Genomic DNA, 72,089 nt, shown 5'->3' with positions numbered 1-72,089 from the left:
CTGTTAGGTGGATTCACAACTGGCTGAGTGATCGTACTCAAAGAGTGGTCATAATCCCAGTGGAAAAATGTCTCAAGTGGAGTACCCAGTTTTGTTCAACATTTTTATAAATGATCTGGAGGAGGGAATTGATAGGAAGCTGATCAAATTTGCCAATGACACAAAGCTAGGAGACACAGCTAAGACTAGAGCAGTGAGAGAGGATTCAAAAAGATCTAGACAAACTTGAACAGAGGGCTGCAAGCAATAGAATGGTATTTAAAGGCTGATTAAAACACAACGATTCCTTCCCCCAAAAATCGCTCAAAGCCATATTTGAGCAAAAATCGTTGTCTATCTGCACTGACATTGTGCAGTTTTCGTTAACCAGTCGCTGTATACCAGATAACAGCTGGATGCAGAAGACAAGCGCCCCTGCTTGTCTTCTGCATACCCCACTCGGAGCGCAAAGTGATTGCTCAACGTTTGAGCGATCACCTTGCCCTGTAAATGAACACAACGATTATCGCTCAAAAGACATCTTTTGGAGGGGGGGGGCTGAAGAGGAGGGGAGCTCCATCTGCACTGAGGGCCTCTGTCGGGAGTGCTGTCCAGGAGGCTCCTGAGGCCAGAGAGGGGGTCATCCTCTACTCCCAGGGACTGCCATTTATTGTGAGCAGCAAGCCACACATATACAGCCTGCACAGCAGAGATGCAGCAGAGATGGGACTGTTGAAAGCCTGTGCAGCTCACCAGACTCCACAGTACAACACTGGGGCTATACTCTGTGGGCCAGAGAAAGAAGCACAAGCCACACATATACAGCCTGCACAGCAGAGATGTAGCAGAGCTGGGACTGTTGAAAGCCTGTGCAGCTCACCAGACTCCACAGTACAACACTGGGGCTATACTCTGTGGGCCAGAGAGAGAAGCACAGGCCCACATTTGCAGCCTTTACTTTGTTTCATAACCCACAAAGTCTGCTTCACTTGCATTTACCCATTGAGTCTTGACCTGCTCTCTACTGACACCTAGTGGTGGTGTGGCGCCAGTTCACTGACATCACTGCACTGCATCATGACTATTCCTCAACAGTTATGCACTAACCACTAAACTACATGTGAACTCCCCCTGCGATACGTTACAAGCTCGAGCCGACGGATATCTCCAACTGTACCCCTCCGGCAAGATGGCACCCATTAAACAAAATAAAATAGCCAACAAGCTGCAACAGTATGCCCGACCCAGCGGCTCAGCGGACACCCGATCTAACGAGCCCTGCAGCCCACAAGGCACATCCCCTGCGGGGGCTACTCCAGCTTCACCTCCTGTGTCCGGCCCGACTATTGCTGATGTGTTGAAAGCAATTACGGAGTCCCGCTCTGCCCTCACCGAGAAAATCGATGCCTTGCAATCAGACTTTAGTCTGCTGAGAGCGGATGTTCAAACGCTGCGGGAACGCACGACCGAGGTTGAGACCAGAGTATCTGACCTTGAAGATATCACTACGCCGCTCTCGGACCGCGTGCAGACTCTAAACACCAGTTTTGCAGCACAGCAGAGAAAAATTGACGACATGGAGAACCGGTTGCGTCGGTGTAATCTCAGGTTCGTGGGACTGCCGGAGGGAGCAGAGGGCAAAAACCCCTGCGATTTCTTGGAATCGCTCCTCAAAAAGACATACGGCCCAGATTCCCTTTCGCCTCTGCTCTGTGTGGAAAGAGCCCATCGTATTCCATCTGGGGCCCCGCCACCTGGAGGACCCCCTCGCACCTTCATAGCTAAGTTACTTAACTATAGGGACAGGGACAAAGTCTTGGCGCTCAACCGCATGAAAGATCCGCTGAAGGTCGGAGGGCAAACAGTCCGTATCTTCCCAGACTTCTCTTTGGAGGTGCAGCAGAGGCGGCAAAAGTTTGCAGAGGCAAAGAAAGCTCTGCGCGCTAAACAGCTTGTCTACGCCATGTTGTACCCTGCTAGGCTAAAAGTGATCAAGGACAATCGCTCCCATTTCTTCGAGAGTCCTGGAGATGTCCTAAATTGGCTCGAGCAAAATTGAATCCTGTTTGTGAGACATTACAAAATTGATGCCGTGGCTGGCCTACTCTTTCTTCTCTGTGGCAACAACTGAAGGAAATCCCTCTCCTCTTCCCTACCGCTCCCTGCCCTCTCCGGTTTCCTTTCCCCTTCTTTGCTTCCTTTCCCCCTTTTCGCCTCCTCTCCCCTACTCACCTCCTTAGCCCTTTGGGCCAGCCACTTATGATAAAATCGTCTTTGGTATGTGATGTGGATTCTGTTAACTATGCTAAATTTTTTTTTTCCTCTGACTTTCCCGGCGGCCTGATAATGTTACTCTCTGTGGCCCTCCCTGGTGGACCCCAACTCATGGCCAATGGCCTGGTGGGGGCTCCCCCTCCTTGGGCAACCAGCCCACATATCAGTATCCCAGGTTATAGCCGGGTATATGCAAGCTGTGGAGATACAGCCCACATGACGCAATTGTGTCTCATGCTCTTTCGCAGGGGGACCATGTGACTATATTTGTTCTCTCAGTCCTCTCTGTTTTAAGTTTCTCTTTTAGTTCGCTGGGGCAGGCCTAATGCCCCTCATAAAGTTTGGTATTCGGGGATCCAAACCTGTCCTAAGTTTGGGGGGATGGGTAGGGTGGGAAGGGGTTTTTGTTATGGTTCATATATCTAAGATAACCACTTTACTTTATTGCACTTTTTTTTGGCGCGACTCTTCTTTCGGTGCTATGCGGGTGTCCTGTTCAAACAATGTCCAACTCTATGGCAATGGCTAGCATGCATCTTAAGCTGATCTCCTGGAATGTTAGGGGTTTGAATTCCAAATTTAAGAGAGCTCTAACTTTCAATTTTCTAAAAATCCATTCTCCCCACATCATACTACTTCAGGAGACACATCTACAGGGCTCAAAGATACTGGCTCTTAAGAGAGCCAATATAGGCGCTGCATACCACGCTACTTATTCCAACTATGCCAGAGGAGTCAGCATCCTGGTAACTCAAGCAGCCCAATTTGTATTCCGACAAATCCACATTGATCCTGGGGGTCGGTTTTTGATCCTTCAGGGAACCTTCCATGGCCGGCTCCTCACAATAATCAATATCTATCTGCCGCCCCCCGCTGATATTAAAATCCTCTCTGATGTGATGGCCCAGGTGGTTTTGCTCGAACCTGCTCCAATAATATTTATGGGGGACTTCAATCTGATTTTGGACCCGGTGCGGGACCGGTTCACTCCAGCTGCCTCGGCATCAACCAGATTGCTGACATGGGCTGACTCCTACTTGCTACAGGAAATATGGCGCCTGCGACACCCGCATGACACTGCCTATTCATGTCACTCCCTAACACATAATGCTTTTTCCCGCATCGACCTGTGTTTTGGCTCCCCGGACTGTCTTCCTATGGTGCGGGATGTTTCCTATCTGCCCAGAGGCATATCGGACCATTCCCCACTCCAGCTGGTCCTTGACCTTGGTGTGGAGAGCTCTCGTCCCTTGTGGAGACTCAGCCCTCTATGGCTGGTGCAGGGAGAGGTACAGGAGTACACTGAGCAGGAAGCAGGGATGTACTGGGAGGTCAATGAGGGGACTGCTTCGGAGCTAACTGTGGGATGCCTTTAAGGCTTTTACTAGGGGGTCTTTCACATCCGCCATCGCTGAGTATAGAAGATCTCTGCAGGCTGCCCGATTGGACCTGGAACGCCGCCTTGTTGCGGCGGAGGCCAGACACATAGCACATCCTTCCCCAGAGGCCTACCTGGACTTAAATAACCTACGGCGGAAATACAAGTTACTGCTCACTGAATATACCAAAAAGAAGTTTCTTTACACTCGTCACCAGGTCTTTGACCAGGGAGATAAGAACGGTCATCTGTTGGCCTATTTGGCTAGGGAGGATCAAACATTGCCGCCAATCACGGGGGTGCGCGATGCTTCGGGGACCCTGGTGGATGATCCCCAACTGATCAATCTAACGTTTGCCCACTTCTATAGTAATCTTTATACTTCCAAACTTAGCTGCTCGGATGAACAGCTAATAGCTTACCTTGATGATATCCCCTTCCCAGCGCTGAGCCCAAGTAGTGCCACTTATTTGGATGGGGACTTGAGTATAGAGGAGGTAATGGACGCTATCAAGTCACTTCCCAATAGGAAATCGCCGGGGTTGGATGGACTCCCTGGGGAATGGTATAAAAAGAATGTGGATTTCCTAGCTCCCCGGCTTCTAACGCTATATAATTCTATTCTGCGAGATGGTGCCCTGCCGGACACCATGCGCAAGGCCATAATTGTCATGATTCCTAAAGCTGGAAAAGATCCTGCAGATTGTGGTTCCTATAGGCCGATCTCACTTCTTAACAACGACGTTAAAATTCTGGCAAAAATACTTGCGACGCGCATAAATTCCATTCTTAAAGAGATCATACACCCTGACCAATCTGGCTTCATGCCTGGCAAAAGTACAGACATGAATCTAAGGCGGCTTTTTGACCATCTGACATATGAACATTCCAACTGCGGAAAACGCACCCTGGTATTTATAGACCAGGCAAAGGCCTTCGACTCAGTAGAGTGGAGGTACTTGTGGGCAGTGATGCAACGGTTTGGATTTGGGCCAGTATTTATTAGATGGGTAAAGATCCTATATGATTCCCCAGTAGCCAGTATTAAAACCAATGTCCATATTTCGGCCCAGTTTCCCCTCAGTAGAGGCACACGACAGGGTTGCCCCCTGTCCCCTGCCCTGTTTGCCCTTGCTATAGAGCCACTTGCAATCCGGGTCCGGACCTCGCCGGTAATAAAAGGATTTAAATTTCACAACTATGAAGAGCGCATAGCACTATACGCTGATGACACCCTCCTCTTCCTCCAGGATCCGGAGTCTTCGCTTGACTCTGCACTCACCATTTTTGACATATTTGGCCTGCATTCTGGTATTCGGGTCAACTGGGACAAAACCCACTTAATTGCGATAGACTCTGCAGCGGCTGAGCTCCCTTTGCCCGCTCCACTGAGCTGGACAACTCAGACAACCTATTTGGGTATAAGAGTGTCAGTGAGGGTTTCTGCCTTCTCTGACCTTAACCTAGCTCCCCTCCTGAAATGGGCTGAGGGAATGGCAACACGATGGGCCTCTCTCCCGCTCACTCTGGTGGGCAGGGTCAATTTGATAAAGATGAAGCTGCTACCAAAAGTTTTGTACGTACTCCATAACTCCCCTGTCCTGGTCCCAATCAGATTCTTCGCTACGCTTCGTGGGATTGTACTGCGTATCCTGTGGAAAGCCTCCACCCCCAGGATTAAATTGGAGACCCTGTGCCTCCCGGTGAGCTGGGGAGGATTAGCCTTACCCCATTTTTACTATTACTACCTGGCTAGCCAGCTGGTGTATGCTGGGTGGTGGCTGACCTCTTCGGATTACAATCCGGCGGTCAGGCTGGAGCGCAGGGTGGCGGACCCCACCCTGGGATTGAGGGGTCTGCTGATGCGTGGCCGCTCCTCTTCTATTGCCCCCTTACCTGCCCCCATGCTGGTAACACTTAAAATATGGCACAAGGCATTGCGGCTGACCCCTGTAGTGGAAGTCACATGGTCCCCACATACTCCTTTGTGGGATAATCCACACTTGCCGCACCTGCAGCGCTTTACAGAGTCTGCATTCTGGAGAGCTCAGGGTATTAATGTACTATCTGACATAGTCACGGAGGGCGCCTTCTGCACCTTTCTTCAGCTGCAGATAGTCTACAACCTGCCTGAGCACTCCTATTTCAGATATTACCAGCTACGGCATGTGATCAGGGCTCAGTTTCAGGGCCTGTCCATACCGCTGTCCCTGACTCGGCTGGAGGGATTGGCACAGATGTGCAATATAGTAAGACCATTGTCCAGCTTCTATGCCCACTTGGTGCAGTGTCTTGCTCCGTTAAGAGAGAGAGCCACCCAAAAATGGATCATCGACATTCCTGATCTTCTGGAGGGGGATGGTGAGGACATATTGGCGAGCTCTGGTCCTCCCTTGATTAGTGCTAGAGATAGGCTCATCCAGGTAAAGTTCCTACACCGGATATACTACACCCCATCTAGGCTACATGTAATGGGTCTACTCCCCTCGGCGACCTGCCCCCGATGTTTAATTGCCGACGGGACTATCATGCACGTGTTTTGGGACTGCGGTGTCATGCGAGACTACTGGGGGGACGTCCTCATATTTATGGAGTCTCATCTGGGGGCCCCGAGGATCATGCACCCTGGGGTGTGCCTCTTTGGGCTTGTTGGAGACCTGCCAGTGGCAGCGGCAACCCGCACCTTATATAAGCTACTGTTTTTCTATGCTAAAAAGGTAATTTTGTTGAACTGGAAACACCCTGGTAGGCCGACCAGGAACGCATGGATCCAGGTGGTGAACTCTGTGCTTCCAATGTACAAACTGACTTATATGGCGAGAGGATGTCCTGAGAAGTTTGACAAGATTTGGGGGAGCTGGGTGAGCAGTCCTGCAACGGCAGTAGAGATGCCTGTCTAGATACTAGGAAGGGATATAATAAGGTACACCCGCTTGAACCAATCTACTGTTTAGGCTAATCCTTTTTTTTTTTTCTTTGAGTCGCGCAGGTTTGTTGTTTAAGGGATTAAGGGGGGAGGGTTAAAATTCTTTCTGGGGGGGGGGGGGTGTTCTCTCTAATCTTTCTTATGTCCCTTTGTTTATTTTGTCCTGGGGGGTGGGGGTTCCTCCCGTTCTCTTTTTATTACCGTTCTCTCTCTCTCCTGATATTTTGGGACTCCGAGGCTTGGAGCCCTAACCTGGTTTGGGTTTGTTTTATTATGAGTAGTTTATAAATAAAAGCAAAAATGAACAGCCAAATACTTTCTTATGAGAAATGCACACGAATATGCGAGACGCTCAGTGTTCTTACTTTTGTCTCCTTTTTTTTTCCTCAATTCTCATATACTGTGATGTATCAACAAGATGTGCATTCTCTTTGGTGTCCGCTGTTTTTGTATATGTATCTATTTTGGCTAAATAAACGTTCCTTTAAAAAAAAAAAAAGACATCTTTTGAGCGAAAATCATCGTGTCAAAACCAGGCTTAACAGGACGAAATGCAAAGTTCTACATTTGGCAAGAAAAATTAAAGAAGCATATACAGAACGAGAGGAATTGAGCTAAGCAGCACACATGTGAAAAAGACTTGGGTAGATCACAGACTGAACTTGAGTCAATAGTGTGATGCAGCAGCAAAAAGCAAACACAATTCTGGGATGTGTTAAGAGAAGCATAGAGTCTAGATCACATGAGGTAACTATCCCCCTTTACTACTCTTTGCTCAGACCTCATCTGGAGTACTGTGCCCAGTTTTGGGCACCCCAATTTAACAAACTGGAGCAAATTCAGAGAAGAGCTATCAGGATAGTAAGCGGTCTGTAAACCATGTCCTATGAGGAACGGTCAAAGGATCTGGGAATGTTTAACTTACAAAAAAAGAAGGCTGAGAGGAGACTTAATAGCTATCTACAAATATCTGATGGGCTGCTATAGTGCAGAGGGATCAGCCCTATTCTCATTTGCACAAGGAAAGACTAGAAGCAATGGGGTGAAACTGAAAGGGAGCAGACACAGATTAGATAATAGAAAAAGTCTTCAAACAAAGGCTGGACAGGCATCTGTCTGGGATGTTTTAGTGAATCCTGCGTTGAGCAAGGGGTTGGACCCGATGACCCCGGAGGTTCCTCCCAACTCTACCATTCTACATTTCTAAGCAGCATTAAATTAAACTATCTATTGGAAGGCATGGTGTTAATTATAACATGGCGGGGACCTGTAAGGATGGCCACACATAGTATGACTAATAATTTCAGAACTGAAATGGTAATTGTGACAACTTCATGACAGAGAATTATGTTGGTTTGCCAGCCCCTTGTTTGCATTTATTGGCAGGTGTCAGTGTATACCCGTCACCTCCCTCCCTTATATTTTGACTCTCTCTGGTACCGATTCCAAGCAAACATCTCATATTGTATGGTGGAATAATGAAGACAAATTCTCTATAGATCTTTTGTATATTTATTATTAATGCATAAAAGATGTAATTATCAAGCAGTGAATAGAAAGGAGTAGATATTGGTGATTCCACTCTTCAGGCCTTGGCTTACTCTTCTGTTGCTTCTGGAAATCTAGGTCTAGATCACACAGAGGTGACGTTTTCCTGAGTTCCTTTAGGATGTTCTAACTGTAACACACCAGGTTCAGCCTTAGGGCGTACTGTTTGTTATGTCCGATGGGTGAAGGAGCTGCTTCCAATATCAGCAGCTTTGCTTTGTCATTGTTGATACGATATCCAGGAAAAGGTCTCATACCTGTGCATAGTTTATAGAAAATGACGCCAATAGCAAAATAATCTACCCCACGTCGTTGTTCCTTCTCCTTCACCATTGCTGGAGCTGCGTATGCAGGTGTAGCTCTACACCTGTATTTGGACTTCTTATACCCACCCAGTACTACAGCGATGCTGTAATGAGTGAACGATCTGCTTCCAATATCAGCAGCTTTGCTTTGTCATTGCTGATACGATATCCAGGAAAAGGTCTCATACCTGTGACTAGTTTATAGAAAATGACGCCAATAGCAAAATAATCTACCCCACATCGTTGTTCCTTCTCCTTCACCATTGCTGGAGCTGCGTATGCAGGTGTACCTCTACACCTGTATTTGGATTTCTTATACCCACCCAGTACTACAGCGATGCCAAAGTCTGTTATTCTTACATGGCCGTCTGCAGTCAGAAAAATATTCTCTGTCTTCAGGTCCCGATGTATAATGCCTTTCTTATGCAAGAACTCTGTGCCGCAGATCACTTCTGCTGTGATGAATTTTATTGTGGTGGTATCAAGAGCAAAGTTATTAAATATAAAATGATCAAGGTTTTCTCCATTGGCCGATTCCATCCCAAAATAGGCAGTTTAGCTTGTGGAAGGTGGAAAGACCATGAATAAGGTACGGACTCTCATGGGATAGTTTTAGGATATGGCGCTCTATGTAATTGAACCTGGTCCATGTGAGATTCCCTTTGGCTGAAGCTTTAATAGCAACGCATTCCTTTCGGATGGGGTTCCTCCAAACAGATATCACTTGTGGTGGGTGTTTCATCATGGCTACTTTCGCTCTGGAAGGGTTTGATAGGTGTGTGGAGCTCCTCTGGTGTCTCCAGTTATAGAGCACAGTAATCAGATTTAGAGTCTCTACTGTCGCTCTGAGTGATCTTGGCAGTTCTGTATAGCTCCTCTGGTGTCTCCAGTTCTAGAGAACAGTAATCAGATTTAGATTCACTGCTGTCGCTCTGAGTGATCTTGGCGGTTTTGTAGTGGTGTCTCCAGTTCTAGAGATCTAGAAGTTTTCTCTCTCTTCATTGGTGTTTATGATGTGACTTTCCTCCTTAGATAAAACATCTGTTTATAGGAAACAAAATAGCACATTAAAATATAATGGCTGCCTGCCATTGTGATGTCACCCTGTAAACTGCCATCGTGATGTCATCAACTATGGTGAATGCCGTCAGAAAGAAAATATACACATTGCTAGAATTGGACTTCTTTGTTCACCCCGTATCCAAGATACAAATTGAATAAAAAGTGATCAAAAAGTCCTGTCTATCCCAAAATGTTAATAATAGAGTTGAGTGAACATACTCTGTCAAGCTTGATGCTCGTTCGAGTATTAGCGTACTCGATGGTGCTCGTTACTCGAACGAGCATCAAATAGCTTTTGGCTCCTCGCCCCAGCTTTTGGCTCCTCCCCGCTGTGACATGCCTGTTTGGGCCCCTCCCTGCGGCAGCACGCGTCATTCGAACATTTTTGGTCTGGCAGGAAGGGGAAGGGAGGGGAGAGAGAGAGTAGAAGAAACACGAACCAAGAAAAGATTTTAAAAAAACTCGGGACTCAGCGTCCCACATAATGCTTGAGTCTCCCATTATAGTCAATGAGGTTCGTTACTCGAGTAGAGCTCTCGGATTTTACGAAAAGCTCGACTCAAATAACGCGGACCCGAGCATTTGGGTGCTCACTCATCTCTAGTTAATAATAAAAACTGCAAGCTACCGCACAAAAAAAGGGCATCATGCAATATGATTGACAAAAAAATAAAAAAAGCTTTGGGGGTCAGGAGATGGCGGCAGAAAGCAAGTTTTTGTAAACTTATTTCATTTCTTGTACAACATAAAAAAAGAAAAACTACAAAAAGGGGGGGGGGTACAATAATGGGTGTCTGCAGGCAGCAGTGAAGCATGGTGGAGAGCGGTACAATAATGAGTGTCTGCAGGCAGCAGTGAAGCATGGCGGAGAGCGGTACAATAATGTGTGTCTGCAGGCAGCAGTGAAGCATGGTGAAGAGCGGTACAATAATGAGTATCTGCAGGCAGCAGTGAAGCATGGTGAAGAGTGGTACAATAATGAGTGTCTGCAGGCAGCAGTGAAGCATGGTGAAGAGCGGTACAATAATGAGTGTCTGCAGGCAGCAGTGATGCATGGTGAAGAGCTGTACAATAATGAGTGTCTGCAGGCAGCAGTGAAGCATGGTGAAGAGCGGTACAATAATGAGTATCTGCAGGCAGCAGTGAAGCATGGTAAAGAGCGGTACAATAATGAGTGTCTGCAGGCAGCAGTGATGCATGGTGAAGAGCGCTACAATAATGAGTGTCTGCAGGCAGCAGTGATGCATGTGAAGAGCGGTATAATAATGTGTCTGCAGGCAGCAGTGAAGCATGGTGAAGAGCGGTACAATAATGAGTGTCTGCAGGCAGCAGTGAAGCATGGTGGAGAGCGGTACAATAATGGGTGTCTCCACTCTAATATCTGTTCGTTGTGGCTCCTGTGAATGTTGTTGAGCACAAGCATTAAGAAGCTAGCAACATTTCTTGCCCTCATCCTCCTTGCATTATATGAGGGGATTATGAGTCTTTTTATTACCCTTTGATTATATATATACACCTGCATTTAGAAGGTGGGTTTATATGCCACTGGTTTTGTGTTTGTCTGTTTAGGCACGCTGGTTTCCAAATATCGTGCCTTTCATTGTGTGTCTGTCATACAGCCCTAGTTTTCAAAGTCTTAATAAAATTTAGTTTTAATTAGTTAAGGCCTTTATACACTACTACTGGACTATTTCTGCCCCCGTGAATGCGTGTATGGAAGTACTTGGATGAGAATGGAGTAATAAACCAGAGCGAGCATGGGTTTATAACAAACAAGTCATGCCAGACTAATCTAATTTCCTTCTATGACAGAATCACCAACTGGCTTGATCAGGGAAGTGCGTTAGATATAGTATGTTTTGACTTTAGTAAAGCATTTGACAAAGTATCTGATACCATCTTTATTGAAAAAATAGACAAGGGATTGAAAAGGCAACTGTTAGGTGGATTCACAACTGGCTGAGTGATCGTACTCAAAGAGTGGTCATAATCCCAGTGGAAAAATGTCTCAAGTGGAGTACCCAGTTTTGTTCAACATTTTTATAAATGATCTGGAGGAGGGAATTGATAGGAAGCTGATCAAATTTGCCAATGACACAAAGCTAGGAGACACAGCTAAGACTAGAGCAGTGAGAGAGGATTCAAAAAGATCTAGACAAACTTGAACAGAGGGCTGCATGCAATAGAATGGTATTTAAAGGCTGATTAAAACACAACGATTCCTTCCCCCAAAAATCGCTCAAAGCCATATTTGAGCAAAAATCGTTGTCTATCTGCACTGACATTGTGCAGTTTTCGTTAACCAGTCGCTGTATACCAGATAACAGCTGGATGCAGAAGACAAGCGCCCCTGCTTGTCTTCTGCATACCCCACTCGGACCGCAAAGTGATTGCTCAACGTTTGAGCGATCACCTTGCCCTGTAAATGAACACAACGATTATCGCTCAAAAGACATCTTTTGAGCGAAAATCATCGTGTCAAAACCAGGCTTAACAGGACGAAATGCAAAGTTCTACATTTGGCAAGAAAAATTAAAGAAGCATATACAGAACGAGAGGAATTGGGCTAAGCAGCACACATGTGAAAAAGACTTGGGTATACTAATAGATCACAGACTGAACTTGAGTCAATAGTGTGATGCAGCAGCAAAAAGCAAACACAATTCTGGGATGTGTTAAGAGAAGCATAGAGTCTAGATCACATGAGGTAACTATCCCCCTTTACTACTCTTTGCTCAGACCTCATCTGGAGTACTGTGTCCAGTTCTGGGCACCCCAATTTAACAAACTGGAGCAAATTCAGAGAAGAGCTATCAGAATAGTAAGCGGTCTGCAAGCCATGTCCTATGAGGAACGGTCAAAGGATCTGGGAATGTTTAACTTACAAAAAAAGAAGGCTGAGAGGAGACTTAATAGCTATCTACAAATATCTGATGGGCTGCTATAGTGCAGAGGGATCAGCCCTAGTCTCATTTGCACAAGGAAAGACTAGAAGCAATGGGGTGAAACTGAAAGGGAGCAGACACAGATTAGATATTAGAAAAAGTCTTCAAACAAAGGCTGGACAGGCATCTGTCTGGGATGTTTTAGTGAATCCTGCGTTGAGCAAGGGGTTGGACCCGATGACCCTGGAGGTTCCTCCCAACTCTACCATTCTACATTTCTAAGCAGCATTAAATTAAACTATCTATTGGAAGGCATGGTGTTAATTATAACATGGCGGGGACCTGTAAGGATGGCCACACATAGTATGACTAATAATTTCAGAACTGAAATGGTAATTGTGACAACTTCATGACAGAGAATTATGTTGGTTCGCCAGCCCCTTGTTTGCATTTATTGGCAGGTGTCAGTGTATACCCGTCACCTCCCTCCCTTATATTTTGACTCTCTCTGGTACCGATTCCAAGCAAACATCTCATATTGTATGGTGGAATAATGAAGACAAATTCTCTATAGATCTTTTGTATATTTATTATTAATGCATAAAAGATGTAATTATCAAGCAGTGAATAGAAAGGAGTAGATATTGGTGATTCCACTCTTCAGGCCTTGGCTTACTCTTCTGTTGCTTCTGGAAATCTAGGTCTAGATCACACAGAGGTGACGTTTTCCTGAGTTCCTTTAGGATGTTCTAACTGTAACACACCAGGTTCAGCCTTAGGGCGTACTGTTTGTTATGTCCGATGGGTGAAGGAGCTGCTTCCAATATCAGCAGCTTTGCTTTGTCATTGTTGATACGATATCCAGGAAAAGGTCTCATACCTGTGACTAGTTTATAGAAAATGACGCCAATAGCAAAATAATCTACCCCGCGTCGTTGTTCCTTCTCCTTCACCATTGCTGGAGCTGCGTATGCAGGTGTACCTCTACACCTGTATTTGGACTTCTTATACCCACCCAGTACTACAGCGATGCTGTAATGAGTGAACGATCTGCTTCCAATATCAGCAGCTTTGCTTTGTCATTGCTGATACGATATCCAGGAAAAGGTCTCATACCTGTGCATAGTTTATAGAAAATGACGCCAATAGCAAAATAATCTACCCCACGTCGTTGTTCCTTCTCCTTCACCATTGCTGGAGCTGCGTATGCAGGTGTACCTCTACACCTGTATTTGGATTTCTTATATCCACCAAGTAGAACAGCGATGCCAAAGTCTGTTATTCTTACATGGCCGTCTGCAGTCAGAAAAATATTCTCTGTCTTCAGGTCCCGATGTATAATGCCTTTCTTATGCAGGAACTCTGTGCCGCAGATCACTTCTGCTGTGGTGAATTTTATTGTGGTGGTATTAAGAGCAAAGTTTTCTATATATATAAAGCTGAAAGCCCTCACTGACTCACTCACTGACTGACTGATTGACTGACTCGCCAAAAGTTCTCCAACTTCCCGATGTCGTAGAAACATGAAATTTGGCGCAAGCATAGATTATCTCCAAAAGAGGAAAAGAAATTGGGTCCCAACTCGATTATTCAATTCTAGCGCAAAAGAATTGGCACCGAAATTTAACGTACATAATCTAAATCACTCACTTCCCAATGTCATAGAAACGGGAAATTTGGCACGAGCATTGGTTATGTCATAAGTATGAAAAGCTAATAGGTCCCAACTCGATTATTCAATTCTATGCGCAAAAGAATTAGCATCCAAATTGTACGTACGGAATCTAATTTTCTCACTTTCTGGTGTCATAGAAACAGGAAAATTGGCACAAGCATTGATTATGTCATAAATAGGAAAAGCTAATGGGTCCCAACTCCATTATTCAATTCTATGCGCAAAAGAATTAGCGTCCAAATTTTACGTGCGGAATGTAATTTTCTCACTTTCCGGTGTCATAGAAACAGGAAAATTGGCACGAGCATTGATTATGTCATAAATAGGAAAAGCTAATGGGTCCCAACTCCATTATTCAATTCTATGCGCAAAAGAATTAGCGTCCAAATTTTACGTGCGGAATGTAATTTTCTCACTTTCTGGTGTCATAGAAACGGGAAATTTGGCACGAGCATTGATTGTCATAAATAGGAAAAGCTAATGGGTCCCAACTCCATTATTCAATTCTATGCGGAAAAGAATTAGCGTCCAAATTTTACGTGCGGAATGTAATTTTTTCACTTTCCGTTGTCATAGAAGCAGGAAATTTGGCACGAGCATTGATTATGTCATGAATAGTAAAAGCTAATGGGTCCCAACTCGATTATTCAATTATATGCGCAAAAGAATTAGCGTCCAAATTTTACGTACGGAATCTAATTTTCTCACTTTCCGGTGTCATAGAAACGGGAAATTTGGCACGAGCATTGATTATGTCATAAATAGGAAAAGCTAATGGGTCCCAACTCGATTATTCAATTCTATGCGCAAAAGAATTAGCATCCAAATTTTACGTACATAATCCAAATCTCTCACTTTCTAATGTCATAGAAACATGAAATTTGGCACAAGCATTGATTGTGTCATAAATATGAAAAGTTAATGGGTCCCAACTCGATTATTCAATTCTAAGCGCAAAAGAATTAGTGTCCAAATTTTATGTACATAATCTAATTCTCTCACTTCCTAATGTCATTTTATATAAAGGAAGCATTGCATGGTTACCTCCACGTGGTGTTTCCTGGGTAACGCAGAGAACTATGCAAAACGATGAACATAAGTTTTTCCTCAGTACCTCTAAAGTAACCAGGACTTCATAAGATTTTCCGTGTGAACACCAGATAAACACCAGTACCAAATTAACTCGGGCGAAGCCGGGTATATCAGCTAGTTAAATATAAAATGATCAAGGTTTTCTCCATTGGCCGATTCCATCCCAAAATAGACAGTTTAGCGTGTGGAAGGTGGAAAGACCATGAATAAGGTAAGGACTCTCATGGGATAGTTTTAGGATATGGCGCTCTATGTAATTGAACCTGGTCCATGTGAGATTCCCTTTGGCTGAAGCTTTAATAGCAACACATTCCTTTCGGATGGGGTTCCTCCAAACAGATATCACTTGTGGTGGGTGTTTCATCATGGCTACTTTCGCTCTGGAAGGGTTTGATAGGTGTGTGGAGCTCCTCTGGTGTCTCCAGTTATAGAGCACAGTAATCAGATTTAGAGTCTCTACTGTCGCTCTGAGTGATCTTGGCAGTTCTGTATAGCTCCTCTGGTGTCTCCAATTCTAGAGAACAGTAATCAGATTTAGATTCACTGCTGTCGCTCTGAGTGATCTTGGCGGTTTTGTAGAGCTCCTCTGATGTCTCCAGTTCTAGAGAACAGTAATCAAATTTAGAATCACTGCTGTCGCTCTGAGTGATCTTGGCGCTTCTGTAGAGCTCCTATGGTGTCTCCAGTTCTAGAGATCTAGAAGTTTTCTCTCTCTTCATTGGTGTTTATGATGTGACTTTCCTCCTTAGATAAAACATCTGTTTATAGGCAACAAAATAGCACATTAAAATATAATGGCTGCCTGCCATTGTGATGTCACCCTGTAAACTGCCATCGTGATGTCATCAACTATGGTGAATGCCGTCAGAAAGAAAATATACACATTGCTAGAATTGGACTTCTTTGTTCACCCCGTATCCAAGATACAAATTGAATAAAAAGTGATCAAAAAGTCCTGTCTATCCCAAAATGTTAATAATAGAGTTGCGTGAACATACTCTGTCAAGCTTGATGCTCGTTAAAGTATTAGCGTACTCGATGGTGCTCGTTACTTGAACGAGCATCAAATAGCTTTTGGCTCCTCGCCCCAGCTTTTGGCTCCTCCCCGCTGTGACATGCCTGTTTGGTCCCCTCCCTGCGGCAGCACGCGTCATTCGAACATTTTTGGTCTGGCAGGAAGGGGAAGGGAGGGGAGAGAGAAGAAGAAGAAACACGAACCAAGAAAAGATTTTAAAAAAACTCGGGACTCAGCGTCCCACATAATGCTTGAGTCTCCCATTATAGTCAATGAGGTTCGTTACTCGAGTAGAGCTCTCGGATTTTACGAAAAGCTCGACTCAAATAACGCGGACCCGAGCATTTGGGTGCTCACTCATCTCTAGTTAATAATAAAAACTGCAAGCTACCGCACAAAAAAACGGCATCATGCAATATGATTGACAAAAAAATAAAAAAAGCTTTGGGGGCCGGGAGATGGCGTCAGAAAGCAAGTTTTTGTAAACTTATTTCATTTCTTGTACAACATAAAAAAAGAAAAACTACAAAAAGGGGGGGGGTACAATAATGGGTGTCTGCAGGCAGCAGGGAAGCATGGTGGAGAGCGGTACAAGAATGAGTGTCTGCAGGCAGCAGTGAAGCATGGCGGAGAGCGGTAAAATAATGAATGTCTGTAGGCAGCAGTGAAGCATGGTGGAGAGCGGTACAATAATGAGTGTTTGCAGGCAGCAATGAAGCATGGTGGAGAGCAGTACAATAATGTGTGTCTGCAGGCAGCAGTAAAGCATGGTGAAGAGCGGTACAATAATGAGTATCTGCAGGCTGCAGTGAAGCATGGTGAAGAGTGGTACAATAATGAGTTTCTGCAGGCAGCAATGAAGCATGGTGAAGAGCGGTACAATAATGAGTGTCTGCAGGCAGCAGTGAAGCATGGTGGAGAGCGGTACAATAATGAGTCTGCAGGCAGCAGTGATGCATGGTGAAGAGCGGTACAATAATGAGTGTCTGCAGGCAGCAGTGAAGCATGGTGAAGAGCGGTACAATAATGAGTGTCTGCAGGCAGCAGTGAAGCATGGTGGAGAGCGGTACAATAATGAGTGTCTGCAGGCAGCAGTGAAACATGGTGAAGAGCGGTACAATAATGAGTGTCTGCAGGCAGCAGTGAAGCATGGTGGAGAGCGGTACAATAATGGGTGTCTCCACTCTAAAATCTGTTCGTTGTGGCTCCTGTGAATGTTGTTGAGCACAAGCATTAAGAAGCTAGCAACATTTCTTGCCCTCATCCTCCTTGCATTATATGAGGGGATTATGAGTCTTTTTATTACCCTTTGATTATATATATATACACCTGCATTTAGAAGGTGGGTTTATATGCCACTGGTTTTGTGTTTGTCTGTTTAGGCACGCTGGTTTCCAAATATCGTGCCTTTCATTGTGTGTCTGTCATACAGCCCTAGTTTTCAAAGTCTTAATAAAATTTAGTTTTAATTAGTTAAGGCCTTTATACACTACTACTGGACTATTTCTGCCCCCGTGAATGCGTGTATGGAAGTACTTGGATGAGAATGGAGTAATAAACCAGAGCGAGCATGGGTTTATAACAAACAAGTCATGCCAGACGAATCTAATTTCCTTCTATGATAGAATCACCAACTGCCTTGATCAGGGAAGTGCGTTAGATATAGTATGTTTTGACTTTAGTAAAGCATTTGACAAAGTATCTGATACCATCCTTATTGAAAAAAATTGACAAGGGATTGAAAAGGCAACTGTTAGGCCGCCTGCAGACGAGCGGAAATCCCGCGGCGGGATTTCCGCCGCTCAAAGCCTGCATAGGATTGCGTTAACAAACGCAATCCTATGCAGACGGCCGCGGTTTGGCCGCGCGAAATTTCGCGCGGCAAACAAACCGCAACATGTCCTATTTTTGTGCGGGGCTCGCAGAGCCTCGCACAGAAACGTCACTCACGCAGCCGGCGGCTCCGGTCTGCGCATGCGCCGGCTGCCCGGGCGTGGGTGAGTGCGCTCTCATCCCTGCAGGCGCTCGGGTCGGGTCCCGCTGTGAGAATTCTCGCTGCCGGATCCGACCCGCTCGTCTGCAGGCGGCCTTAGGAGGATTCACAACTGGCGGGGTGATCGTACTCAAAGAGTGGTCATAAATGGCTGCACACCCCTGTGGAAAAATGGCTCAAGTGGAGTACCCAGTTTAGTTCAACATTTTTATAAATGATCTGGAGGAGGGAATTGATGGGAAACTGATCAAATTTGCCAATGACACAAAGCTAGGAGAGATAGCTAACACTAGGGAAGAGAGAGAGGATTCAAAAAGACCTAGACAAACTTGAACAGAGGGCTGCGACCAATAGAATGGTATTTAAGGGCTGTTTTAGACATGATTCTCGCCCCAAAAATTGCTCAAAACCGTCTTTTGAAAGAGAATTGTTGTCTAACTGCACTGACATCGTGCAGTTTTTGTTAACCAGTCACCGATCGTTCTCTTTTAGCATGCAGCCCCACTTGTCTTCTGCATACCCCACGCGGAGTGCAAAGTGAACGCTCAACGTTTGAGCGATCACCTTGCCCTGTGAATGCACACAACGATTATCGCTCAAAAGTCGCTCAAAAGACATTTTTTGATCGATAATCATTGTGTCTAAACCAGGCTTAATAGGAAGAAATGCAGAGTTCTACATCTCGGCAAAAGAATTAAAGATGCACATACAGAACGAGAGGAATTGGGCTAAGCAGCACACATGTGAAAATGACTTGGGTATACTAATACATCACAGCCAGAACATGAGTCAATAATGTGATGCAGCAGCAAAAAGCAAAAACAATTCTGGGATGTATTAAGAGAAGCATAGAGTCTAGATCACATGAAGTAACTATCCCCCTCTACAACTCTTTGCTCAGACCTCATCTGGAGTACTGTGTCCAGTTCTGGGCACCCCAATTTAACAAACTGGAGCAAATTCAGAGAAGAGCTACCAGGATAGTAAGCAGTCTGCAAACCATGTTCTATAAGGAACGGTTAAAGGATCTGAGAATGATTAGCTTACAAGAAAGAAGGCTGAGAGGAGACTTAATAGCTGTCTACAAATATCTGAAGGGCTGTCACAGTGCAGAGGGATCAGCCCTCTTCTCATTTGTGCAAGGAAAGACTAGAAGCAATGGGATGAAACTGAAAGGGGGGAGACACAGATTAGATATTAGAAAAAACTTTCTGACAGTGAGGGTGATCAATGAGTGGAACAGGTTACCATGGGAGGTGGTGAGTTCTCCTTCACTAGAAGTCTTGAAACAAAGGCTGGACAGACATCTGTCTGGGATGATTTAGTGAATCCTGCATTGAGCAGGGGGTTGGACCCGATGATCCTGGAGGTTCCTTCCAACTCTACCATTCTAAGCAGCATTAAATTAAAGTATCTATTGGGAAGCATGGTGTTAATTAGAACATGGCAGGGTCCTGTAAGTATGGCCACACATAGTATGACTAACAATTTCAGAACTGAAATGGTAATTGTGACAACTCCATCAGCTCCTTGGTTGCATTTATTGGCCAGTGTCAGTGTACTGTATATCCGTCGCCTCCCTCCCTTATATTTTGACGCTCTCTGGTACCAATTCCAAGCAAACATCTCATATTGTATGGTGGAATAATGAAGACAAATTCTCTATAGATCTTTTGTATATTTATTATTAATGCATAAAAGATTTAATTATCATGCAGTGAATAGAAAGGAACAGATGATGGTGATTCCACTCTTCAGGCTTTTGGCTTACTCTTCTGTTGCTTCTGGAATTCTAGGTCTAGATCACACAGAGGTGACGTTTTCCTGAGTTCCTTTAGGATGTTCTAACTGCAACACTCCAGGTTCAGCCTTTGGGCCTTCTGTTTGTCATGTCCAATGATTGAAGGAGCTGCTTCCAATTCAGCAGCTTCCTTCTGTCAAATCCTATGGTTGAAGGAGCTGCTTCCAATCCCAGCAGCTTCCTTCTGCTGTTGCCACCACATTGTAGATGAGAGGTTTAGATGGTTACATAGCAAGCAAAGTTGAAAGAAGTCCTTCAATTTCAACCTGTAATTAGTTGCTATGTTGACCCAGAGGGAGACAAAAAACCCCTGAGGATTAAATGTTTTTCCCTCATATAAAGGGAAAAAATTCCTCCGTGACCCCAAATATGGCGATCGGAATCAATCCCTGGGTTGTTGGAGCTCGAATCTACATGGATGTTTAGTGGTGGATGTTGAGTTGGGTTGTCAAGACTAGTAAATAGGAAAGTCTAGTTGAGTTGGTTGTTACTGTAAAAAGAAAGATACACGTGTCCAGATCAGCATCTCATAGAATAAACACATCACACATCCTGTAATCTCTACAAGGATAATCATCTCCTCACATATATACTGTTTACGTGGGAGCTCTTCCACTTACCTATCTTTCTTCGTGAATGCCTGCTAAACTGCTTGGATGTTTAAGCTGTGGTCTTCATGATGGCCGGATGATAGTGTCGTGACCATTCTGGACATACAAAGCTGAATCTTTTGAAGATCTTTGGGTCTACAGTAATTCTTCTGTTTGGCCGTTCAGCATAGTCCAGAGTTCGGTTAATATTCAGGTCAACAGAATCTGCTATCATTATTGCTGGTGGTGCCACTCTCCTGGCTTCCACATCTTCCCAATTTGTGCCATCAAAAAATGGATGCTTTCTGATATCTCCTTTGACTCCCAGCCGCTTGAACTGATTTTTGCACAGCAGCCCTTTTAAGATGTTTTGTGTAACTCTATTCAGAGACCTTGGGTAGCGTGGAGTATGATGGATGACAGCATGCTGAATATCGCTGATACGATATCCAGGAAAAGGTCTTGTACTTGTACATAGTTTATAAAGAATGGCGCCAATAGCAAAATAATCAACCCCACGTCCATGTTCCTTGTCCATCACCATTTCTGGGGCCGCATATCCAGGTGTACCTCTACACCTAAATTTGGTCTTCTTATACGCACTCACTACAATAGCAATGCCAAAGTCAGTTATTTTGACATGGCCGTCTGCGGTCAGAAGAATGTTTTCTGGCTTCAGGTCCCGATGTATAATGCCTTTCTTATGCAGGAACTCTGTGCCGCAGATCACTTCTGCTGTGATGAATTTTATAGTGGTGGTATCAAGAGGAAAGTTATTAAATATAAAATGATCGAGGTGCCCTCCATTGGCCAATTCCATCACAAAATAGACACAGCTTAGCGTGTGGAAGGCGGCCAGGCCGTGAATGAGGTAAGGACTCTCATGGGACAGTTTTAGGACATGGCACTCTATGTAATTGGACCTGGTCCATGTTAGATTTCTTTTGGCTGAAGCTTTAATGGCAACACATTCCTTTCGAATAAGATCTCTTGCCAGGAAGACTTTTCCAAAGGCCCCTACTCCCAGCGTCTGATGGAAAGTGAAGGACTCTAGTGATAGGGGTACTGTGCCAGATCTTTCCTCGTCAGACTGGTGGGGTTCCTCCAAACACATATCACGTGTGGTGTGTGTTTCATCATGACTGCTCTCACTCTGGGAGGGTTTGATAGATGTGTGGAGCTCCTCTGATGTCTCCAGTTCTAGAGAATAGTAGTCAGATTAAGAGTCACTACTATCACTCTGAGTGGTCTTGGCGATTCTGTAGATCTCCTCTGATGTCTCCAGCTCTAGAGAAGAGTAATCAGTTTTAGAATCACTACTGTCGCTCTGAATGGTCTTGGCAATTTTGTAGAGCTTCTCTGATGTCTCCAGTTCTAGAGAAGAGTAATCAGTTTTAGAGTCACTACTATCGCTCTGAATAGTCTTGCAGGTTCTGTAGATCTCCTCTGATGTCTCCAGCTCTAGAGAAGAGTAATCAGTTTTAGAGTCACTACTGGCGCTCTCAATGGTCTTGGCGGTTCTGTAGAGCTCCTCTGATATCTCTAGTTCTAGAGAAGAGTAATCAGTTTCAGAATCACTACTGTCGCTCTGAATGGTATTGGCGCTTCTGTAAAGCTCCTCTGATGTCTTCAGTTCTAGAGAGGAGCCAGTTCTGCTTGACTGCTCAGCTCTACTGTCTTCTCTCTCTTCATTGTTGTTTATAATGTCACTTTTCTCCTTAGATAAAGCGGCTGTTTGTAGGAAAACAAAATAACACGTTAAAATATAATGGCTACCTGCCATTGTGATGTCACCTTGTAAACTGCCATTGTGATGTCATCAGCTATGGTGAATGCCGTCAGAAATAAAATTTACACAATGCCAGAATTGGACTTTTTTGGTCACCCCGTATCCAAGACACAAATTGAATAAAAAGCGATCAAAAAGTCCTGTCTACCCCAAAATGTTAATAATAAAAACTGCAGGAGCTCTGAGTCAAAATGTTAAATATTTGGCTGTAGCAGAAGGTAGTTTGCCGAAGGGCTGGAGAGCAGTATGTGTCTGCAAGCAGCAATGAAGCATGCTGGAGAGCAGTAAATAATTAGTGTCTGCAGGCAGCAGTGAAGCATGGTGGAGAGCGGTACAATGATGAGTGTCTGCAGGCAGCAGTGAAGCATGGTAGAGAGCGGTACAAAAATGAGTGTCTGCAGGCAGCAGTGAAGCATGGTGGAAAGTGGTACAATGATGAGTGTCTGCAGAGAGCAGTGAGGCATGTTGGAGAGCGGTACAAAAAAGTGTATCTGCAGGCAGCAGTAAAAAATGACGAAGATTGACACAATAAATTAGTGTCTGCAGGTAACAGTGAAGCATGTTGGAGAGTGGTACAATAATGAGTGTTTGCAAGCAGCAGCAAAGCATGGTGGAGAGCCGTACAATAACGTGTCTGCAGGCAGAAGTGAAGCATGGTGGAGAGTGGTACAATAATGAGTGTCTGCAGACAGCAGTGAAGCATGGTGGAGAGTGGTACAATAATGAATGTCTGCAGGCAGCAGTGAGGCACAGTGAAGAGCAGTAAAATAATGGGTATCTGCAGGCAGCAGTAACGCATGGTGGAGAGCGATACAATAATGGGTATCTGCAGGCAGCAGTAAAGCATGGGGGAGAGCGGTACAATAATGGGTATCTGCAGGCAGGAGTAAGCATGGTGGAGAGCAGTACAATGAGTGTCTGCAGGTAGCAGTAAAGCATGGTTAAGAGTGGTACAATAATAAGGGTCTGCAGACAGCAGTAAGGCATGGCAGAGAGTGGTACAATAATGAGGGTCTGCAGGCAGCAGTAAAGCATGGTGAAGAGCCGTACAATAATGAATGTCTGCAGGCAGCAGTGAGGCATAGTGAAGAGCAGTAAAATAATGGGTATCTGCTGGTAGCAGTAATGCATGGTGGAGAGTGATACATTAAATGATTGTCTGCAGGCAGCAGTTTTAAAGCATGGTGGAGAGTGGTACAATAATGAGTGTCTGCAGGCAGCAGTGAGGCATCGTGCAGAGCAGTAAAATAATGGGTATCTGCAGGCAGCAGTGAAGCATGGTGGAGAGTAATAGAATACATGAGTGTCTGCAGGCAGCAGTAAAGCATGGTGAGAGCGGTACAATAATGGGTGTCTGCGGGCAGAAGTTAAACATGGTGGAGAGCAGTACAATAATTGGTATTTGCAGGCAGCAGTGAAGCATGATGGAATTATTGGCGTACAGTTGGAGGCTGACAGCGGTATTGTAACGCAAACTGCAGGCAGAAAAAAATTATACGGAAGGCTGCAAACATGCCTAGCTGTGCAATAGTGATGCACTACAACTCCCCCCTGATAACCTGTAAAATGCAGACTGTCAGAGGTAGCCCTAAGAAGGAGCTTTTTAAAAAAATGTTTTGAAAAAGAATACAGGCTATATTGCGTGTATATGACTTTCCCTTTATCAGTGGCCGTACGCTAGACAGACATCTGTCTGGGATGATTTAGTGAATCCTGTATTGAGCAGGGGGTCGGACCCGATGACCCTGGAGGTTCCTTCCAACTCTACCATTCTAAGCAGCATTAAATTAAAGTATCTATTGGGAAGCATGGTGTTAATTAGAACATGGCGGGGACCTGTAAGGATGGCCACACATAGTATGACTAACTGTTGCAGCCGTTCTGAGGTTCCCACCTTGCTTTCAGGCCCGACCAGGGCTTAGCAACATTCCTACCTCTCCTGGAGCTGAGAGGTGTGGTGGTTGTAAGATTAATGTCAGTCAGCACCTGGTGCTAAGTAGCTCTGCTCCTATTTACGCAGTGTTAACTGTGACTCCTGTGCTGGTCAATTCACTTCAGTCCTATGTTGGACAGCGTCGGAGCAACACAGAGTGGTGGAAGCTCTTCATTTGAAGCTAAGTTCCTTACTGTTTGGTTTTGTTTTGTTTCTCCTTTTGTTTTTTTTTGCTAGGGCCCCCAGTGAGGGACTGGTCAGTGGCCCAGGTTCGAGTGCAGGCTCGCACTTATCAGCGCGGTCGGTCTGCCGAGTAGGCAGGGCCCCCTCCCGGGTTAGGGGACGATAGGGAGAGCATTCCCCTTTAGTTTTAGTTTCCTTTTGCACAATTGTGCCTTTGATTTATGTTATTGAGGTTGCACGTCCAGAGGACGCAACAGATTAACCAGCCCTTACCTACTCAGGGAGATTCTGTGCTGTTACTATGTATCCCCTTGAGGTTTTGTCGCACCAGCTTGGCACGCTGGCTGCTGAGCTCGCTGAGATAAAACAGCGACAAACTGCGCTGCAGGTTCCCAGCAAGGAACCAAAAATTGAGCTACCTGACCATTTTTCTGGTGATAGGCAGAAATTTGGATCCTTTCGGGATGCCTGTAAGCTCTACTTTAGACTGCGTCTGGTGTCTTCAGGGGACGACTCCCAGAAGGTGGGCATTGTCATGTCCAGACTCCAGGGGGCGCCACAGGCATGGGCTTTTTTATTACCCCCAATGTCTGAGGCCTTGGACTCGGTGGATGACTTTTTTGCTGCATTGGGTCTTATCTATGATGACCCAGACAAGATATCAGTGGCTGAAGGGAATATCAGACATTTATGACAGGGAGACTCCTCTGTCGAAGATTATTGTGCTGGGTTTCGACATTGGGCAGCAGAAACCCAGTGGAATGACCCTGCTTTGAAGAGCCAGTTCCATTGGGGTCTATCCAATAAAATCAAGAATGTACTGGTAGGTTATCCAGTACCCCGCAGTCTTGATGAGGCCATGTCTCTGGCTATCAAAGCTGGGAGACGGATCAGGGAGAGACATCAGGAACTCTCCATAGATTCTGGCTTCTTATCAGTGGATGTGGAGGAGCCCATGCACTTGGGGTTTCTGGCTGCTAGGGCTAGAAATGGGAACAAGCTACAGTGTAAAGGTTGATGCTTTTCCTGTAACCGCATTGGTCGCATGGCTCAGTGTTGTCCCCGTTATAGTTGCCAGCCAGGACTTGATGACCGGGAGATTACTGAGGGGGCCCCTCTAGGCCATCAAATTGCCTGGATATCACCCTCCAGACTGATGCTTCCTGCTGGGATCCTGTCTGATAGTGTGGGCAGCCCCATAAGAGTCCTTCTGGATTGTGGAGCTAGTATTAATTTAATACATTGGGAGACGGTTAGACGTTTAGGCTTGGAGATAAAGGCTCTGGAGTTTCCCATCCCCGTATCCGCCATTGATGCTGCTCCACTATCGCAGAGAAGTCTGAGGTTTTGTGTGCCTAACGTCCGTTTAAAAATTAGGCTGTTCCACAGGGAGATTATAACATTATATGTCATAGAATCCCTCCCTTCGCAAGTAGTCTTGGGGCTGCCTTGGCTACGTCTACACAACCCGGTAGTAGACTGGGAGAAGGGGGACATTGTTGAATGGAGCCCTGGTTGTCTGTCCGGTTACGTTTCTGTTGCTATAGCTTCTACTCAGACAAAAGAGCTGCCGGAAGTCATCCCCGACCTCTCTGAGGTGCTTCCCCCAGTGGGGGCAGACAAATTACCACCGCACAGACAGGGGGATTGTGCTATTAAACTTCTCCCTGACTACGAGTTCCCCAGGAGCCGCATACCCCCTCCTGAGAGACTGACGCTCAAAGCTTATACCCAAGAGGGTTTTGAGATGGATCCTGAGAGGGTTCAGAAATTGAAGAAGTGTGTTGCTACGGCTCCGGCACCGGGGCAGCCGGATTCTTCTGGGCCTATTATGGCCGAGGTCCAGAGAGAGTTACGGCGAGCAGTTCAGCGGAGAAAGCAAGTTGCTGACAGTCACCCCCCAGAGGGGGCGGAATTCCGTGTTGGAGACTTGGTTTGGTTGTCTACCAGAAATATAAAACTCAAACAACCATCCGCTAAACTGGGCCCGCGATTTATCGGTCCGTTTAAAATAATTGAGAAGATTAACGCGGTGGCCTTCCGGTTAGAAATTCCCAGGGCGATGAAAATTAACAATGTTTGCCACAAATCTCTGCTCAAAAGATTCATCGATCCTGGGAATGACTCCCCACCCCCGGCTCCTGTGCTAACAGATGGGGAGGAGCAGTTGGTAATAAGTCACATTTTGAACTCCCGTCGAGTCAAAAAATTTTACAGATCAAACCCTGGTCGTCCTGATCTTAAGGGTCCTGGGGCCCCTCCTAGAAGGGGAGGTACTGTTGCAGCCGTTCTGAGGTTCCCACCTTGCTTTCAGGCCAGACCAGGGCTTAGCAGCATTCCTACCTCTCCAGGAGCTGAGAGGTGTGGTGGTTGCAAGATTAATGTCAGTCAGCACCTGGTGCTAAGTAGCTCTGCTCCTATTTAAGCAGTGTTAACTGTGACTCCTGTGCTGGTCAATTCACTTCAGTCCTATGTTGGACAGCATCGGAGCAACACAGAGTGGTGGAAGCTCTTCATTTAAAGCTAAGTTCTTTACTGTTTGGTTTTGTTTCTCCTTTTGTTTTGTGCTAGGGCCCCCAGTGAGGGACTGGTCAGTGGTCCAGGTTCGAGTGCAGGCTCGCACTTATCAGTGCGGTCGGTCTGCCGAATAGGCAGGGCCCCCTCCCGGGTTAGGGGACGATAGGGAGAGCATTCCCTTTTAGTTTTTGTTTCCTTTTGCACAGTTGTGCCTTTGATTTATGTTATTGAGGTTGCACGTCCAGAGGACGCAACACTAACAATTTCAGAACTGAAATGGTAATTGTGACAACTCCATCAGCTCCTTGGTTGCATTTATTGGCAAGTGTCAGTGTATACCCGTTGCCTCCCTCCCTTATATTTTGATGCTCTCTGGTACCAATTCCAAGCAAACATCTCATATTTTTTGCTGAAATTATGAAGACAAATTCTCTATAGATCTTTAAATATTTATTAATGCATGAAAGATGTAATTATCATGCAGTGAATAGAAAGTAGCAGATGATGGTGATTCTGCTCTTCAGGCCTTGGCTTACTCTTCTGTTGCTTCTGGAAATCTAGGTCTAGATCACACAGAGGTGATATTTTCCTGAGTTCCTTTAGGATGTTCTAACTGTAACACACCAGGTTCAGCCTTAGGGCGTACTGTTTGTTATGTCCGATGGGTGAAGGAGCTGCTTCCAATTCAGCAGCTTCCTTCTGTCAAATCCTGTGGTTGAAGGAGCTGCTTCCAATCCCAGCAGCTTCCTTCTGTTGTTGCCACCACATTGTAGATGAGAGGTTTAGATGGTTATCTAGCAAGCAAAGTTGAAAGTCCTTCAATTTCAACCTGTAATTAGTTGCTATGTTGACCCAGATGGAGGCAAAAAACCCCTGAGGATTAAATGTTGGTTTATCCTCATATAAAGGGGAAAAAATTCCTCCCTGACCCCAAATATGGCGATCGGAATCAATCCCTGGGTTGTTGGAGCTCGAATCTACATGGATGTTAAGTGGTGGATGTTTGGTGGGGTTGTCAAGCCCAGTAAATAGGAAAGTCTAGTTGAATTTGGTTGTTACTGTAAAAAGAAAGATACACGTGTCCAGATCAGCATCTCATAGAATAAACACATCACACATCCTGTAATCTCTACAAAGATAGTCATCTCCTCACATATATACTGCATAAGTAGGAGCTCTTCCACTTACCTATCTTTCTTCTTGAATGCCTGCTAAACTGCTTGGATGTTTAAGCTGTGGTCTTCATGATGACTGGATGATAGTGGCGTGACCATTCTGGACATACAAAGCTGAATCTTTTGAAGATCTTTGGGTCTACAGTAATTCTTCTGTTTGGCCGTTCAGCATAGTCCAGTGTTCGGTTAATATTCAGGTCAACAGAATCTGCTATCATTATTGCTGGTGGTGCCACTCTCCTGGCTTCCACATCTTCCCAATTTGTGCCATCAAAAAATGGATGCTTTCTGACATCTACTTTCACTCCTAGCCGCTTGAACTGCTTTTTGCACAGCAGTCCTTTTAAGATGTTCCGTGTGACTCGATTCAGAGACCTTGGGTAGCGTGGAGTATGATGGATGACAGCATGCTGAATATCGCTGATACGATATCCAGGAAAAGGTCTTGTACTTGTACATAGTTTGTACAGAATGACGCCAATAGCGAAATAATCAACCCCACGTCCATGTTCCTTGTCCATCACCATTTCTGGGGCCGCATATCCAGGTGTACCTCTACACCTAAATTTGGTCTTCTTATTTCCACTCACTACTACAGCAATGCCAAAGTCAGTTATTTTGACATGGCCGTCTGCGGTCAGAAGAATGTTTTCTGGCTTCAGGTCCCGATGTATAATGCCTTTCTTATGCAAGAACTCTGTGCCGCAGATCACTTCTGCTGTGATGAATTTTATTGTGGTGGTATCAAGAGCAAAGTTATTAAATATAAAATGATCGAGGTGCCCTCCATTGGCCAATTCCATCACAAAATACACACAGCTTAGCGTGTGGAAGGCGGCCAGGCCGTGAATGAGGTAAAGACTCTCATGGGACAGTTTTAGGACATGGCGCTCTATGTAATTGGACCTGGTCCATGTTAGATTCCGTTTGGTTGAAGCCTTAATGGCAACACATTCCTTTCGGATAAGATCTCTTGCCAGGTAGACTTTTCCAAAGGCACCTGCTCCCAGCGTCTGATGGAAAGTGAAGGACTCTAGTGATAGGGGTACTGTGCCAGATCTTTCCTCGTCAGACTGGTCAGGTTCATCCAAACAGATATCACTTGTGGTGGGTAATAACACAATCCCGTTATTAATTTGGACACTCTGGATCTGGTCAAATGGGGTCTCCGGTGTACCAATCACATGTGTCCTGTGAACTTAGATACCTCTGTTAGAGTGTTGAGTTACCAGACTATAAACATCTTTCTTTATATAGTATTTTAAAGGAGTGAGGTCTATTGTCAATAAGTGTACATTTTAGTCAGTCATGTGTTTTTACATAGATATCAGTTACTCATTAAGGCATTGTCTTTACTGGACACTGTTGCACACTGACCTTTGAACAGTGTAACAGAAGATAGGGAAGAATGTAAGTTATATATACATATGCTAAGTACTATTCTCTATTTCTAATTCCTATGACAATGCAATCTTGCCGTGCAAACAACACATGAGAGTACAAGCATATATCAAAGATGTTCATAGCACAATGCAATCTTGCCGTGCAAACAACACGTGAGTGTAAAAGCGTATTGTTAGGACTCGGGGGTCCGGGAAACTGGAAGTCCCTGAAAATACCCGCAACCCCTGTCCCTACCTACTTGCCCCCCTGAGCTAAGCCCCAGGGCGACAACTGGGCGACGGTCCCTACGCTCACTAAGGAAGGGGGACACTGGGACTAACAAACAGACAGACACTGGAACAAACAAGAGCAAGGAGAGTCAGACAATCCGGGTTAGCAGCGAGAGGGTACACGGTACAAGAGGGTCAGGCAAGGCAACGTCGGGTCAAAAGGCAGAGGGTCAGTAACAGGAGTCAGGAGTCAGAAATACGCAGTACGCTGGTGTAGCAGGAAATCCAAAACTAACACTGGCACTGGTCTGCAGACACCAGCAGGTTTAAATGCTGTCAGAGCTCCCGCCGCAGCAGCTGATTGGGGCGGGGAGCCTGACAGCAGCTGAGTGCACCCAGCAGCTCTGGGGAACCCGCCCCCAGCCCTGCAGGAGGCAGGACAGGAAACACATGTTTGGTTGCCAAGATACCTAGGACGCGACGAGGGCAACACCCACCGCGTCCCTGGCAACCCGGCGGTGAGGCGGAGCCCGGTGGCCAGGGGAGGTGACGAGGACCGGGGCCCCCCTGCGCCGCACAGCAGCCGCACGTGTGACAGGACCGGCTGTTCGGGCACGACGGACCCGCGAACCGCCAGTCCTTACACGTATATCAAAGATGTTCAGATGAAATATATATGTATATGTTTTAGGCCCATAGCCTCCGGAAGCCTATATCAAAGATGTTCATAGAAGACAGGATGAAAAATATATATTGTAGCAACCTGGGGATCATTCGCTCACATCACAAGTACGCACCAATGGGTTAAGCTCCAAATGTCTATTAATTTCTAACTTCTGAGCACTCTCCAGGGCAGCTTCATACAGTTGTCTTCAGGACTCACTCTGCTTTCCCTCAGGACAGTTTCACTCCAACCTTCCTGAGGCACACAAACAGCCTCTCCAGCGTCCAGGTGTCTCTCCAGACCTCTTGCGTCCAGGTCTCCCCCTGGATCTGTCTTGGGCTCTCACAGCCCAGGTCCCTCTCACTGGACCTCTCTGGCTCACAACCCAGGTCTCTCTCACTGGACCTGTCTCTGGCTTGCAGCCCACTTCACCTTTGACTGCAGCAGAAACAAACACCTTTATCCTACTTATTGACCACACCTGTGGGTGTATTCCTCTCATCTCAGGCACCAGATTGCCTGTCTGTTGCCCCCTACAGGCCACTCTCTGCAGTGCATCCCTACAATTTTTAGATCTCTCTATCTCTATCTATCTATCTATATGTGTGTACAAGCGATATATATCAAAGATGTTCATAGGAGACAGGATGAAATATATATGTATATGTTTTAGGCTCATAGCCTCTAGAAGCGTATATCAAAGATGTTCATAGAAGACAGAGTGAAATATATATATATAAATAAATCTCTCTATATACTGTATAACAGTTAAAGAACACCCGCACAGCATATTTAGCCCACCATTTGGATTCTTAAAAAGCTTGAAGATTTATAAGAGGCATGCACTTCTTACCCCTCGGCCAGGAAAGGAGCAACCAAGAAGCACAGAGAGATTGTGGCAAGATAAAATCTTACCTTACTGCACAATTTTTGTCAATCCGTGGTTCCGAGTGGCTCCTTACCCCATATGGGTCGAGGGGGTTCGAGGTGTAGGTGGTCCTCTTCTTCCTTCAAGGCTCACGTTTCTTGGGCGCCCATTAATGTTAGGGAAATTCAATGTTCCGTCAATATGCTGTGAGGCTCCAAATCAGAGGTGGTTATGGCGGCCGCCGTGAGAAAGCAGTGGACACAGAAATCATGACCATGTCTTAAAGCAATCTACCTTTGTTACAAAACATCTTTCTTTATATAGTATTTTAAAGGAGTGTGGTCTATTGTCAATAAGTGTACATTTTAGTCAGTCATGTGTTTTTACATAGATAGCAGTTACTCATTAAGGCATTGTCTTTACTGGACACTATTGCACACTGACCTTTCAACAGTGTAACAGAAGATAGGGAAGAATGTAAGTTATATATACATATGCTAAGTACTATTCTCTATTTCTAATTCCTATAACAATGCAATCTTGCCGTGCAAACAACACATGAGTGTACAAGCCTATATCAAAGATGTTCATAGGAGACAGGATAAAATATATATGAATATGTTTTAGGCCCATAGCCTCCAGAAGGGTATATCAAAGATGTTCATAGGAGACAGGATGAAATATATATATATATATATATGTTTTATGCTCATAGCCTTCACAATCCCCCATTTGAAACAGTCCATCTTGAAAAGAGCCTTTGTAGTGGTTCTATCAAGGGTTCTAAGCCCCCCTCCCCCCAGTCTTTCTTTATTGTCTTCTTTGCCGGATCCCCACTGTTGTTGCTCTTTTACTGTAGGAGCTTCGCATACGGAGTCTTGCACCTTCCTTGTCATGAAAGACTTGTCTGTGGACATTGTCTTAGGGCTACCTTGGTTAAGAGAACACAATCCCGTTATTAATTTGGACACTCTGGATCTGGTCAAATGGGGTCCCCGGTGTACCAATCACATGTGTACTGTGGACTTAGATACCTCTGTTTATTAGGGTGTTGAGTTACCAGACTATATCTCCAAATTTTCTGACATTTTCTCCAAGCAACTATCTGAAGTTTTGCCTTCCCATAGAGATTTTGACTGTAAGATTTATCTGGTTCCAGGTGCCAAATTTCCTAAGGGTCGGATCTATAACGTAACTGTCACTGAGAGGGAGTCCATGAAGGACTATATTCAGGACAGTTTGGTCAAGGGGCACATCCGACCTTCTGAGTCTCCTACTGTTGCCGGCTTTTTATTAGTCAAAAAGAAGGACAGGGGTCTCAGGCCCTGTATTGATTACAAAGATGCCTTTTCTAGGAGTTTTGGTACCCCAGAACCTTCAGAGTCTGAGCCTGAGAGTATTCTCTCCCCTGTGGTGGTTCTCGCTGTTGTCTCCTCCGACCTTTCACCTTTTATACACGCTGCTCGACAGTCAGCCCCTGAAGCCCTTCCGGAAGGCAGACTTTTTGTCCCTTTGTCGTTAAGGTTGAAGGTGTTAAAGGGGTTGTCCCGCGGCAGCAAGTGGGTCTATACACTTCTGTATGGCCATATTAATGCACTTTGTAATGTACATTGTGCATTAATTATGAGCCATACAGAAGTTATAAAAAGTTTTTTACTTACCTGCTCCGTTGCTAGCGTCCTCGTTCCCATGGAGCCGACTAATTTTCGCCCTCCGATGGCCAAATTAGCCGCGCTTGCGCAGTCCGGGTCTTCTGCTCTCTTCAATGCAGCCGCTCGTGCAGAATGCCGGCTCCGTGTAGCTCCGCCCCGTCACGTGCCGATTCCAGCCAATCAGGAGGCTGGAATCGGCAATGGACCGCACAGAAGAGCTGCGGTCCACGGAGGGAGCAGACCCCGGCGGCCATCTTCAGCAGGTAAGTATGAAGACGCCGGACCGCCGGGATTCAGGTAAGCGCTGAGCGGTTTGTTTTTTTAACCCCTGTATCGGGGTTGTCTCGCGCCGAACGGGGGGGGGGTTAAAAAAAAAAAAAAAACCCGTTTTGGCGCGGGACAACCCCTTTAAAGGAGATGCATTTTCAGTCCCAGCTGGTCACCCTGGTATCAGGAGAACTCAGGAGCTTCTATCCAGAGTTTATTGGTGGCCTCATATGGCCAGGGATGTTCGGTTGTTTGTGTCCGCATGCACGGTTTGCGCAAGGGGGAAGAATCCCAGGAGACATCCTGAGGGTCCTCTTCTCCCCTTGCCCATTCCCTCTAGGCCATGGTCCCATCTGTCCATGGACTTTGTAACTGATTTGCCTCCCTCGCTTGGGAACACGGTCATTTGGGTTATAGTTGATCGTTTCAAGATGTCACATTTTGTCCCTCTATGCAAGTTATCAGAAATGTTTATCAAGTAGATTGCTCGGCTACAGGAGATTCCGGAGGATATTGTCTCGGATAGAGGGGTACAGTTTGTTGATCGCTTCTGGCGAGCTTTCTGCAAAAACCTAAATGTTAACCTGTCTTTTTCTTCTGCATTCCGGACAAACGGAAGGCATGAATCAAGAATTAATCCAGTACCTACAACTGTTTGTTTCTGATAAGCAGTTTCAGTGGGCCAACTACTTACCTCTCGTCAAATTTGCCATCAATAGACATGTTAATTCGTCTTCCCAAGTTTCACCGTTTTTCTGTAATTATCGTTTCCATACCTGGTTTATATTCTCTACTCCTTCTGATTCTGACACTCTGTTTGCTGATATATCTACTGATGAACTGTGCACAGTTTGGGCCCAGGTTTGTAAGAACCTTCAGGGTTCTCAGGAGAGACTGCTTAGGGAGTCAAATAAAAGACGCGCTATCTCTGCACCTTTTGTGGTTGAGGATCAGGTTTTACTGTCTTCAAAAAATTTGAGACTTAGGCTGGCTTCACACGAGCGTGACGGGCTCCGCTGCAGAATATTCCGCAGTGAAGCCCGTCACGGCGCCCCCCAGAGACCCCATACTTACCAGCGGAAGATAGCGTGAAGACGCTTCCCCACCCACCGCCGCCGCGTCATGTGACACGCCCACCACGTCACATGACGCGGCCGGCCGTGTCACGTGACGCGCCGGCCGCGTCATATGACGCGCGGCGGTAGGCGGGGAAGCGTTTTTTCACGCTATCTTCCGCTCGTTACAGCGGGAGATGGCGTGAACGGACGGCTTCCATTGACTGCAATGGAAGCCGTCAGCGCGTACACCTGCAGCAAATGGAGCATGCTGCAGGTGAGGACGGGAGATTTCACGGTGCGTAATTCCGCGGTGGAATTACGCATCGTGAGCATTGTGCTATTAGGTTCAATAGAACCTAATAGCAGGGGGCAACGCAGCGGATTTTTGCCGCGAACTTACGCGGCGGAAATCCGTTCGTGGGAAGGAGGCCTTAAGGTTCTGTTCTTAAAACTTGCTCCTTGTTTTATTGATCCATCTTCGATCTCTCAGGTTAGTAAAGTAGTGAGCCGCGGCAGCAATAAAGATGCAGGAGTTTAACAAAGCGTTGTCTTTATTCCTCTGTGCAACGTTTCGATCTGTAGTCAGATCTTTGTCAAGCATGTCAAAGATCTGACTACAGATTGAAACGTTGCACAGACAATGCTTTGTTAAACTCCTGCATCTTTATTGCTGCCGCGGCTCACTGCTTTACTAGACTATATTACTTGGAGTCTACAGATCCAGACTCCAGCTGTGGCTTGCAGCCTGTGTTCTGCAGGTCCCACCTTACTGGTCGTGTGGAGAAGTGCTGTTCCCATACCATTTCTACATTCGATCTCTCAGGTTGTTAGCCCGGTGGCATATAAATTATCCCTTCCTGGGTCTTGGAAGGTTTACAACATCTTCCACAAAAGTTTGCTTAAGAGGTATGTGACTCCAGTTCTGCCCACCCAGAACCCGCCCTCTCCTACGCTAGTACAGGGGGAACTGGAGTACGAGGTTGAAAGACTTATTGATGTTAGAGACATGTTAGAGGCGCGTTACGGTACCTGGTGCACTGGAGAGGGCTTGGCCCAGAGGACCGAACGTGGGTTCCCACCAGAGATGTGCATGCACCACATTTGCTCTGACATTTCCAGAGGGACTTACCCCGCGAGCATGCTCCTGGTTGTGGGGGTCCGGTGTCCCCCCGTAGGAGGGGGGGGGGGTACAATAATGGGTGTCTGCAGGCAGCAGTGAAGCATGGTGGAGAGCTGTACAATAATGAGTGTCTGCAGGCAGCAGTGAAGCATGGTGGAGAGCGGTACAATAATGAGTGTTTGCAGGCAGCAGTGAAGCATGGTGGAGGTCGGTACAATAATGTGTGTCTGCAGGCAGCAGTGAAGCATGGTGAAGAGCGGTACAATAATGAGTATATGCAGGCAGCAGTGAAGCATGGTGAAGAGTGGTACAATAATGAGTGTCTGCAGGCAGCAGTGAAGCATGGTGAAGAGCGGTACAATAATGAGTGTCTGCAGGCAGCAGTGAAGCATGGTGAAGAGCGGTACAATAATGAGTGTCTGCAGGCAGCAGTGAAGCATGGTGAAGAGCGGTACAATAATGAGTGTCTGCAGGCAGCAGTGAAGCATGGTGAAGAGCGGTACAATAATGAGTGTCTGCAGGCAGCAGTGAAGCATGGTGGAGAGCGGTACAATAATGGGTGTCTCCACTCTAAAATCTGTTCGTTGTGGCTCCTGTGAATGTTGTTGAGCACAAGCATTAAGAAGCTAGCAACATTTCTTGCCCTCATCCTCCTTGCATTATATGAGGGGAATATGAGACTTTTTATTACCCTTTGATTATATATATACACCTGCATTTAGAAGGTGGGTTTATATGCCACTGGTTTTGTGTTTGTCTGTTTAGGCACGCTGGTTTCCAAATCTCGTGCCTTTCATTGTGTGTCTGTCATACAGCCCTAGTTTTCAAAGTCTTAATAAAATTTAGTTTTAATTAGTTAAGGCCTTTATACACTACTACTGGACTATTTCTGCCCCCGTGAATGCGTGTATGAAAGTACTTGGATGAGAATGGAGTAATAAACCAGAGCGAGCATGGGTTTATAACAAACAAGTCATGCCAGACTAATCTAATTTCCTTCTATGACAGAATCACCAACTGGCTTGATCAGGGAAGTGCGTTAGATATAGTATGTTTTGACTTTAGTAAAGCATTTGACAAAGTATCTGATACCATCTTTATTGAAAAAATAGACAAGGGATTGAAAAGGCAACTGTTAGGTGGATTCTCAACTGGCTGAGTGATCGTACTCAAAGAGTGGTCATAATCCCAGTGGAAAAATGTCTCAAGTGGAGTACCCAGTTTTGTTCAACATTTTTATAAATGATCTGGAGGAGGGAATTGATAGGAAGCTGATCAAATTTGCCAATGACACAAAGCTAGGAGACACAGCTAAGACTAGAGCAGTGAGAGAGGATTCAAAAAGATCTAGACAAACTTGAACAGAGGGCTGCAAGCAATAGAATGGTATTTAAAGGCTGATTAAAACACGATTCCTTCCCCTAAAAATCGCTCAAAGCCATATTTGAGCAAAAATCGTTGTCTATCTGCACTGACATCGTGCAGTTTTCGTTAACCAGTCGCTGTATACCAGATAACAGCTGGATGCAGAAGACAAGCGCCCCTGCTTGTCTTCTGCATACCCCACTCGGAGCGCAAAGTGATTGCTCAACGTTTGAGCGATCACCTTGCCCTGTAAATGAACACAACCATTATCGCTCAAAAGACATCTTTTGAGCGAAAATCATCGTGTCAAAACCAGGCTTAACAGGACGAAATGCAAAGTTCTACACTTGGCAAGAAAAATTAAAGAAGCATATACAGAACGAGAGGAATTGGGCTAAGCAGCACACATGTGAAAAAGACTTGGGTATACTAATAGATCACAGACTGAACTTGAGTCAATAGTGTGATGCAGCAGCAAAAAGCAAACACAATTCTGGGATATGTTAAGAGAAGCATAGAGTCTAGATCACATGAGGTAACTATCCCCCTTTACTACTCTTTGCTCAGACCTCATCTGGAGTACTGTGCCCAGTTCTGGGCACCCCAATTTAACAAACTGGAGCAAATTCAGAGAAGAGCTATCAGGATAGTAAGCAGTCTGTAAACCATGTCCTATGAGGAACGGTCAAAGGATCTGGGAATGTTTAACTTACAAAAAAAGAAGGCTGAGAGGAGACTTAATGGCTATCTACAAATATCTGATGGGCTGCTATAGTGCAGAGGGATCAGCCCTATTCTCATTTGCACAAGGAAAGACTAGAAGCAATGGGGTGAAACTGAAAGGGAGCAGACACAGATTAGATATTAGAAAAAGTCTTCAAACAAAGGCTGGACAGGCATCTGTCTGGGATGTTTTAGTGAATCCTGCGTTGAGCAAGGGGTTGGACCCGATGACCCCGGAGGTTCCTCCCAACTCTACCATTCTACATTTCTAAGCAGCATTAAATTAAACTATCTATTGGAAGGCATGGTGTTAATTATAACATGGCGGGGACCTGTAAGGATGGCCACACATAGTATGACTAATAATTTCAGAACTGAAATGGTAATTGTGACAACTTCATGACAGAGAATTATGTTGGTTTGCCAGCCCCTTGTTTGCATTTATTGGCAGGTGTCAGTGTATACCCGTCACCTCCCTCCCTTATATTTTGACTCTCTCTGGTACCGATTCCAAGCAAACATCTCATATTGTATGGTGGAATAATGAAGACAAATTCTCTATAGATCTTTTGTATATTTATTATTAATGCATAAAAGATGTAATTATCAAGCAGTGAATAGAAAGGAGTAGATATTGGTGATTCCACTCTTCAGGCCTTGGCTTACTCTTCTGTTGCTTCTGGAAATCTAGGTCTAGATCACACAGAGGTGACGTTTTCCTGAGTTCCTTTAGGATGTTCTAACTGTAACACACCAGGTTCAGCCTTAGGGCGTACTGTTTGTTATGTCCGATGGGTGAAGGAGCTGCTTCCAATATCAGCAGCTTTGCTTTGTCGTTGTTGATACGATATCCAGGAAAAGGTCTCATACCTGTGACTAGTTTATAGAAAATGACGCCAATAGCAAAATAATCTACCCCACGTCGTTGTTCCTTCTCCTTCACCATTGCTGGAGCTGCATATGCAGGTGTACCTCTACACCTGTATTTGGATTTCTTATACCCACCCAGTACTACAGCGATGCCAAAGTCTGTTATTCTTACATGGCCGTCTGCAGTCAGAAAAATATTCTCTGTCTTCAGGTCCCGATGTATAATGCCTTTCTTATGCAAGAACTCTGTGCCGCAGATCACTTCTGCTGTGATGAATTTTATTGTGGTGGTATCAAGAGCAAAGTTATTAAATATAAAATGATCAAGGTTCCCTCCATTGGCCAATTCCATCACAAAATAGACACAGCTTAGCGTGTGGAAGGCAGCCAGGCCGTGAATGAGGTAAGGACTCTAATGGGATAGTTTTAGGATATGGTGCTCTATGTGATTGGACCTGGTCCATGTGAGATTCCCTTTGGCTGAAGCTTTAATGGCAACTCCTTGAAACGGTCTCGTACCTGTGCATAGTTTATACAGAATGACGCTAATAGCAAAATAATCAACTTATTGTCCGTGTTCCTTGCCCCTCAGCATTTCTGGGGCCCCATATCAAGGTATACCTCTACACCTAAATTTGGTCTTCTTATACCCACCCACTCTCCCGGACTCCAGTAGCGGTGCTCAGCCACCTCTTGCTCCAGTAGCGGTGCTCAGCCACCTCTTGCTCCAGTAGCGGTGCTCAGCCACCTCTTGCTCCAGTAGCGGTGCTCAGCCACCTCTTGCTCCAGCATCGGTGCTCGGCCGCCAGGCTCCAGCATCGGTGCTCGGCCGCCAGGCTCCAGCATCGGTGCTCGGCCCCCAGGCTCCAGCATCGGTGCTCGACCCCCAGGCTCCAATCTCAGCAATCGATCGCTGAACTCTGTTATTGGCTACAGCTTCTGTGACATCCTGTAAACCATGATGAGACTGCAGCTATAAACAGAGACTGGTGAGGGGGAAATCGAGTACCGGTGGAGAAAGAGATTTAGTTTTTATAGAAACCAATTTTGGGTCGATATAGTGTATTGAATAACTTTTATTAAATTTCTTTGCTGGAGTTAAAAAAAAACAAAACATTTTTCACCATATTTTATGTCAGTAATTTTTACGGTGTTTACCATATGTTGTAAACACTTGGTTACCTTTAGGCCTCGTGACCACGGGCGTTTTTTCAATGCATATTGTGTGTGGAATGCATGGCTGTGTGATACTCTGTGAATGGATTCAATGTAAGTGAATGGACTTTCATTGATCCAGTCGCATGAGTGTGTAAACACTGCGTGTAGATACATGCGAGAAATAGATCGCAGCATGCTCTATTTCTCATCATACCACACAGTGTGAGCCCTGCAGTTTCACTTTTCCCCGTCACCCCCCTCCCCTTTCAGTTAGACAGTCCAGTGGAAAAAAAGTGAGGGGGAGGAATGTGTGTTGAACTTCTAATGTAATAATTCTCGCAGCAGTACTCTGTTTACGTTATTGGATTTAAAAAACTTATAATGAAGTGAATTACTGACTTTATTATAGCTTTATGCAAATAGGAAGGTTAATTAAAAATCTGGAGAAAGGGGATTGTCAAGTTTTGGTGAGTTTTTTGACTGAGCATAATCCAACATGATATAGTAAACGCATAGTGTTCTGATGTCGACCCGAACTGGAATGCTAATAGTGACAAAGGACTGTTAAAAAAAAAAATGAAAAAGATGGCCTGCAGCAATCCAGTCAAGACAGCCCAACCCTCGTATAACGCACAAAACAACCCACCTGTTTCATATGTATAGAAGCGTGGGCCCCAACACCACCCCCTTGCTGGAGACCAATGCAGAAGGTGCAGGAAGCATGGTCACTGGAGTGGACACTGCCCCCTTACTTCCTCTGCTCATACAGGAAGAGAAGGAGAAAGGGGCCTGGCCCAAAATGGCTGCTACCAGAGATGAGCACATGGCAAAGCCACTCAGGTCTGCCTTCACAACCTCCATCTTGTTCTTCTCCTATTGTTCTGCTGTATGAAGATAATGAATGAGGATGACCAGGTTCCTATCTGCTGGGCCCCCAGGAAGCTATGGTCAGAGTAAATGTATGGGGTCTTTTTGTGAACTTTATGGTTGATACCGAAGCTGAATATTCAGTTATAACCTAAAGAAGTCACTTATCAATTCCTGTATCCACCGGACTGTCCAATATCAAAATTGGAACAGGATATGATGAGAAAACTATAGGCCCAAGTGTCCTTTGAACTAGAAGGACAGATGCAAAGACAACTTGAAAAAAATGTTCCAACTCCCACCCACATCCTCTCACCACTCACAGTGCCTCAGGAGGAGGAATGGAGATTGTTTGCTGTCTTCATGAGCCAGATCACTCAAGTCCCACCCTGGACCTAGTAATGAAGCTGCTAGGAGTGAAGTATGGGCGGAAGATGATCCACCAGGACTAGCTCAGAATTGTATGACAGCTTCTAGCAACTGCTTCTACAGTGATCTCTGATGCTACTGATCTCCAGTTTGCCGTAGCTATTTGCAACTTATGTACCGTCCAGGTTCTTTGTTACCTACTCTCACCCTCGATCTCTGTTCCTGCTTGGTATGACCTGTTCTGATGTTAGGGTTGAGACAGGGTTAGTCAGCGCCCAGGTTCCAGCTCAGGGCCGTTCTTGTCAGGACGATGACCCTGCTCTATGTTAGGCAGGGATTTCATATTCCTCAGCAGTGCAGGGTTAGCTTAGTCCTAGTTTTCACCTCATACCAAGCTACACGCTGAGGAGTGAGTATCTGGTCTCTGGGTCAGTTGTCAGTTTCACCGAGTGGTTTTCCTGGCTAGAGGGATGACACAGTGGTTCCACACCTGAATACATAACAAGAATATACCTCCAGTCTCAGTGCAGCTGAAGCCAGGGGCACAACCAGTGTCCATCAAGCAATACTACCATCTGTGGCCTGCCAGGGCATCACACTGCATCTGGAAACGTTTCTGAAGTATTGTATTCTGAGAGATGCCAATTACCCTGGAACTCCCCTCTCTGGCCTGTAAGAAACCTAGAAGAACAAAGTATCTCCCAGTCCAGGATCTCAAATCAGTGATTCAAGCTGTGGTTACTTTGCATCAAACAGTGTCTAGCCGGCCGTACACACTGGTTGGACTGATACCTGGAGAAGCTACTCACTTTACTGTGCTGAATTTGAAAGATGCTTTATTCACCATCAGGCTGACAAAGGACAGTCAGCTTATCTTTGCCTTCCAATGGGAAGACCCAAGAACTGAAGAAAAGTACCGTTTGCCCCAAGGGCTCAAGAACTCGCCCACACTCTTCGGAGAAGCTCTTGCTATTGACCTAAGAAGAATTCTCAGCCAGACAATGTATTGTTATAGTATGTGGATGACCTCCTCATAACTGAATCTACCTCTTAGCGAAGTCTGCAGAACACTAAGACAGTGCTTCATCATCTCTATGAAGCAAGATATAAAGTATCAAGGAAGAAGTCCCAGATCTGCCAAGAAGCTGTCAAATACCTGGGATTTCATATCTCACAAGGTAAGGTACAACTAGGAGTTGAAAGAAAGTAGGCTGTCTGCAATATCCCTGTACCAACCATCAGAAGAAAAAGTCAGAGAATTCCTTGGAGTTGCTGGATTCTGCTGAAATGGCCAAACCGCTTTATGAAATCACAAAGGGAGGTGAAGATGCCCCTTTCTACTGGAAGCAGGAACATACAAGGGCCTATGACAACATCAAGCAAGCTCTTCTAAAAGCACCTGCACTGGCCTTGCCTAATCTGGAGAAACCACTTATTCTGTATGTTCATGAGAAGAAGAGACTGGGGATCGGCGTTCTCACCAGATGATGAGATCATGGCATGAACCTGCTGCCTATCTGTCCAAGCAACTTGATAATGCAGCCATGAGATGGCCTCTCTGCATGAGAAGACTCGTAGCAGCAGTGGCCTTGGATAGAGAAGCTGACAAGCTAACCCTGGGTCAAGATGTTACAGTACGAGTGCCACCTTCTGTTCTAACTCTGATGGACGCCACTGGCTGACAAATGCTCCAATGATCAAGTACCAAGGCTTCCTATGTGAAATCCCAAGACTGAAGCTCTCTAAATCAAGCAACTTCAGCCCACCAGAACTGAAACCCCTGACTATAACTGCTGGGAGGTGATGGATGAAGTCTTCAACAGCCATCCTGATCTACGGGACACACTGCTTGAAGCTCCTGATGTTGTTGAATAGTACACAGCTGGTAGCAGCTTCATTGATGAAGGCATATGCTATGTTGAATATTCAGTGGTCACCCTACAGACTACTACAAAAGCAGAACTGCTGCCCAAAGGAACTTCCACTCAAAAGCCAGAACTTATTTTACTTATCAGAGCACTACGGCTGGCAGCTGGGGTTAAAGTCAATATCTTCACTGAGTCAAAGTATGCTTTCCTCACGCTCCATCCATGTTCATGGGGCCCTAAAAAAAGAAAAGAGTCCAATCCCTTCAGCGGGTCAAGAAGTGAAGCATGCTTCTTTCATTACAGAACTGTAAGAAGAGGTGTGGGTCATTCACTGCAAAGAAAAACAGAAGGGAGACTAACTTGTTGCACAGGGAAAAAGAGAGGCAGATGCTGATGCCAAGCGAGCTGCTAACTGTTATTAGAATATGCAGCTTGATAGAAACACACGCTCATAACCTCAGGGCACACTTCTTACCCGCACATAATCTTCAGGCGTCATTTGACGACACATTGCTCATTCCCGCCCCTACCCCCTCCATCGAACTCAGAAAGATGGCGCTGGCTCTTTATCTGAAAACATGGGATGTCGGACATCCATGACGACAACAATTCACGCAGAACCAGATGCAAAAAGACCATATTTGGACCATCCAATCCCATGCTTTGATTCCCGACCACGTATCGCTTCCTGCTCCCCATAAAGGGCATTTAACTCATCATGCTATATAAGATGCTATACCCGTCACCTCCCTCCCTTATATTTTGACTCTCTCTGGTACCGATTCCAAGCAAACATCTCATATTGTATGGTGGAATAATGAAGACAAATTCTCTATAGATCTTTTGTATATTTATTATTAATGCATAAAAGATGTAATTATCAAGCAGTGAATAGAAAGGAGTAGAAATTGGTGATTCCACTCTTCAGGCCTTGGCTTACTCTTCTGTTGCTTCTGGAAATCTAGGTCTAGATCACACAGAGGTGACGTTTTCCTGAGTTCCTTTAGGATGTTCTAACTGTAACACACCAGGTTCAGCCTTAGGGCGTACTGTTTGTTATGTCCGATGGGTGAAGGAGCTGCTTCCAATATCAGCAGCTTTGCTTTGTCATTGTTGATACGATATCCAGGAAAAGGTCTCATACCTGTGCATAGTTTATAGAAAATGACGCCAATAGCAAAATAATCTACCCCACGTCGTTGTTCCTTCTCCTTCACCATTGCTGGAGCTGCGTATGCAGGTGTAGCTCTACACCTGTATTTGGACTTCTTATACCCACCCAGTACTACAGCGATGCCAAAGTCTGTTATTCTTACATGGCCGTCTGCAGTCAGAAAAATATTCTCTGTCTTCAGGTCCCGATGTATAATGCCTTTCTTATGCAAGAACTCTGTGCCGCAGATCACTTCTGCTGTGATGAATTTTATTGTGGTGGTATCAAGAGCAAAGTTATTAAATATAAAATGATCATGGTTTTCTCCATTGGCCGATTCCATCCCAAAATAGGCAGTTTAGCTTGTGGAAGGTGGAAAGACCATGAATAAGGTACGGACTCTCATGGGATAGTTTTAGGATATGGCGCTCTATGTAATTGAACCTGGTCCATGTGAGATTCCCTTTGGCTGAAGCTTTAATAGCAACGCATTCCTTTCGGATGGGGTTCCTCCAAACAGATATCACTTGTGGTGGGTGTTTCATCATGGCTACTTTCGCTCTGGAAGGGTTTGATAGGTGTGTGGAGCTCCTCTGGTGTCTCCAGTTATAGAGCACAGTAATCAGATTTAGAGTCTCTACTGTCGCTCTGAGTGATCTTGGCAGTTCTGTATAGCTCCTCTGGTGTCTCCAGTTCTAGAGAACAGTAATCAGATTTAGATTCACTGCTGTCGCTCTGAGTGATCTTGGCGGTTTTGTAGTGGTGTCTCCAGTTCTAGAGATCTAGAAGTTTTCTCTCTCTTCATTGGTGTTTATGATGTGACTTTCCTCCTTAGATAAAACATCTGTTTATAGGAAACAAAATAACACATTAAAATATAATGGCTGCCTGCCATTGTGATGTCACCCTGTAAACTGCCATCGTGATGTCATCAACTATGGTGAATGCCGTCAGAAAGAAAATATACACATTGCTAGAATTGGACTTCTTTGTTCACCCCGTATCCAAGATACAAATTGAATAAAAAGTGATCAAAAAGTCCTGTCTATCCCAAAATGTTAATAATAGAGTTGAGTGAACATACTCTGTCAAGCTTGATGCTCGTTCAAGTATTAGCGTACTCGATGGTGCTCGTTACTCGAACGAGCATCAAATAGCTTTTGGCTCCTCGCCCCAGCTTTTGGCTCCTCCCCGCTGTGACATGCCTGTTTGGGCCCCTCCCTGCGGCAGCACGCGTCATTCGAACATTTTTGGTCTGGCAGGACGGGGAAGGGAGGGGAGAGAGAGTAGAAGAAACACGAACCAAGAAAAGATTTAAAAAAAACTCGGGACTCAGCGTCCCACATAATGCTTGAGTCTCCCATTATAGTCAATGAGGTTCGTTACTCGAGTAGAGCTCTCGGATTTTACGAAAAGCTCGACTCAAATAACGCGGACCCGAGCATTTGGGTGCTCACTCATCTCTAGTTAATAATAAAAACTGCAAGCTACCGCACAAAAAAAGGGCATCATGCAATATGATTGACAAAAATAAAAAAAGCTTTGGGTGTCAGGAGATGGCGGCAGAAAGCAAGTTTTTGTAAACTTATTTCATTTCTTGTACAACATAAAAAAAGAAAAACTACAAAAAGGGGGGGGGGTACAATAATGGGTGTCTGCAGGCAGCAGTGAAGCATGGTGGAGAGCGGTACAATAATGAGTGTCTGCAGGCAGCAGTGAAGCATGGCGGAGAGCGGTACAATAATGAGTCTGCAGGCAGCAGTGAAGCATGGCGGAGAGCGGTACAATAATGTGTGTCTGCAGGCAGCAGTGAAGCATGGTGAAGAGCGGGACAATAAGGAGTATCTGCAGGCAGCAGTGAAGCATGGTGAAGAGCGGTACAATAATGAGTGTCTGCAGGCAGCAGTGATGCATGGTGAAGAGCGGTACAATGAGTGTCTGCAGGCAGCAGTGAAGCATGGTGAAGAGCGGTACAATAATGAGTATCTGCAGGCAGCAGTGAAGCATGGTAAAGAGCGGTACAATAATGAGTGTCTGCAGGCAGCAGTGATGCATAGTGAAGAGCGCTACAATAATGAGTGTCTGCAGGCAGCAGTGATGCATGTGAAGAGCGGTACAATAATGTGTCTGCAGGCAGCAGTGAAGCATGGTGGAGAGCGGTACATTAATGGGTGTCTCCACTCTAAAATCTGTTCGTTGTGGCTCCTGTGAATGTTGTTGAGCACAAGCATTAAGAAGCTAGCAACATTTCTTGCCCTCATCCTCCTTGCATTATATGAGGGGATTATGAGTCTTTTTATTACCCTTTGATTATATATATACACCTGCATTTAGAAGGTGGGTTTATATGCCACTGGTTTTGTGTTTGTCTGTTTAGGCACGCTGGTTTCCAAATATCGTGCCTTTCATTGTGTGTCTGTCATACAGCCCTAGTTTTCAAAGTCTTAATAAAATTTAGTTTTAATTAGTTAAGGCCTTTATACACTACTACTGGACTATTTCTGCCCCCGTGAATGCGTGTATGGAAGTACTTGGATGAGAATGGAGTAATAAACCAGAGCGAGCATGGGTTTATAACAAACAAGTCATGCCAGACTAATCTAATTTCCTTCTATAACAGAATCTCCAACTGGCTTGATCAGGGAAGTGCGTTAGATATAGTATGTTTTGACTTTAGTAAAGCATTTGACAAAGTATCTGATACCATCTTTATTGAAAAAATAGACAAGGGATTGAAAAGGCAACTGTTAGGTGGATTCACAACTGGCTGAGTGATCGTACTCAAAGAGTGGTCTTATAATCCCAGTGGAAAAATGTCTCAAGTGGAGTACCCAGTTTTGTTCAACATTTTTATAAATGATCTGGAGGAGGGAATTGATAGGAAGCTGATCAAATTTGCCAATGACACAAAGCTAGGAGACACAGCTAAGACTAGAGCAGTGAGAGAGGATTCAAAAAGATCTTGACAAACTTGAACAGAGGGCTGCAAGCAATAGAATGGTATTTAAAGGCTGATTAAAACACAACGATTCCTTCCCCCAAAAATCGCTCAAAGCCATATTTGAGCAAAAATCGTTGTCTATCTGCACTGACATCGTGCAGTTTTCGTTAACCAGTCACTGTATACCAGATACCAGCTGGATGCAGAAGACAAGCGCCCCTGCTTGTCTTCTGCATACCCCACTCGGACCGCAAAGTGATTGCTCAACGTTTGAGCGATCACCTTGCCCTGTAAATGAACACAACCATTATCGCTCAAAAGACATCTTTTGAGCGAAAATCATCGTGTCAAAACCAGGCTTAACAGGACGAAATGCAAAGTTCTACATTTGGCAAGAAAAATTAAAGAAGCATATACAGAACGAGAGGAATTGGGCTAAGCAGCACACATGTGAAAAAGACTTGGGTATACTAATAGATCACAGACTGAACTTGAGTCAATAGTGTGATGCAGCAGCAAAAAGCAAACACAATTCTGGGATGTGTTAAGAGAAGCATAGAGTCTAGATCACATGAGGTAACTATCCCCCTTTACTACTCTTTGCTCAGACCTCATCTGGAGTACTGTGCCCAGTTCTGGGCACCCCAATTTAGCAAACTGGAGCAAATTCAGAGAAGAGCTATCAGGATAGTAAGCGGTCTGTAAACCATGTCCTATGAGGAACGGTCAAAGGATCTGGGAATGTTTAACTTACAAAAAAAGAAGGCTGAGAGGAGACTTAATAGCTATCTACAAATATCTGATGGGCTGCTATAGTGCAGAGGGATCAGCCCTAGTCTCATTTGCACAAGGAAAGACTAGAAGCAATGGGGTGAAACTGAAAGGGAGCAGACACAGATTAGATATTAGAAAAAGTCTTCAAACAAAGGCTGGACAGGCATCTGTCTGGAATGTTTTAGTGAATCCTGCGTTGAGCAAGGGGTTGGACCCGATGACCCCGGAGGTTCCTCCCAACTCTACCATTCTACATTTCTAAGCAGCATTAAATTAAACTATCTATTGGAAGGCATGGTGTTAATTATAACATGGCGGGGATCTGTAAGGATGGCCACACATAGTATGACTAATAATTTCAGAACTGAAATGGTAATTGTGACAACTTCATGACAGAGAATTATGTTGGTTTGCCAGCCCCTTGTTTGCATTTATTGGCAGGTGTCAGTGTATACCCGTCACCTCCCTCCCTTATATTTTGACTCTCTCTGGTACCGATTCCAAGCAAACATCTCATATTGTATGGTGGAATAATGAAGACAAATTCTCTATAGATCTTTTGTATATTTATTATTAATGCATAAAAGATGTAATTATCAAGCAGTGAATAGAAAGGAGTAGATATTGGTGATTCCACTCTTCAGGCCTTGGCTTACTCTTCTGTTGCTTCTGGAAATCTAGGTCTAGATCACACAGAGGTGACGTTTTCCTGAGTTCCTTTAGGATGTTCTAACTGTAACACACCAGGTTCAGCCTTAGGGCGTACTGTTTGTTATGTCCGATGGGTGAAGGAGCTGCTTCCTATATCAGCAGCTTTGCTTTGTCATTGTTGATACGATATCCAGGAAAAGGTCTCATACCTGTGACTAGTTTATAGAAAATGACGCCAATAGCAAAATAATCTACCCCACGTCGTTGTTCCTTCTCCTTCACCATTGCTGGAGCTGCGTATGCAGGTGTAGCTCTACACCTGTATTTGGATTTCTTATATCCACCCAGTACTACAGCGATGCCAAAGTCTGTTATTCTTACATGGCCGTCTGCAGTCAGAAAAATATTCTCTGTCTTCAGGTCCCGATGTATATTGCCTTTCTTATGCAGGAACTCTGTGCCGCAGATCACTTCTGCTGTGGTGAATTTTATTGTGGTGGTATCAAGAGCAAAGTTATTAAATATAAAATGATCAAGGTTCCCTCCATTGGCCAATTCCATCACAAAATAGACACAGCTTAGCGTGTGGAAGGCGGCCAGGCCGTGAATGAGGTAAGGACTCTAATGGGATAGTTTTAGGATATGGTGCTCTATGTGATTGGACCTGGTCCATGTGAGATTCCTTTTGGCTGAAGCTTTAATGGCAACTCCTTGAAACGGTCTCGTACCTGTGCATAGTTTATACAGAATGACGCTAATAGCAAAATAATCAACTCATTGTCCGTGTTCCTTGCCCCTCAGCATTTCTGGGGCCCCATATCCAGGTATACCTCTACACCTAAATTTGGTCTTCTTATACCCACCCACTCTCCCGGACTCCAGCAGCGGTGCTCGTCCCATTCCCCCAGACTCCAGTAGCGGTGCTCAGCCACCTCTTGCTCCAGTAGTGGTGCTCAGCCACCTCTTGCTCCAGCATCGGTGCTCGGCCGCCAGGCTCCAGCATCGGTGCTCGGCCGCCAGGCTCCAGCATCGGTGCTCGGCCGCCAGGCTCCAGCATCGGTGCTCGGCCGCCAGGCTCCAGCATCGGTGCTCGGCCGCCAGGCTCCAGCATCGGTGCTCGGCCCCCAGGCTCCAGCATCGGTGCTCGGCCCCCAGGCTCCAGCATCGGTGCTCGGCCCCCAGGCTCCAGCATCGGTGCTCGGCCCCCAGGCTCCAGCATCGGTGCTCGGCCCCCAGGCTCCAGCATCGGTGCTCGGCCCCCAGGCTCCAATCTCAGCAATCGATCGCTGAACTCTGTTATTGGCTACAGCTTCTGTGACATCCTGTAAACCATGATGAGACTGCAGCTATAAACAGAGACCGGTGAGGGGGAAATCGAGTACCGGTGGAGAAAGAGATTTAGTTTTTATAGAAACCAATTTTGGGTCGATATAGTGTATTGAATAACTTTTATTAAATTTCTTTGCTGGAGTTAAAAAAAAACAAAAAACATTTTTCACCATATTTTATGTCAGTAATTTTTACGGTGTTTACCATATGTTGTAAACACTTGGTTACCTTTAGGCCTCGTGACCACGGGCGTTTTTTCAATGCATATTGTGTGTGGAATGCATGGCTGTGTGATACTCTGTGAATGGATTCAATGTAAGTGAATGGACTTTCATTGATCCAGTCGCATGAGTGTGTAAACACTGCGTGTAGATACATGCGAGAAATAGATCGCAGCATGCTCTATTTCTCATCATACCACACAGTGTGAGCCCTGCAGTTTCACTTTTCCCCGTCACCCCCCTCCCCTTTCAGTTAGACAGTCCAGTGGAAAAAAAGTGAGGGGGAGGAATGTGTGTTGAACTTCTAATGTAATAATTCTCGCAGCAGTACTCTCTTTACGTTATTGGATTTAAAAAACTTATAATGAAGTGAATTACTGACTTTATTATAGCTTTATGCAAATAGGAAGGTTAATTAAAAATCTGGAGAAAGGGGATTGTCAAGTTTTGGTGAGTTTTTTGACTGAGCATAATCCAACATGATATAGTAAACGCATAGTGTTCTGATGTCGACCCGAACTGGAATGCTAATAGTGACAAAGGACTGTTAAAAAAAAAAATGAAAAAGATGGCCTGCAGCAATCCAGTCAAGACAGCCCAACCCTCGTATAACGCACAAAACAACCCACCTGTTTCATATGTATAGAAGCGTGGGCCCCAACACCACCCCCTTGCTGGAGACCAATGCAGAAGGTGCAGGAAGCATGGTCACTGGAGTGGACACTGCCCCCTTACTTCCTCTGCTCATACAGGAAGAGAAGGAGAAAGGGGCCTGGCCCAAAATGGCTGCTACCAGAGATGAGCACATGGCAAAGCCACTCAGGTCTGCCTTCACAACCTCCATCTTGTTTTTCTCCTATTGTTCTGCTGTATGAAGATAATGAATGAGGATGACCAGGTTCCTATCTGCTGGGCCCCCAGGAAGCTATGGTCAGAGTAAATGTATGGGGTCTTTTTGTGAACTTTATGGTTGATACCGAAGCTGAATATTCAGTTATAACCTAAAGAAGTCACTTATCAATTCCTGTATCCACCGGACTGTCCAATATCAAAATTGGAACAGGATATGATGAGAAAACTATAGGCCCAAGTGTCCTTTGAACTAGAAGGACAGATGCAAAGACAACTTGAAAAAAATGTTCCAACTCCCACCCACATCCTCTCACCACTCACAGTGCCTCAGGAGGAGGAATGGAGATTGTTTGCTGTCTTCATGAGCCAGATCACTCAAGTCCCACCCTGGACCTAGTAATGAAGCTGCTAGGAGTGAAGTATGGGCGGAAGATGATCCACCAGGACTAGCTCAGAATTGTATGACAGCTTCTAGCAACTGCTTCTACAGTGATCTCTGATGCTACTGATCTCCAGTTTGCCGTAGCTATTTGCAACTTATGTACCGTCCAGGTTCTTTGTTACCTACTCTCACCCTCGATCTCTGTTCCTGCTTGGTATGACCTGTTCTGATGTTAGGGTTGAGACAGGGTTAGTCAGCGCCCAGGTTCCAGCTCAGGGCCGTTCTTGTCAGGACGATGACCCTGCTCTATGTTAGGCAGGGATTTCATATTCCTCAGCAGTGCAGGGTTAGCTTAGTCCTAGTTTTCACCTCATACCAAGCTACACGCTGAGGAGTGAGTATCTGGTCTCTGGGTCAGCTGTCAGTTTCACCGAGTGGTTTTCCTGGCTAGAGGGATGACACAGTGGTTCCACACCTGAATACATAACAAGAATATACCTCCAGTCTCAGTGCAGCTGAAGCCAGGGGCACAACCAGTGTCCATCAAGCAATACTACCATCTGTGGCCTGCCAGGGCATCACACTGCATCTGGAAACGTTTCTGAAGTATTGTATTCTGAGAGATGCCAATTACCCTGGAACTCCCCTCTCTGGCCTGTAAGAAACCTAGAAGAACAAAGTATCTCCCAGTCCAGGATCTCAAATCAGTGATTCAAGCTGTGGTTACTTTGCATCAAACAGTGTCTAGCCGGCCGTACACACTGGTTGGACTGATACCTGGAGAAGCTACTCACTTTACTGTGCTGAATTTGAAAGATGCTTTATTCACCATCAGGCTGACAAAGGACAGTTAGCTTATCTTTGCCTTCCAATGGGAAGACCCAAGAACTGAAGAAAAGTACCGTTTGCCCCAAGGGCTCAAGAACTCGCCCACACTCTTCGGAGAAGCTCTTGCTATTGACCTAAGAAGAATTCTCAGCCAGGCAATGTATTGTTATAGTATGTGGATGACCTCCTCATAACTGAATCTACCTCTTAGCGAAGTCTGCAGAACACTAAGACAGTGCTTCATCATCTCTATGAAGCAAGATATAAAGTATCAAGGAAGAAGTCCCAGATCTGCCAAGAAGCTGTCAAATACCTGGGATTTCATATCTCACAAGGTAAGGTACAACTAGGAGTTGAAAGAAAGTAGGCTGTCTGCAATATCCCTGTACCAACCATCAGAAGAAAAAGTCAGAGAATTCCTTGGAGTTGCTGGATTCTGCTGAAATGGCCAAACCGCTTTATGAAATCACAAAGGGAGGTGAAGATGCCCCTTTCTACTGGAAGCAGGAACATACAAGGGCCTATGACAACATCAAGCAAGCTCTTCTAAAAGCACCTGCACTGGCCTTGCCTAATCTGGAGAAACCACTTATTCTGTATGTTCATGAGAAGAAGAGACTGGGGATCGGCGTTCTCACCAGATGATGAGATCATGGCATGAACCTGCTGCCTATCTGTCCAAGCAACTTGATAATGCAGCCATGAGATGACCTCTCTGCATGAGAAGACTCGTAGCAGCAGTGGCCTTGGATAGAGAAGCTGACAAGCTAACCCTGGGTCAAGATGTTACAGTACGAGTGCCACCTTCTGTTCTAACTCTGATGGACGCCACTGGCTGACAAATGCTCCAATGATCAAGTACCAAGGCTTCCTATGTGAAATCCCAAGACTGAAGCTCTCTAAATCAAGCAACTTCAGCCCACCAGAACTGAAACCCCTGACTATAACTGCTGGGAGGTGATGGATGAAGTCTTCAACAGCCATCCTGATCTACGGGACACACTGCTTGAAGCTCCTGATGTTGTTGAATAGTACACAGCTGGTAGCAGCTTCATTGATGAAGGCATATGCTATGTTGAATATTCAGTGGTCACCCTACAGACTACTACAAAAGCAGAACTGCTGCCCAAAGGAACTTCCACTCAAAAGCCAGAACTTATTTTACTTATCAGAGCACTACGGCTGGCAGCTGGGGTTAAAGTCAATATCTTCACTGAGTCAAAGTATGCTTTCCTCACGCTCCATCCATGTTCATGGGGCCCTAAAAAAAGAAAAGAGTCCAATCCCTTCAGCGGGTCAAGAAGTGAAGCATGCTTCTTTCATTACAGAACTGTAAGAAGAGGTGTGGGTCATTCACTGCAAAGAAAAACAGAAGGGAGACTAACTTGTTGCACAGGGAAAAAGAGAGGCAGATGCTGATGCCAAGCGAGCTGCTAACTGTTATTAGAATATGCAGCTTGATAGAAACACACGCTCATAACCTCAGGGCACACTTCTTACCCGCACATAATCCTCAGGCGTCATTTGACGACACATTGCTCATTCCCGCCCCTACCCCCTCCATCGAACTCAGAAAGATGGCGCTGGCTCTTTATCTGAAAACATGGGATGTCGGACATCCATGACGACAACAATTCACGCAGAACCAGATGCAAAAAGACCATACTTGGACCATCCAATCCCATGCTTTGATTCCCGACCACGTATCGCTTCCTGCTCCCCATAAAGGGCATTTAACTCATCATGCTATATAAGATGCTATACCCGTCACCTCCCTCCCTTATATTTTGACTCTCTCTGGTACCGATTCCAAGCAAACATCTCATATTGTATGGTGGAATAATGAAGACAAATTCTCTATAGATCTTTTGTATATTTATTATTAATGCATAAAAGATGTAATTATCAAGCAGTGAATAGAAAGGAGTAGATATTGGTGATTCCACTCTTCAGGCCTTGGCTTACTCTTCTATTGCTTCTGCAAATCTAGGTCTAGATCACACAGAGGTGACGTTTTCCTGAGTTCCTTTAGGATGTTCTAACTGTAACACACCAGGTTCAGCCTTAGGGCGTACTGTTTGTTATGTCCGATGGGTGAAGGAGCTGCTTCCAATATCAGCAGCTTTGCTTTGTCATTGTTGATACGATATCCAGGAAAAGGTCTCATACCTGTGACTAGTTTATAGAAAATGACGCCAATAGCAAAATAATCTACCCCACGTCGTTGTTCCTTCTCCTTCACCATTGCTGGAGCTGCGTATGCAGGTGTACCTCTACACCTGTATTTGGACTTCTTATACCCACCCAGTACTACAGCGATGCTGTAATGAGTGAACGATCTGCTTCCAATATCAGCAGCTTTGCTTTGTCATTGCTGATACGATATCCAGGAAAAGGTCTCATACCTGTGCATAGTTTATAGAAAATGACGCCAATAGCAAAATAATCTACCCCACGTCGTTGTTCCTTCTCCTTCACCATTGCTGGAGCTGCGTATGCAGGTGTACCTCTACACCTGTATTTGGACTTCTTATATCCACCCAGTACTACAGCGATGCCAAAGTCTGTTATTCTTACATGGCCGTCTGCAGTCAGAAAAATATTCTCTGTCTTCAGGTCCCGATGTATAATGCCTTTCTTATGCAAGAACTCTGTGCCGCAGATCACTTCTGCTGTGATGAATTTTATTGTGGTGGTATCAAGAGCAAAGTTATTAAATATAAAATGATCAAGGTTCCCTCCATTGGCCAATTCCATCACAAAATAGACACAGCTTAGCGTGTGGAAGGCGGCCAGACCGTGAATGAGGTAAGGACTCTAATGGGATAGTTTTAGGATATGGTGCTCTATGTGATTGGACCTGGTCCATGTGAGATTCCTTTTGGCTGAAGCTTTAATGGCAACTCCTTGAAACGGTCTCGTACCTGTGCATAGTTTATACAGAATGACGCTAATAGCAAAATAATCAACTCATTGTCCGTGTTCCTTGCCCCTCAGCATTTCTGGGGCCCCATATCCAGGTATACCTCTACACCTAAATTTGGTCTTCTTATACCCACCCACTCTCCCGGACTCCAGCAGCGGTGCTCGTCCCATTCCCCCAGACTCCAGTAGCGGTGCTCAGCCACCTCTTGCTCCAGCATCGGTGCTCGGCCGCCAGGCTCCAGCATCGGTGCTCGGCCGCCAGGCTCCAGCATCGGTGCTCGGCCGCCAGGCTCCAGCATCGGTGCTCGGCCGCCAGGCTCCAGCATCGGTGCTCGGCCCCCAGGCTCCAGCATCGGTGCTCGGCCCCCAGGCTCCAGCATCGGTGCTCGGCCCCCAGGCTCCAGCATCGGTGCTCGGCCCCCAGGCTCCAATCTCAGCAATCGATCGCTGAACTCTGTTATTGGCTACAGCTTCTGTGACATCCTGTAAACCATGATGAGACTGCAGCTATAAACAGAGACCGGTGAGGGGGAAATCGAGTACCGGTGGAGAAAGAGATTTAGTTTTTATAGAAACCAATTTTGGGTCGATATAGTGTATTGAATAACTTTTATTAAATTTCTTTGCTGGAGTTAAAAAAAAAAACTAAACATTTTTCACCATATTTTATGTCAGTAATTTTTACGGTGTTTACCATATGTTGTAAACACTTGGTTACCTTTAGGCCTCGTGACCACGGGCGTTTTTTCAATGCATATTGTGTGTGGAATGCATGGCTGTGTGATACTCTGTGAATGGATTCAATGTAAGTGAGTGGACTTTCATTGATCCAGTCGCATGAGTGTGTAAACACTGCGTGTAGATACATGCGAGAAATAGATCGCAGCATGCTCTATTTCTCATCATACCACACAGTGTGAGCCCTGCAGTTTCACTTTTCCCCGTCACCCCCCTCCCCTTTCAGCTAGACAGTCCAGTGGAAAAAAAGTGAGGGGGAGGAATGTGTGTTGAACTTCTAATGTAATAATTCTCGCAGCAGTACTCTGTTTACGTTATTGGATTTAAAAAACTTATAATGAAGTGAATTACTGACTTTATTATAGGTTTATGCAAATAGGAAGGTTAATTAAAAATCTGGAGAAAGGGGATTGTCAAGTTTTGGTGAGTTTTTTGACTGAGCATAATCCAACATGATATAGTAAACGCATAGTGTTCTGATGTCGACCCGAACTGGAATGCTAATAGTGACAAAGGACTGTTAAAAAAAAAAATGAAAAAGATGGCCTGCAGCAATCCAGTCAAGACAGCCCAACCCTCGTATAACGCACAAAACAACCCACCTGTTTCATATGTATAGAAGCGTGGGCCCCAACACCACCCCCTTGCTGGAGACCAATGCAGAAGGTGCAGGAAGCATGGTCACTGGAGTGGACACTGCCCCCTTACTTCCTCTGCTCATACAGGAAGAGAAGGAGAAAGGGGCCTGGCCCAAAATGGCTGCTACCAGAGATGAGCACATGGCAAAGCCACTCAGGTCTGCCTTCACAACCTCCATCTTGTTTTTCTCCTATTGTTCTGCTGTATGAAGATAATGAATGAGGATGACCAGGTTCCTATCTGCTGGGCCCCCAGGAAGCTATGGTCAGAGTAAATGTATGGGGTCTTTTTGTGAACTTTATGGTTGATACCGAAGCTGAATATTCAGTTATAACCTAAAGAAGTCACTTATCAATTCCTGTATCCACCAGACTGTCCAATATCAAAATTGGAACAGGATATGATGAGAAAACTATAGGCCCAAGTGTCCTTTGAACTAGAAGGACAGATGCAAAGACAACTTGAAAAAAATGTTCCAACTCCCACCCACATCCTCTCACCACTCACAGTGCCTCAGGAGGAGGAATGGAGATTGTTTGCTGTCTTCATGAGCCAGATCACTCAAGTCCCACCCTGGACCTAGTAATGAAGCTGCTAGGAGTGAAGTATGGGCGGAAGATGATCCACCAGGACTAGCTCAGAATTGTATGACAGCTTCTAGCAACTGCTTCTACAGTGATCTCTGATGCTACTGATCTTCAGTTTGCCGTAGCTATTTGCAACTTATGTACCGTCCAGGTTCTTTGTTACCTACTCTCACCCTCGATCTCTGTTCCTGCTTGGTATGACCTGTTCTGATGTTAGGGTTGAGACAGGGTTAGTCAGCGCCCAGGTTCCAGCTCAGGGCCGTTCTTGTCAGGACGATGACCCTGCTCTATGTTAGGCAGGGATTTCATATTTCTCAGCAGTGCAGGGTTAGCTTAGTCCTAGTTTTCACCTCATACCAAGCTACACGCTGAGGAGTGAGTATCTGGTCTCTGGGTCAGCTGTCAGTTTCACCGAGTGGTTTTCCTGGCTAGAGGGATGACACAGTGGTTCCACACCTGAATACATAACAAGAATATACCTCCAGTCTCAGTGCAGCTGAAGCCAGGGGCACAACCAGTGTCCATCAAGCAATACTACCATCTGTGGCCTGCCAGGGCATCACACTGCATCTGGAAACGTTTCTGAAGTATTGTATTCTGAGAGATGCCAATTACCCTGGAACTCCCCTCTCTGGCCTGTAAGAAACCTAGAAGAACAAAGTATCTCCCAGTCCAGGATCTCAAATCAGTGATTCAAGCTGTGGTTACTTTGCATCAAACAGTGCCTAGCCGGCCGTACACACTGGTTGGACTGATACCTGGAGAAGCTACTCACTTTACTGTGCTGAATTTGAAAGATGCTTTATTCACCATCAGGCTGACAAAGGACAGTCAGCTTATCTTTGCCTTCCAATGGGAAGACCCAAGAACTGAAGAAAAGTACCGTTTGCCCCAAGGGCTCAAGAACTCGCCCACACTCTTCGGAGAAGCTCTTGCTATTGACCTAAGAAGAATTCTCAGCCAGGCAATGTATTGTTATAGTATGTGGATGACCTCCTCATAACTGAATCTACCTCTTAGCGAAGTCTGCAGAACACTAAGACAGTGCTTCATCATCTCTATGAAGCAAGATATAAAGTATCAAGGAAGAAGTCCCAGATCTGCCAAGAAGCTGTCAAATACCTGGGATTTCATATCTCACAAGGTAAGGTACAACTAGGAGTTGAAAGAAAGTAGGCTGTCTGCAATATCCCTGTACCAACCATCAGAAGAAAAAGTCAGAGAATTCCTTGGAGTTGCTGGATTCTGCTGAAATGGCCAAACCGCTTTATGAAATCACAAAGGGAGGTGAAGATGCCCCTTTCTACTGGAAGCAGGAACATACAAGGGCCTATGACAACATCAAGCAAGCTCTTCTAAAAGCACCTGCACTGGCCTTGCCTAATCTGGAGAAACCACTTATTCTGTATGTTCATGAGAAGAAGAGACTGGGGATCGGCGTTCTCACCAGATGATGAGATCATGGCATGAACCTGCTGCCTATCTGTCCAAGCAACTTGATAATGCAGCCATGAGATGGCCTCTCTGCATGAGAAGACTCGTAGCAGCAGTGGCCTTGGATAGAGAAGCTGACAAGCTAACCCTGGGTCAAGATGTTACAGTACGAGTGCCACCTTCTGTTCTAACTCTGATGGACGCCACTGGCTGACAAATGCTCCAATGATCAAGTACCAAGGCTTCCTATGTGAAATCCCAAGACTGAAGCTCTCTAAATCAAGCAACTTCAGCCCACCAGAACTGAAACCCCTGACTATAACTGCTGGGAGGTGATGGATGAAGTCTTCAACAGCCATCCTGATCTACGGGACACACTGCTTGAAGCTCCTGATGTTGTTGAATAGTACACAGCTGGTAGCAGCTTCATTGATGAAGGCATATGCTATGTTGAATATTCAGTGGTCACCCTACAGTCTACTACAAAAGCAGAACTGCTGCCCAAAGGAACTTCCACTCAAAAGCCAGAACTTATTTTACTTATCAGAGCACTACGGCTGGCAGCTGGGGTTAAAGTCAATATCTTCACTGAGTCAAAGTATGTTTTCCTCACGCTCCATGTTCATGGGGCCCTAAGAAAAGAAAAGAGTCCAATCCCTTCAGCGGGTCAAGAAGTGAAGCATGCTTCTTTCATTACAGAACTGTAAGAAGAGGTGTGGGTCATTCACTGCAAAGAAAAACAGAAGGGAGACTAACTTGTTGCACAGGGAAAAAGAGAGGCAGATGCTGATGCCAAGCGAGCTGCTAACTGTTATTAGAATATGCAGCTTGATAGAAACACACGCTCATAACCTCAGGGCACACTTCTTACCCGCACATAATCCTCAGGCGTCATTTGACGACACATTGCTCATTCCCGCCCCTACCCCCTCCATCGAACTCAGAAAGATGGCGCTGGCTCTTTATCTGAAAACATGGGATGTCGGACATCCATGACGACAACAATTCACGCAGAACCAGATGCAAAAAGACCATATTTGGACCATCCAATCCCATGCTTTGATTCCCGACCACGTATCGCTTCCTGCTCCCCATAAAGGGCATTTAACTCATCATGCTATATAAGATGCTATACCCGTCACCTCCCTCCCTTATATTTTGACTCTCTCTGGTACCGATTCCAAGCAAACATCTCATATTGTATGGTGGAATAATGAAGACAAATTCTCTATAGATCTTTTGTATATTTATTATTAATGCATAAAAGATGTAATTATCAAGCAGTGAATAGAAAGGAGTAGATATTGGTGATTCCACTCTTCAGGCCTTGGCTTACTCTTCTGTTGCTTCTGGAAATCTAGGTCTAGATCACACAGAGGTGACGTTTTCCTGAGTTCCTTTAGGATGTTCTAACTGTAACACACCAGGTTCAGCCTTAGGGCGTACTGTTTGTTATGTCCGATGGGTGAAGGAGCTGCTTCCAATATCAGCAGCTTTGCTTTGTCATTGTTGATACGATATCCAGGAAAAGGTCTCATACCTGTGCATAGTTTATAGAAAATGACGCCAATAGCAAAATAATCTACCCCACGTCGTTGTTCCTTCTCCTTCACCATTGCTGGAGCTGCGTATGCAGGTGTACCTCTACACCTGTATTTGGACTTCTTATACCCACCTAGTACTACAGCGATGCTGTAATGAGTGAACGATCTGCTTCCAATATCAGCAGCTTTGCTTTGTCATTGCTGATACGATATCCAGGAAAAGGTCTCATACCTGTGCATAGTTTATAGAAAATGACGCCAATATCAAAATAATCTACCCCACGTCGTTGTTCCTTCTCCTTCACCATTGCTGGAGCTGCGTATGCAGGTGTACCTCTACACCTGTATTTGGATTTCTTATATCCACCAAGTAGAACAGCGATGCCAAAGTCTGTTATTCTTACATGGCCGTCTGCAGTCAGAAAAATATTCTCTGTCTTCAGGTCCCGATGTATAATGCCTTTCTTATGCAAGAACTCTGTGCCGCAGATCACTTCTGCTGTGATGAATTTTATTGTGGTGGTATCAAGAGCAAAGTTATTAAATATAAAATGATCAAGGTTTTCTCCATTGGCCGATTCCATCCCAAAATAGGCAGTTTAGCTTGTGGAAGGTGGAAAGACCATGAATAAGGTAAGGACTCTCATGGGATAGTTTTAGGATATGGCGCTCTATGTAATTGAACCTGGTCCATGTGAGATTCCCTTTGGCTGAAGCTTTAATAGCAACGCATTCCTTTCGGATGGGGTTCCTCCAAACAGATATCACTTGTGGTGGGTGTTTCATCATGGCTACTTTCGCTCTGGAAGGGTTTGATAGGTGTGTGGAGCTCCTCTGGTGTCTCCAGTTATAGAGCACAGTAATCAGATTTAGAGTCTCTACTGTCGCTCTGAGTGATCTTGGCAGTTCTGTAGAGCTCCTCTGGTGTCTCCAGATCTAGAGAACAGTAATCAGATTTAGATTCACTGCTGTCGCTCTGAGTGATCTTGGCGGTTTTGTAGAGCTCCTATGGTGTCTCCAGTTCTAGAGATCTAGAAGTTTTCTCTCTCTTCATTGGTGTTTATGATGTGACTTTCCTCCTTAGATAAAACATCTGTTTATAGGAAACAAAATAACACATTAAAATATAATGGCTGCCTGCCATTGTGATATCACCCTGTAAACTGCCATCGTGATGTCATCAACTATGGTGAATGCCGTCAGAAAGAAAATATACACATTGCTAGAATTGGACTTCTTTGTTCACCCCGTATCCAAGATACAAATTGAATAAAAAGTGATCAAAAAGTCCTGTCTATTCCAAAATGTTAATAATAGAGTTGAGTGAACATACTCTGTGAAGCTTGATGCTCGTTCGAGTATTAGTGTACTCGATGGTGCTCGTTACTCGAACGAGCATCAAATAGCTTTTGGCTCCTCGCCCCAGCTTTTGGCTCCTCCCCACTGTGACATGCCTGTTCGGGCCCCTCCCTGCGGCAGCACGCGTCATTCGAACATTTTTGGTCTGGCAGGAAGGGGAAGGGAGGGGAGAGAGAGAGTAGAAGAAACACGAACCAAGAAAAGATTTTAAAAAAACTCGGGACTCAGCGTCCCACATAATGCTTGAGTCTCCCATTATAGTCAATGAGGTTCGTTACTCGAGTAGAGCTCTCGGATTTTACGAAAAGCTCGACTCAAATAACGCGGACCCGAGCATTTGGGTGCTCATTCATCTCTAGTTAATAATAAAAACTGCAAGCTACCACACAAAAAAAGGGCATCATGCAATATGATTGACAAAAAAATAAAAAAAGCTTTGGGGGTCAGGAGATGGCGTCAGAAAGCAAGTTTTTGTAAACTTATTTCATTTCTTGTACAACATAAAAAAAGAAAAACTACAAAAAGGGGGGGGTACAATAATGGGTGTCTGCAGGCAGCAGTGAAGCATGGTGGAGAGCGGTACAATAATGAGTGTCTGCAGGCAGCAGTGAAGCATGGCGGAGAGCGGTACAATAATGAATGTCTGCAGGCAGCAGTGAAGCATGGCGGAGAGCGGTACAATAATGAATGTCTGTAGGCAGCAGTGAAGCATGGTGGAGAGCGGTACAATAATGAGTGTTTGCAGGCAGCAATGAAGCATGGTGGAGAGCAGTACAATAATGTGTGTCTGCAGGCAGCAGTAAAGCATGGTGAAGAGTGGTACAATAATGAGTGTCTGCAGGCAGCAGTGAAGCATGGTGAAGAGCGGTACAATAATGAGTGTCTGCAGGCAGCAGTGAAGCATGGTGAAGAGCGGTACAATAATGAGTGTCTGCAGGCAGCAGTGATGCATGGTGAAGAGCGGTACAATAATGAGTGTCTGCAGGCAGCAGTGAAGCATGGTGAAGAGCGGTACAATAATGAGTGTCTGCAGGCAGCAGTGAAGCATGGTGGAGAGCGGTACAATAATGGGTGTCTCCACTCTAAAATCTGTTCGTTGTGGCTCCTGTGAATGTTGTTGAGCACAAGCATTAAGAAGCTAGCAACATTTCTTGCCCTCATCCTCCTTGCATTATATGAGGGGATTATGAGTCTTTTTATTACCTTTTGATTATATATATACACCTGCATTTAGAAGGTGGGTTTATATGCCACTGGTTTTGTGTTTGTCTGTTTAGGCACGCTGGTTTCCAAATATCGTGCCTTTCATTGTGTTTCTGTCATACAGCCCTAGTTTTCAAAGTCTTAATAAAATTTAGTTTTAATTAGTTAAGGCCTTTATACACTACTACTGGACTATTTCTGCCCCCGTGAATGCGTGTATGGAAGTACTTGGATGAGAATGGAGTAATAAACCAGAGCGAGCATGGGTTTATAACAAACAAGTCATGCCAGACTAATCTAATTTCCTTCTATAACAGAATCTCCAACTGGCTTGATCAGGGAAGTGCGTTAGATATAGTATGTTTTGACTTTAGTAAAGCATTTGACAAAGTATCTGATACCATCTTTATTGAAAAAATAGACAAGGGATTGAAAAGGCAACTGTTAGGTGGATTCACAACTGGCTGAGTGATCGTACTCAAAGAGTGGTCTTATAATCCCAGTGGAAAAATGTCTCAAGTGGAGTACCCAGTTTTGTTCAACATTTTTATAAATGATCTGGAGGAGGGAATTGATAGGAAGCTGATCAAATTTGCCAATGACACAAAGCTAGGAGACACAGCTAAGACTAGAGCAGTGAGAGAGGATTCAAAAAGATCTAGACAAACTTGAACAGAGGGCTGCAAGCAATAGAATGGTATTTAAAGGCTGATTAAAACACAACGATTCCTTCCCCCAAAAATCGCTCAAAGCCATATTTGAGCAAAAATCGTTGTCTATCTGCACTGACATCGTGCAGTTTTCGTTAACCAGTTGCTGTATACCAGATAACAGCTGGATGCAGAAGACAAGCGCCCCTGCTTGTCTTCTGCATACCCCACTCGGACCGCAAAGTGATTGCTCAACGTTTGAGCGATCACCTTGCCCTGTAAATGAACACAACGATTATCGCTCAAAAGACATCTTTTGAGCGAAAATCATCGTGTCAAAACCAGGCTTAACAGGACGAAATGCAAAGTTCTACATTTGGCAAGAAAAATTAAAGAAGCATATACAGAACGAGAGGAATTGGGCTAAGCAGCACACATGTGAAAAAGACTTGGGTATACTAATAGATCACAGACTGAACTTGAGTCAATAGTGTGATGCAGCAGCAAAAAGCAAACACAATTCTGGGATGTGTTAAGAGAAGCATAGAGTCTAGATCACATGAGGTAACTATCCCCCTTTACTACTCTTTGCTCAGACCTCATCTGGAGTACTGTGCCCAGTTCTGGGCACCCCAATTTAACAAACTGGAGCAAATTCAGAGAAGAGCTATCAGGATAGTAAGCGGTCTGCAAGCCATGTCCTATGAGGAACGGTCAAAGGATCTGGGAATGTTTAACTTACAAAAAAAGAAGGCTGAGAGGAGACTTAATAGCCATCTACAAATATCTGATGGGCTGCTATAGTGCAGAGGGATCAGCCCTATTCTCATTTGCACAAGGAAAGACTAGAAGCAATGGGGTGAAACTGAAAGGGAGCAGACACAGATTAGATATTAGAAAAAGTCTTCAAACAAAGGCTGGACAGGCATCTGTCTGGGATGTTTTAGTGAATCCTGCGTTGAGCAAGGGGTTGGACCCGATGACCCCGGAGGTTCCTCCCAACTCTACCATTCTACATTTCTAAGCAGCATTAAATTAAACTATCTATTGGAAGGCATGGTGTTAATTATAACATGGCGGGGACCTGTAAGGATGGCCACACATAGTATGACTAATAATTTCAGAACTGAAATGGTAATTGTGACAACTTCATGACAGAGAATTATGTTGGTTTGCCAGCCCCTTGTTTGCATTTATTGGCAGGTGTCAGTGTATACCCGTCACCTCCCTCCCTTATATTTTGACTCTCTCTGGTACCGATTCCAAGCAAACATCTCATATTGTATGGTGGAATAATGAAGACAAATTCTCTATAGATCTTTTGTATATTTATTATTAATGCATAAAAGATGTAATTATCAAGCAGTGAATAGAAAGGAGTAGATATTGGTGATTCCACTCTTCAGGCCTTGGCTTACTCTTCTGTTGCTTCTGGAAATCTAGGTCTAGATCACACAGAGGTGACGTTTTCCTGAGTTCCTTTAGGATGTTCTAACTGTAACACACCAGGTTCAGCCTTAGGGCGTACTGTTTGTTATGTCCGATGGGTGAAGGAGCTGCTTCCAATATCAGCAGCTTTGCTTTGTCATTGTTGATACGATATCCAGGAAAAGGTCTCATACCTGTGACTAGTTTATAGAAAATGACGCCAATAGCAAAATAATCTACCCCACGTCGTTGTTCCTTCTCCTTCACCATTGCTGGAGCTGCGTATGCAGGTGTAACTCTACACCTGTATTTGGACTTCTTATACCCACCCAGTACTACAGCGATGCTGTAATGAGTGAACGATCTGCTTCCAATATCAGCAGCTTTGCTTTGTCATTGCTGATACGATATCCAGGAAAAGGTCTCATACCTGTGACTAGTTTATAGAAAATGACGCCAATAGCAAAATAATCTACCCCACGTCGTTGTTCCTTCTCCTTCACCATTGCTGGAGCTGCGTATGCAGGTGTACCTCTACACCTGTATTTGGACTTCTTATACCCACCCAGTACTACAGCGATGCTGTAATGAGTGAACGATCTGCTTCCAATATCAGCAGCTTTGCTTTGTCATTGCTGATACGATATCCAGGAAAAGGTCTCATACCTGTGACTAGTTTATAGAAAATGACGCCAATAGCAAAATAATCTACCCCACGTCGTTGTTCCTTCTCCTTCACCATTGCTGGAGCTGCGTATGCAGGTGTACCTCTACACCTGTATTTGGACTTCTTATACCCACCCAGTACTACAGCGATGCTGTAATGAGTGAACGATCTGCTTCCAATATCAGCAGCTTTGCTTTGTCATTGCTGATACGATATCCAGGAAAAGGTCTCATACCTGTGCATAGTTTATAGAAAATGACGCCAATAGCAAAATAATCTACCCCACGTCGTTGTTCCTTCTCCTTCACCATTGCTGGAGCTGCGTATGCAGGTGTACCTCTACACCTGTATTTGGATTTCTTATATCCACCAAGTAGAACAGCGATGCCAAAGTCTGTTATTCTTACATGGCCGTCTGCAGTCAGAAAAATATTCTCTGTCTTCAGGTCCCGATGTATAATGCCTTTCTTATGCAGGAACTCTGTGCCGCAGATCACTTCTGCTGTGATGAATTTTATTGTGGTGGTATCAAGAGCAAAGTTTTCTATATATATAAAGCTGAAAGCCCTCACTGACTCACTCACTGACTGACTGATTGACTGACTCGCCAAAAGTGCTCCAACTTCCCGATGTCGTAGAAACATGAAATTTGGCGCAAGCATAGATTATCTCCAAAAGAGGAAAAGAAATTGGGTCCCAACTCGATTATTCAATTCTAGCGCAAAAGAATTGGCGTCGAAATTTAACTTACATAATCTAAATCACTCACTTCCCAATGTCATAGAAACGGGAAATTTGGCACGAGCATTGGTTATGTCATAAGTATGAAAAGCTAATAGGTCCCAACTCGATTTTTCAATTCTATGCGCAAAAGAATTAGCATCCAAATTGTACGTACGGAATCTAATTTTCTCACTTTCTGGTGTCATAGAAACATGAAATTTGGCACAAGCATTGATTATGTCATAAATAGGAAAAGCTAATGGGTCCCAACTCGATTATTCAATTCTATGCGGAAAAGAATTAGCGTCCAAATTTTACGTGCGGAATGTAATTTCCTCACTTTCCGGTGTCATAGAAACGGGAAATTTGGCACGAGCATTGATTATGTCATAAATAGGAAAAGTTAATAGGTCCCAATTCCATTATTCAATTCTAGCGCAAAAGAATTGGCGTTGAAATTTTACATGCGGAATGTAATTTTTTCACTTTCCGGTGTCATAGAAACAGGAAATTTGGCACGAGCATTGATTATGTCATAAATAGGAAAAGCTAATGGGTCCCAACTCGATTATTCAATTATATGCGCAAAAGAATTAGCGTCCAAATTTTACGTACGGAATCTAATTTTCTCACTTTCCGGTGTCATGGAAACGGGAAATTTGGCACGAGCATTGATTATGTCATAAATAGGAAAAGCTAATGGGTCCCAACTCGATTATTCAATTCTATGCGCAAAAGAATTAGCATCCAAATTTTACGTACATAATCCAAATCTCTCACTTTCCAATGTCATAGAAACATGAAATTTGGCACAAGCATTGATTGTGTCATAAATATGAAAAGTTAATGGGTCGCAACTCGATTATTCAATTCTAAGCGCAAAAGAATTAGTGTCCAAATTTTATGTACGTAATCTAATTCTCTCACTTCCTGATGTCATTTTATATAAAGGAAGCATTGCATGGTTACCTCCACGTGGTGTTTCCTGGGTAACGCAGAGAACTATGCAAAACGGTGAACATAGGTTTTTCCTCAGTACCTCTAAAGTAACCACGACTTCATAAGATTTTCCGTGTGAACACCAGATAAACACCAGTACCAAATTAACTCGGGCGAAGCCGGGTATATCAGCTAGTTAAATATAAAATGATCAAGGTTTTCTCCATTGGCCGATTCCATCCCAAAATAGACAGTTTAGCGTGTGGAAGGTGGAAAGACCATGAATAAGGTAAAGACTCTCATGGGATAGTTTTAGGATATGGCGCTCTATGTAATTGAACCTGGTCGATGTGAGATTCCCTTTGGCTGAAGCTTTAATAGCAACGCATTCCTTTCGGATGGGGTTCCTCCAAACAGATATCACTTGTGGTGGGTGTTTCATCATGGCTACTTCGATCTGGAAGGGTTTGATAGGTGTGTGGAGCTCCTCTGGTGTCTCCAGTTATAGAGCACAGTAATCAGATTTAGAGTCTCTACTGTCGCTCTGAGTGATCTTGGCAGTTCTGTAGAGCTCCTCTGATGTCTCCAGTTCTAGAGAACAGTAATCAGATTTAGATTCACTGCTGTCGCTCTGAGTGATCTTGGCGGTTTTGTAGAGCTCCTCTGATGTCTCCAGTTCTAGAGAAGAGTAATCAAATTTAGAATCACTGCTGTCGCTCTGAGTGATCTTGGCGCTTCTGTAGAGCTCCTATGGTGTCTCCAGTTCTAGAGATCTAGAAGTTTTCTCTCTCTTCATTGGTGTTTATGATGTGACTTTCCTCCTTAGATAAAACATCTGTTTATAGGAAACAAAATAGCACATTAAAATATAATGGCTGCCTGCCATTGTGATGTCACCCTGTAAACTGCCATCGTGATGTCATCAACTATGGTGAATGCCGTCAGAAAGAAAATATACACATTGCTAGAATTGGACTTCTTTGTTCACCCCGTATCCAAGATACAAATTGAATAAAAAGTGATCAAAAAGTCCTGTCTATCCCAAAATGTTAATAATAGAGTTGAGTGAACATACTCTGTCAAGCTTGATGCTCGTTCAAGTATTAGCGTACTCGATGGTGCTCGTTACTCGAACGAGCATCAAATAGCTTTTGGCTCCTCGCCCCAGCTTTTGGCTCCTCCCCGCTGTGACATGCCTGTTTGGGCCCCTCCCTGCGGCAGCACGCGTCATTCGAACATTTTTGGTCTGGCAGGAAGGGGAAGGGAGGGGGGAGAGAGAGAGAGAAGAAGAAACACGAACCAAGAAAAGATTTTAAAAAAACTCGAGACTCAGCGTCCCACATAATGCTTGAGTCTCCCATTATAGTCAATGAGGTTCGTTACTCGAGTAGAGCTCTCGGATTTTACGAAAAGCTCGACTCAAGTAACGCGGACCCGAGCATTTGGGTGCTCACTCATCTCTAGTTAATAATAAAAACTGCAAGCTACCGCACAAAAAAAGGGCATCATGCAATATGATTGACAAAAAAATAAAAAAAGCTTTGGGGGTCAGGAGATGGCGGCAGAAAGCAAGTTTTTGTAAACTTATTTCATTTCTTGTACAACATAAAAAAAGAAAAACTACAAAAAGGGGGGGGGGTACAATAATGGGTGTCTGCAGGCAGCAGTGAAGCATGGTGGGGAGCGGTACAATAATGAGTGTCTGCAGGCAGCAGTGAAGCATGGCGGAGAGCGGTACAATAATGAATGTCTGTAGGCAGCAGTGAAGCATGGTGGAGAGCAGTACAATAATGAGTGTCTGCAGGCAGCAGTGAAGCATGGTGGAGAGCGGTACAATAATGAGTGTTTGCAGGCAGCAGTGAAGCATGGTGAAGAGTGGTACAATAATGAGTGTCTGCAGGCAGCAGTGAAGCATGGTGAAGAGTGGTACAATAATGAGTGTCTGCAGGCAGCAGTGATGCATGGTGAAGAGCGGTATAATAATGAGTGTCTGCAGGCAGCAGTGAAGCATGGTGAAGAGCGGTACAATAATGAGTGTCTGCAGGCAGCAGTGAAGCATGGTGGAGAGCGGTACAATAATGAGTGTCTGCAGGCAGCATTGAAGCATGGTGAAGAGCGGTACAATAATGAGTGTCTGCAGGCAGCAGTGAATCATGGTGAAGAGCGGTACAATAATGAGTGTCTGCAGGCAGCAGTGAAGTATGGTGAAGAGCGATACAATAATGAGTGTCTGCAGGCAGCAGTGAAGCATGGTGGAGAGTGGTACAATAATGAGTGTCTGCAGGCAGCAGTGAAGCATGGTGAAGAGCGGTACAATAATGAGTGTCTGCAGGCAGCAGTGAAGCATGGTGGAGAGCGGTACAATAATGGGTGTCTCCACTCTAAAATCTGTTCGTTGTGGCTCCTGTGAATGTTGTTGAGCACAAGCATTAAGAAGCTAGCAACATTTCTTGCCCTCATCCTCCTTGCATTATATGAGGGGATTATGAGTCTTTTTATTACCCTTTGATTATATATATACACCTGCATTTAGAAGGTGGGTTTATATGCCACTGGTTTTGTGTTTGTCTGTTTAGGCACGCTGGTTTCCAAATATTGTGCCTTTCATTGTGTGTCTGTCATACAGCCCTAGTTTTCAAAGTCTTAATAAAATTTAGTTTTAATTAGTTAAGGCCTTTATACACTACTACTGGACTATTTCTGCCCCCGTGAATGCGTGTATGGAAGTACTTGAATGAGAATGGAGTAATAAACCAGAGCGAGCATGGGTTTATAACAAACAAGTCATGCCAGACTAATCTAATCTCCTTCTATGACAGAATCACCAACTGGCTTGATCAGGGAAGTGCGTTAGATATAGTATGTTTTGACTTTAGTAAAGCATTCGACAAAGTATCTGATACCATCTTTATTGAAAAAATAGACAAGGGATTGAAAAGGCAACTGTTAGGTGGATTCACAACTGGCTGAGTGATCGTACTCAAAGAGTGGTCATAATCCCAGTGGAAAAATGTCTCAAGTGGAGTACCCAGTTTTGTTCAACATTTTTATAAATGATCTGGAGGAGGGAATTGATAGGAAGCTGATCAAATTTGCCAATGACACAAAGCTAGGAGACACAGCTAAGACTAGAGCAGTGAGAGAGGATTCAAAAAGATCTAGACAAACTTGAACAGAGGGCTGCAAGCAATAGAATGGTATTTAAAGGCTGATTAAAACACAACGATTACTTCCCCCAAAAATCGCTCAAAGCCATATTTGAGCAAAAATCGTTGTCTATCTGCACAGCAACAGTCAGAGTGCCCCCCCACAGTGAGTGACACCCAGGCACCCCATAATGACAGCAACAGTCAGAGTGCCCGCAGAGTGAGTGACACCCAGACACCCCAAAATGACAGCAACAGTCAGAGTGCCCCCACAGTGAGTGATACCCAGACACCCCCATAATGACAGCAACAGTCAGAGTGCCCCCACAATGAGTGACACCCAGATACCCCCATAATGACAGCAACAGTCAGACTGCCCCCACAGTGACACCCAGACACCCCATAATGACTGCAACAGTAAGAGTGCCCCCACAATAAGTGACACCCAGACACCCCCATAATGACAGCAACAGGCAGAGTGCCCCCACAGTGAGTGACACCCAGACACCCCATAATGACTGCAGTCAGAGTGCCCCACAGTGAGTGACACCCAGACACCCCCATAATGACTGCAGTCAGACTGCCCCCACAGTGAGTGACACCCAGACACCCCCATAATGACAGTAACAGTCAGAGTGCCCCCACAGTGAGTGACACCCAGACACCCCCATAATGACTGCAACAGTAAGAGTGCCCCCATAGTGAGTGACACCCAGACACCCCCATAATCACAGCAACAGTCAAAGTGCCCCCACAATAAGTGACACCCAGACACCCCCATAATGACAGCAACAGTCAGAGTGCCCCCACAGTGAGTGACACCCAGACACCCCCATAATGACTGCAGTCAGAGTGCCCCCACAGTGAGTGACACCGAGACACCCCTATAATGACTGCAACAGTCCGAGTGCCCCCACAGTGAGTGACACCCAGACACCCCCATAATGACAGCAAGTCAGAGTGCCCCCATAATGAGTGACACTCAGAGACCCCCATAATGGCAGTAACAGTCAGAGTGCCCCCACAGTGAGTGACACCCAGACACCCCTATAATGACTGCAACAGTCCGAGTGCCCCCCACAGTGAGTGATACCCAGACACCCCATAATGACTGCAGTCAGAGTGCCCCCACAGTGAGTGACACCCAGACACCCCCATAATGACTGCAGTCAGAGTGCCCCCACAGTGAGTGACACCCAGACACCCCCATAATGACTGCAGTCAGAGTGCCCCCACAGTGAGTGACACCCAGACACCCCCATAATGACAGCAAGTCAGAGTGCCCTCACAGTGAGTGATACCCAGAAACCCCCATAATGACAGCAAGTCAGAGTGCCCCCACAGTGAGTGATACCCAGACACCCCCATAATGACAGCAACAGTAAGAGTGCCCCCACAGTGTGACACCCAGACACCCCCATAATGACAGCAACAGTCAGAGTGCCCCCACAGTGAGTGACACTAAGACACCCCCATAATGACAGCAACAGTCCGAGTGCCCCCACAGTGAGTGATACCCAGACACCCCATAATGACTGCAGTCAGAGTGCCCCCACAGTGAGTGACACCCAGACACCCCCATAATGACTGCAGTCAGAGTGCCCCCACAGTGAGTGACACCCAGACACCCCCATAATGACAGCAAGTCAGAGTGCCCCCACAGTGAGTGATACCCAGACACCCCCATAATGACAGCAAGTCAGAGTGCCCCCACAGTGAGTGATACCCAGACACCCCCATAATGACAGCAACAGTCAGAGTGCCCCCACAACGAGTGACACCCAGACACCCCATAATGACAGCAACAGTCAGAGTGCCCCCACAGTGAGTGACACTAAGACACCCCCATAATGACAGCAACAGAATGCCCCCACAGTGAGTGACACTCAGACACCCCCATAATGACAGCAACAGTCAGAGTGCCCCCACAATGAGTGACACCCAGACACCCCCATAATGACTGCAACAGTCAGAGTGCCCCCACAGTGAGTGATACCCAGACACCCCCATAATGTACGGCAGAAGTACGCTAGGGGACTGAGGCCTCATGGAATCTGGGGGCGGAAAGGGTTTATAACTTTAATAAAAGGTAGATGGAAATGGTTTGTATTGGATTTAATATATTATATTTGATGTTATTGGGGGGGGGGGGGGGTCTAACCTGTTTTTATTAAAGGAGATGTCTCGAGGAAGCAGTGAATTTTCTTTTTTGCCCAGTCCCCCTAATTAAGCAAACATTACTAATTACCCCTGTAAATGACTTTTCTAGCTGGTTTGTACTTACCGTTCCAGCGTTTCAGCAACTTTATAAAAATTTTGCCAAGATGGCCGCCGGCTCTTTTCCCTTCGCTCGCTGCAGCCCGACGTGCGCGCTCCCGAGACGCTACCAGCTGT

The 72,089-nt window shown here is 45.1% G+C and overlaps 2 protein-coding genes across 2 annotated transcripts; both read right to left on the bottom strand.

Annotated features, from left to right (window-relative positions):
* Nucleotides 1-20,593: 20,593 nt before the first annotated feature.
* LOC136587339 (protein kinase C theta type-like) lies at nt 20,594-21,637 on the bottom strand. The gene has a single exon (XM_066585907.1). The coding sequence runs from the start codon at nt 21,635-21,637 to the stop codon at nt 20,594-20,596; it is 1,044 nt and encodes a 347-aa protein (XP_066442004.1).
* Nucleotides 21,638-28,173: 6,536 nt separating this feature from the next.
* On the bottom strand, nt 28,174-33,907 carry LOC136587338 (protein kinase C theta type-like). The gene is made up of 2 exons (XM_066585906.1): nt 33,879-33,907; nt 28,174-29,311 (listed from the first exon to the last, which is right to left on the bottom strand). Exons 1-2 carry the CDS (start codon nt 33,905-33,907, stop codon nt 28,174-28,176), a joined length of 1,167 nt encoding a protein of 388 aa, XP_066442003.1.
* Nucleotides 33,908-72,089: the final 38,182 nt, after the last annotated feature.

Source organism: Eleutherodactylus coqui, chromosome 13 (genome assembly GCF_035609145.1).
Source record: "Eleutherodactylus coqui strain aEleCoq1 chromosome 13, aEleCoq1.hap1, whole genome shotgun sequence".
Taxonomy (NCBI): domain Eukaryota; kingdom Metazoa; phylum Chordata; class Amphibia; order Anura; family Eleutherodactylidae; genus Eleutherodactylus; species Eleutherodactylus coqui.
This window is presented reverse-complemented; position numbering and strand designations above follow the sequence as displayed.

Coding starts and splice junctions, on each gene's coding strand:
- LOC136587339 (XM_066585907.1), bottom strand. CDS start 21,637: ATGTGTTTGGAGGAACCCCACCAGTCTGACGAGGAAAGATCTGGCACA.
- LOC136587338 (XM_066585906.1), bottom strand. CDS start 33,907: ATGTCTATTGATGGCAAATTTGACGAGAG. Junction 29,312..33,878: donor GATGGCAAATTTGACGAGAG/GTAAGTAGTTGG, acceptor CTAAGTTCACAG/GACACATGTGATTGGTACAC.